Below are 59,105 nucleotides of genomic sequence, written 5' to 3' on the forward strand. Positions count from 1 at the left end.
ATTGTAACATATTAATTCAACCATTAATTCAATCGCACTGACACTCGTCACCGACAATTGCCTTATTTCTCCTATTGTTTTAAAACTTGTCCCACCAAAATCCGCTGGTTTTCACTGTCTATAGGACATAATGTTGTTTTTCAATATTTAGCCTCTGCAATATTTCAGTCACTTCAACCGGAATATTTTTTTAAACTAATTACTCTAACGCTACGAAACTCGACACTAACGTATGTTTTACTATTGTTAACGTTTTAAAACGCATCCCGTCAAAATCCCTCGGTAATTATGGTTTTTATGAATAATTTTGAGTATGACACATTTAATGTCATTATGTCATACACACATTGTAACATATTAATTCAACCATTCATTCAATCGCACTGACACACGTCACCGACAATTGCCTTATTTCTCCTATTGTTTTAAAACTTGTCCCACCAAAATCCGCTGGTTTTCACTGTCTATAGGACATAATGTTGTTTTTCAATATTTAGCCTCTGCAATATTTCAGTCACTTCAACCGGTATATTTTTTAAACTAATTACTCTAACGCTACGAAACTCGACACTAACGTATGTTTTACTATTGTTAACGTTTTAAAACGCATCCCGTCAAAATCCCTCGGTAATTATGGTTTTTATGAATAATTTTGAGTATGACACATTTAATGTCATTATGTCATACACACATTGTAACATATTAATTCAGCCATTAATTCAATCGCACTGACACTCGTCACCGACAATTGCCTTATTTCTCCTATTGTTTTAAAACTTGTCCCACCAAAATCCGCTGGTTTTCACTGTCTATAGGACATAATGTTGTTTTTCAATATTTAGCCTCTGCAATATTTCAGTCACTTCAACCGGTATATTTTTTAAACTAATTACTCTAACGGCTACGAAACTCGACACTAACGTATGTTTTACTATTGTTAACGTTTTAAAACGCATCCCGTCAAAATCCCTCGGTAATTATGGTTTTTATGAATAATTTTGAGTGTGACACATTTAATGTCATTATGTCATACACACATTGTAACATATTAATTCAACCATTAATTCAATCGCACTGACACTCGTCACCGACAATTGCCTTATTTCTCCTATTGTTTTAAAAACTTGTCCCACCAAAATCCGCTGGTTTTCACTGTCTATAGGACATAATGTTGTTTTTCAATATTTAGCCTCTGCAATATTTCAGTCACTTCAACCGGAATATTTTTTAAACTAATTACTCTAACGCTACGAAACTCGACACTAACGTATGTTTTACTATTGTTAACGTTTTAAAACGCATCCCGTCAAAATCCCTCGGTAATTATGGTTTTTATGAATAATTTTGAGTATGACACATTTAATGTCATTATGTCATACACACATTTTAACATATTAATTCAACCATTCATTCAATCGCACTGACACACGTCACCGACAATTGCCTTATTTCTCCTATTGTTTTAAAACTTGTCCCACCAAAATCCGCTGGTTTTCACTGTCTATAGGACATAATGTTGTTTTTCAATATTTAGCCTCTGCAATATTTCAGTCACTTCAACCGGTATATTTTTTAAACTAATTACTCTAACGCTACGAAACTCGACACTAACGTATGTTTTACTATTGTTAACGTTTTAAAACGCATCCCGTCAAAATCCCTCGGTAATTATGGTTTTTATGAATAATTTTGAGTATGACACATTTAATGTCATTATGTCATACACACATTGTAACATATTATTTCAACCATTCATTCAATCGCACTGACACTCGTCACCGACAATTGCCTTATCTCTCCTATTGTTTTAAAACTTGTCCCACCAAAATCCGCTGGTTTTCACTGTCTATAGACATAATGTTGTTTTTCAATATTTAGCCTCTGCAATATTTCAGTCACTTCAACCGGAATATTTTTTAAACTAATTACTCTAACGCTACGAAACTCGACACTAACGTATGTTTTACTATTGTTAACGTTTTAAAACGCATCCCGTCAAAATCCCTCGGTAATTATGGTTTTTATGAATAATTTTGAGTATGACACATTTAATGTCATTATGTCATACACACATTGTAACATATTAATTCAGCCATTAATTCAATCGCACTGACACTCGTCACCGACTATTGCCTTATGTCTCCTATTGTTTTAAAACTTGTCCCACCAAAAATCCGCTGGTTTTCACTGTCTATAGGACATAATGTTGTTTTTCAATATTTAGCCTCTGCAATATTTCAGTCACTTCAACCGGTATATTTTTTAAACTAATTACTCTAACGCTACGAAACTCGACACTAACGTATGTTTTACTATTGTTAACGTTTTAAAACGCATCCCGTCAAAATCCCTCGGTAATTATGGTTTTTATGAATAATTTTGAGTGTGACACATTTAATGTCATTATGTCATACACACATTGTAACATATTAATTCAACCATTAATTCAATCGCACTGACACTCGTCACCGACAATTGCCTTATTTCTCCTATTGTTTTAAAACTTGTCCCACCAAAATCCGCTGGTTTTCACTGTCTATAGGACATAATGTTGTTTTTCAATATTTAGCCTCTGCAATATTTCAGTCACTTCAACCGGAATATTTTTTAAACTAATTACTCTAACGCTACGAAACTCGACACTAACGTATGTTTTACTATTGTTAACGTTTTAAAACGCATCCCGTCAAAATCCCTCGGTAATTATGGTTTTTATGAATAATTTTGAGTGTGACACATTTAATGTCATTATGTCATACACACATTGTAACATATTAATTCAACCATTCATTCAATCGCACTGACACACGTCACCGACAATTGCCTTATTTCTCCTATTGTTTTAAAACTTGTCCCACCAAAATCCGCTGGTTTTCACTGTCTATAGGACATAATGTTGTTTTTCAATATTTAGCCTCTGCAATATTTCAGTCACTTCAACCGGAATATTTTTCAAACTAATTATTCTAACGCTACGAAACTCGACACTAACGTATGTTTTACTATTGTGAACGTTTTTAAAATGCATCCCGTCAAAATCCCTCGGTAATTATGGTTTTTATGAATAATTTTGAGTGTGACACATTTAATGTCATTTTGTCATACACACAATGTAACATATCAATTAAACCATTGACTCAATCGCACTGACACTCGTCACCAACAATTGCCTTATCTCTCCTATTGTTTTAAAACTTGTCCCACCAAAATCCGCTGGTTTTCACTGTTTATAGGACATAATGTTGTTATTCAATATTTAGCCTCTGCAATATTTCAGTCACTTCAACCGGAATATTTTTTAAACTAATTACTCTAACGCTACGAAACTCGACACTAACGTATGTTTTACTATTGTTAACGTTTTAAAACGCATCCCGTCAAAATCCCTCGGTAATTATGGTTTTTATGAATAATTTTGAGTATGACACATTTAATGTCATTATGTCATACACACATTGTAACATATTAATTCAACCATTGATTCAATCGCACTGACACTCGTCACCGACAATTGCCTTATTTCTCCTATTGTTTTAAAACTTGTCCCACCAAAATCCGCTGGTTTTCACTGTTTATAGGACATAATGTTGTTATTCATTATTTAGCCTGTGCAATATTTCAGTCACTTCAACTGGAATATTTTTTAAACTAATTACTCTAACGCTACGAAACTCGACACTAACGTATGTTTTACTATTGTTAACGTTTTAAAACGCATCCCGTCAAAATCCCTCGGTAATTATGGTTTTTATGAATAATTTTGAGTATGACACATTTAATGTCATTATGTCATACACACATTGTAACATATTAATTCAACCATTGATTCAATCGCACTGACACTCGTCACCGACAATTGCCTTATCTCTCCTATTGTTTTAAAACTTGTCCCACCAGAATCCGCTGGTTTTCACTGTCTATAGGACATAATGTTGTTATTCAATATTTAGCCTCTGCAATATTTCAGTCACTTCAACCGGAATATTTTTTAAACTAATTACTCTAACGCTACGAAACTCGACACTAATGTATGTTTTACTATTGTTAACGTTTTAGAACGCATCCCGTCAGAATCCCTCGGTAATTATGGTTTTTATGAATAATTTTGAATATCACAATTGGAATTTCATTTACTCAGCCACACAAATGTCTGCCGTTCCCTTATCAAAACTATGTTCTTTCACGGATTAACACCAGTTCACTTTTAAAACGAAGGAAGAGTTAATGCACGTATTCCTGACGAGTTTCATTGCACGACTCATTACAATTTCATTTATATCACATATTATGTAATCTCCAAGCCCTGATGCCACAACTGCACATATCAACATTCCCCCAATCATCATTCTATTCCCAAACTATCGCCATGGACTAACGCTTCCATTGATACACTTCCTAAAACGCATACTCCAGTCAAGTTTTACAATTTCCGAACATCAAATAGCAATGTTATTCTGCATAATGCCCCGACAATTAAGACTTGTTTTCAAATTGCAAACTTCACCTATCATGATATCTCTTCTTGGGTATCGATTTCCATCACATACCTTTTCAAATGCTAAGAAAGGTAAACCACTTATTCCTGACCAGTTTAATTGCATAAAACAAACTAATTTCCATAATGACACAGTTTGTGTACTCTCGAAGCGTTGACAACATAACAGCTCATTCCAACATTTAACCATGAAAATTATATTTCCCTAACGACGCCCAGCCTTTAACTAATAACATGATCAGTAATTTATGGAAAGAATTAATGTATGAATTCACTGCATTACGCCCCACATTTCCCTATCGTTTGCCTTTCTTATCAGCAAACTCCTACACATCGGCCATCTTCAGCCTGAACAAACAAATGATGTATTGGTTGTATTTGCAATGCAACGACATAATTACCACATTCACATGAAAGTATGCACTACCAATTTCTTCGCGTTAACACATTTTCTCAGTCACACGCAATAACGGATTTATTTTCCGAATTTTTCCTCTGTCGCCTTCCAACACTTCACTTTGCGCCGCCTTTCTTCTACCATACATTTCACAAACACGGGGACAACATCGACACGGGGACTTCACTTGCACATTAGGGAACACTTGTCACAGTGTTTGCGACGAGTACCACTTCCACATTGCGTTTTAATACCTAAAATTTTTACTCAAATTCCGTGAGGTTCTTGCGTGATGCAAGAATCCTAGCCGATAGTTCCGCAACTGCCACTAGGGCGCACCACCTCCCGAGACACGGTTCCGTGAAACGGCAGGCGATGAGTCCAGCATACGATACAATGTATTATACCATCCGAGAATGCCACGTTTAACCAAGAAATGTAACTAATTCCACGTCAATGAGTGCTGCGCTGTCATTACCCGTACGCCTGTGTTGTTGATTCTCGTCTTGCCTCGTTGCCAAGGTAATGGCGTATTGTTGATCGAGCATCGAAATTTCGTGCTTTCGCGAAAACGTACCGTGGGATGGTTAGGGAGATGTACCGTTGAACATCGATGGTATGATAACAATCTTCAAACCTTATCTTTTCTGAAAATGACCGTTATTAATTACTTGGGTAGTTTAAACTATTTCTAATAATTCAATGAAAAAACCCTCTGCACGCCATCTCCCAATGGACACCGGGAAGCGGAAGCCGATTTCCATGCCTTTAGAGTATGTAATCCCGCTGTGATAACCGAGGATCGAAGGAAAATGTCGCGTGGCATGCAAATTAAAATTATTCCCAAACCTATTTCTCTCATTCACCACATATCGGAATCAACGAAACTCTCGCATTAGGGAATAAATTCCGAGGAAGTGATTGCAGTAATGACTGAAAATGGATTTTTCCCAAAGCCTTTCCTCTCCAACGCTACATTAATGTCACTCTTGAAACACGCGAATAAAATATGTAGAAAATATTTCACATAGTGACATTTCTTTCTCAAAAGAAATTTTCGCGGCATATTCCTGCTCTGCATTGCTCGCGGTAGGTGATTGAAAATATTTTTTTTAAACAAGTTGAAGAATAAAAGTAATGCCAACAGCACCCGGTATTCCCAGGCGGTCACCCGTCCAAGTACTATCCGGGCCCTACGTAGTTTAACTTCGGTGATCGAACGAGAACCGGTGAATTGTACGTGGTGTGGCCGTTGGCGAGTACATGACCGAATCCTCAAAAAGTTATCATGACTTGAGAATCGAAGGAAGATCTGGTTTCTTCGCGGTTGTATCTGCTTTTGTTTCTGTTGAATAGTTACCATTTCCAGACAACAGTCCCTTTATGCTTAAGCAATTCTCAATTCCGTTATATCTTTTGGTCCATCTTTGAAAATGTGTTTATGAAAAATGTCTTTCGTAACGGTGTGCTTGTTGGTGTAATGGCGATTCGTTTCAGCTTTAATCCATTGGTAAATGTCGCCTGTTGTTGTTTCGACTGTTTAATGATCGATGTAACGCAAGGGATGCATTTACTTCTTCAAAGAAATTTTCTGGCAAAAGATGATTATGTAATGCGTAACGAGGGAATTAATTTGAGAAAGATAATTCTTGTCGTTCCAATTTCTTCATCTACATTTTCCGGACTTGACGGTGTTATGCTCTTTGTTGGTTAAGCAATGTGTAAAAAATCGTTTTCACCATTCTTGGAACAAAAAATGTTTTTCCCTACATTCATACATTTTTCTTTATGTCATTTATCTATCTCCCAATGCCAACACACTGCCACGGAGACAGGAATTCGTGGTTTTACTCCGAGTTATATTACGGAATAGGAAATTATTATCCTTCCTCGCTTATCGCGCTTCACTCTTTTTCCCAATTGCGATTATGAGGTGGCATTACTGCCCCTGTGATGCGAACCGATTTCGTAACATTTACGTGGAGGAATGACGAACGATAGTGCGCCCCTTCAAAAAAACTGTCCGTTGGCAGGGAGCCGACCTCGATTCAAAGTTCTCCCCTACCGACACTTGCTTACGTCACACGCTGCCGCTTCTCGGTCGGGGAGACGTACCTTCCCCCACCACCATTTCCGACCGTGGGAACAAGAGTCCCCTTCATGTTCCCATACAGGCGGGCGACTGGCATTTGCTTTCGTGAAACGTATGCCCGACGGAAATATTTCCAACCCTAAAATTTCACTTGCGCTATGGAAACACTTCATTGGACGTGTACACCGATCATTGATTGATAAATTCCTCGACATGACTATTGCGTGAAAGTAATGAAAGTGTACTGTTGACGAGGGAACGTTATACATTGAGCGTTTTTTTTTTCAAGTATTACACGTTATCTCGAAGCCTTGCAAAACCCTACTTCCATTAATGGCAGTCGATTACCTTTCCACATTTTTAATGGTGCTATGCCATGAAAGTATGTGTTGCTGTCATTGGAGTGATTATCCTCGCGTGCAAGTCTTTCGATACGGCAGGTATTGAATGATGCCATGAATAGAAAACACTTACTCACTTTTTACGTCGACGGGAAACAAACGAAGGAGGCCATTGCGTCTTTTGAAAAATTCGCCCCTTGGAACTTCTTTTTTTCTTCCCGGCGTCCCCTGCCCCACTCGCTGCGTTTAGGTTCGTGGTGGGGGAACCCGTCCCCCACCACCCGGATCCAAGCGTGGGAACTACCCCACACACGGGTTCCCAGGAAAGTTGTCTTCGTTGACCCAAGAATTTCCCCACCCCCGGATTCTTTCCACGTGGCGGAACCTCGCACGAAGAGACAGTGCGTTACAAAAAATTTGTGGACGAATAAAACTTTGAAACGGTATGGAGGGAAATGTTTATAACTGACTGCACGAAATGGATTACGTCGCACTGGTTTTTTCTGAAACAGTCTTCATTAATGAATTAGAGAATGAGGGATACAAATACATCTTCCAATAAGGACGCTGAATAATCCGATTCGCCAAGTAATACTTTCCAACTGCAACGAAAGAAAATGCTCGTGACGAGGGAGCATAATTTTAGACGATTCCGGCATTTAACGCGACTCCGGTGTATATGGAAAAGGTGTTTGCGATATTCCGTGTCCACCACGGCTAAAAATTTATTTCAAAGTCACGGGGGACTGCATTGGGAATGATGCATCACATTTTAGAATTTTCTTTCATTCCCGTGATTTAATGAAGGGGAAAATAGGCGCTCTGGGATTTTCTCACCCGCGCGGTTACCCGAAGGAATGTTTCTTATTTCAGTAGCCGCCTTTCCGTCGGCCGATGTGCGCAGAGAAAGTCTGTGAATCGCCGGGAGAAGCACGCCGCACCATCTAGCGGCGGCGGCGGAACCATACTCGGACAGTTCGCAGCCAAGTGCGAAATAGGCGACCAGCTAGTTATTAGTTAATTTATGGTATATTAATACGAGACTTAGTCATTCACTAGTAACCGAAGAAGGGGAGAATATCAATAACATTCTCGCTTTTTCTGCATTTCCCTTGCAAACCATTCCTAATTAACATGCTGAAGTAACACAATGGCAAGAATGGTTTCCAATGCAGTGCACGAAAAAAAATTATGTTAGAATTATGGAGTTATGACTAAATTTATCAAAGTTTTCGGTTCACGAGGGACATCAAAATATTCGGTAGAAATCAGCAAACGATTTGGATAAAGTGTATGAAATTGGATTGCTATTTGTCAACTTACAGGCCACAGAATTTTTTTTCCCGTGTCTTATATGTCTTCGGGAGGCAATTTATATTAAGCAGACAACATTCCCCTATTATTCATGGTTAAATAAAAAACACAGTACTATTCCACAACCTTATATTTTTGCAGTCTACTAGTTTCAACGTTACAACGTCATTATCAAGACTAACTTTTAAAGTAATGTTAGTCTTGATAATGACGTTGTAACGTTGAAACTAGTAGACTGCAAAAATATAAGGTTGTGGAATAGTACTGTGTTTTTTATTTAACCATGAATATCTCATCGTTCCACCAAGTAACGCCTAAATCTGTTGATTATATTCCCCTATTAATAAAAATTAGCAGTAGTTGCAAGAAGTGGCATTTTTGATAAGCGAATTCCATGATTTTCCACCGTTGGTTGCTATGTTACGTCGCACGTAATGTTGAAAGAATTAGCGACGCAAAGTTTCCATTATTTGCTGTACTCGCGTTACGTCTTGCATTGAAATGTTTATGTGTAGCAAACAGCCAACAGGAAACCAAATTACTTCGTTACTAAGGGTAACTATATCGTTCAGCGCTCAAGCGAAACTGCTCAATGTCACGAAAAGCTTTCCAAATAATTAAGTTATGATTTGAAAATCATTGTGGAAGAGACGAGTGTGTTCATTAACATATTTCACAAGGCAGACGGCACGGATATTTATTGCTACGGATTAACTCGTTCCGTGCGTTTTAATAGAATGTAGAGAAATGTGGATTGCCTATTCATAAGATATTAATTAATCGGTTCCCTCCCTTTACTGACTAAATGTACGGCTATACTCCGAAACTCTGCGAACTCCTCTCGTGTACTGCGAATATGTACAACTATGGGAGTTCCGTTTAAGGATAAGTCGTTGACAATGGCAGACAGTAACGATATTACTTATTGATAAGAGGAAGGATATTTGACGTATGTAGGGTGCAATCGAGGAAGGAAAGTAGACCTGGCTAATCACGAGACATAATTTATTCGGATAAGGAAATTCTTCGATCGCTCGCGAAATAATGTAATTTCCGCTTCACTCCAATGGCTGGAGAACGATTGTCATTAACCGTGGCATGCGAAAATGTAGTAAGAACTTACGGTACCGTTAGGGAATATGTAAAATTGAATCGTGGACAACTGCGAGCAGCAACTCGGACACGAAACATTTTCAGAGTAGGAAGGAACGGTAACTAACAATTAAATCGCTCACTGCATTCGTCGCGGAATCAATATGCTAATGAAATGGTCCGGTATTCACGGCTTATGAATGAATCACTTCTAATCACCTATGGTATAACCGAGCCGAGTTCTTTCCCCGCTTATCCGTGTTATCGCGTTTTCTCTTTCCGTACTGCGATCGTGAACCCACTCTTGTCATAAGGACACTGCGCGATGTGTCATCGAGAGCACACACAATGCCATGCGATGGTAAAGTTCCTCGTCTCGCGACGAGCACCTACGGCCGAGATGTTCTCTGCCTCGCGGCCCCCTGCCCTGCACCCGCGATGCCGAGAATCGTCAGCCGCACGGAGTGTATTCCTGCCTTGAGTCGAAGCGGTCCGCTCCCTTCGATCGCCGAAATGAAATGGAAATCGCGGGCGGAGGAAAGACACCGCTTGACAGTCGTCACTTCACTGGCAGATGATCATTTACGAGGCGGTCGTGTTCCGATCATGTACATTTAAACGATACTGTGTTTGATGAATGGATTATTTACAGATATTCCGTGCTTCGCGTCGTTGGAATACAGTGTGGTGTTTCATTGTTGTAAATGACAACATTTGTTTTCCGCATTTCACGACAATTGACCGCGGATGAGTCGATAAATCATTCATCATGGCTAGCGTTCACATATTTGCGACGAGTCGCAATCCGGGAAAGAAATCCCACCGAGAGACGATATTTCAAATTCCGCTCTGGACGTCCACGGCGAGCGACTGCGAAAAGGCCCCCTGCGCCATCTATTGGCGGAATCTGAATTACTACTTGATCACTCTTGCAGCGGTAGCTGTCGTGAGAAGACGACGCGAATAATTATTAACAGTTATAATTAGTCCATGTTTATCAGCGGTTACTCACATAACGCCGGTTATGTAGTGTTCTTTGTGACGCACAGCAAACGCGAGGAAATGAGTGAAAGTGTCTGTGTCGAAGGATGTATAGGAAAAGTGAGTGAAGTGCACGAGAATCAATAGTGTGATGACAACAGCGATTCTGATAGCCGTGCAGGTGAATACTGTGATCCACAACCAGCGAGCCGAGTAAGTACGCTATTACTTATTTAAACACTTTTCACGCTCGTATTCGTCGACTGTGTTGTTCCTTGCGTTTCTCTTTTGTGTGGAAAAGTAAACTGTGTAGTGATTAATTCACTGTTTGACGATGATGACGGTTGATTGATCCCAACGTGTAATTGTGTATCCTAAGAAAACCGAAATTATTCGTGGCGTCCTTAATTGTTACGAGTTGAGTGAATCGCGGCTTAATTTAAAATTGTTTGCCTTTCTTTGTTCCAAGAAGTTGATGGTTTTCCCTTGCACTTTGTATCTTAGGCACTGTGCACTGTTTGAAATGTTGACGAAAGAGTGGAAGGAAGAATATTTTTCGCTAATGTTTTCCTTAGCAACGGATTGCTGGTTTCACATTAGTGAATACGGAATAATTAAATGGAAGTGTTTAGCGTGTTATATCGTCGTCCTTAAATTTGCATGAGTGAAGTGATGTTAATTGCCAGATCTTGATTAGTAATACGTGTCAATGCTAAGTCTAGTAAGTGCAATGAAAGAACAATTAACGATGTTGACGATTACACGTCCCATTCCTACCGTCAGGCGTCTTTGGTTATTCTTAACGTTCCTTTCGTGGGAATGTAATTCCTTTTGTGCTATTTCATTTTCTCTTGGCAGCGGAATAACGTAAATAATTAGGGCAGGGATATTATAACGTAAATAATTAGGGCAGTTTTATGGTAAGCTGTGATAACTTAACATGTGATTTTAAAAGCGAACTGTTAGCATAACGGAGCCCAAGGAATGTTATCGGACGTAGTAGAGGAATTACTTTTCAAACGTCAAAGGCAAACTCACAAACATTTCCCAGATTGTACTGCCTCTTTCAGTAATTCCTGATTGCTACATCATTTTCTTCGCCATACGAATGTTAACAGTGACATCCGTACTTGATATATTGGTTTAAAATCGCTTGGAAATCGTCGAAAACCACGTAAGACTCTGCATCATGAGGTACGTTTTGGTGGATATTTTGAGGTACAAGAGTACTCTATATTCCAATTATGCAAATGTTCACCACATTGCGCTTGAATCTTGGCTTAATTTACGAAATTATATGCGACTTTAAGGCGGGGATTTGGTCGTTCGACGTGCCATTGTTGTGGAGAACATTAATAGTTCACGACAATTGACAATCGATGGTTCATTAGGTATGGCAAGGATTCGCATATTGCCGCTGCGTTGCGAATAATTATCCCAATTGCTTTCCCACGCGCGATTCCTAATTCCCAACAGCGATGCGCGCAGTGGACTGCTGGAGGTTCCCCCCGCACCATCTAGCGGCCGAATCTGTATTACCACTCGATCGCTCTTGCTGCGGCAGCTGCAGTGAGAAGACGTCGCGAGTAACTAATATCAGTGATAATTGTATAATGTTTATCAGCTGTAACTGACATAACGCCGGTTCTGTAGTGTTCTTTGTGACGCTTGGCAATCGTGAGGAAAGGATTGAAAGTGTCTGTGTCGCTGGATGCATAGGAAAAGTTAGTGAAATGAACGGGAATGAAGTGTGTTGACAACAGCGATTGTGATCTACAGCCGAAGAGCCGAGTAAGTACGCTGTTACTTATTTTTCCACTTTTTACATTCATAATCGTTGTCTGTGTTATTCCTTGGCTTTCTCTTTTGTGTAGAAAAGTGAACTGTGATGTGATTAATACACTGTTTGACGATGATGACGGTTGATTGATCCCAGCGTTTAATTGTGCATCTTAAGAAAACAGAAATTAGTCGTGGCGTCCTTAATTGTTACAAGTTGAGTGAATCGTGGCATAATTTAAAAGTGTTTGCCTTTGAATGTGCTAAGACGTTGATGGTTTTCCCTTGCACTTTGTATCTTAGGCACTGTGCACTGTTTGAAATGTTGACGAAGGAGTTGAAGGAAGAATATTTTTCGCGAATTCCTTAGCAACGGATTGTTTGGTGTCACAAGATTTATTACGGAATATTTTAATGGAAGTGTTTGCGGTGTTACATCGTGGTCGTATACTCTGTATGTGTGAAGTTATGTACATTGGCAGATCCGGATTAATAATAAGTGTAATGCTATGTATTTGGACTGCTGTTATGAAAGCAGTCAGCGATATGGAATAGTGCACACCGCATTTCCACTGTCAGCCGGCGTTGATTATTGTTAACGTTCCTTTCGTCCGAATATAATTCCTTGTGTGATATTTCATAACGTCTTGGCAGCGGAACTACTAAATTATTTGGAGCAACGATAACATTTTATGGTAATGCTGTGTTAAGTTGACATGTGACTTGAAAAGCGTAGTGTTACCATCACGGAGGCCAAAAGAATTTTATCGGATATGGAAAACAAAATTTATTACGGAATATTTTAATGGAAGTGTTTGCGGTGTTACATCGTGGTCGTATACTCTGTATGTGTGAAGTTATGTACATTGGCGGATCCGGATTAATAATAAGTGTAATGCTATGTATTTGGACTGCTGTTATGAAAGCAGTCAGCGATATCGAATAGTGCACACCGCATTTCCACTGTCAGCCGGCGTTGATTATTGTTAACGTTCCTTTCGTCCGAATATAATTCCTTGTGTGATATTTCATAACTTCTTGGCAGCGGAACTACTAAATTATTTGGAGCAACGATAACATTTTATGGTAATGCTGTGTTAAGTTAACATGTGACTTGAAAAGCGTAGTATTAGCATCACGGAGGCCAAAAGAATTTTATCGGATATAGAAAAGGAATTGATTGTAAAACGTAAAATCAGAAACGTTTCCTCAGACTCGTGAAATTGGAGACCAGCAAAACGCCATTGTCATATGATTGAATGAAGACTATTTTAAGTCCTCGACACTCATTTTCGCACACCGCATGTGTTATGATTTCCGGGAATATTGTAAACTGTGCTCTTTCAATGCGTTACTGATTGTTGCGAGGTAACCGTGGGGGCTCGAAAGTTAAATAGCTTTCGCCATGAGTGATAATTACTCGATTTCATTACATCAAACTTTTTTATCGCTGTTCTTTCCTGGGAAAGGGAATGATATATGTGATTGTTGACGTTCTAATTATCCTTAGCAACCGGGTGTTTGCTGGTTTCATTGCTGTTGTTTTCAATTGTTTCAACAAGTACGAACGCTGAAGTTGTTGCACCGATTTGCGTGTGGGAAGTGTTCCCCTACATTTAGCTTGCATTGAAATATTCTGCTTGTTGCGAATTAAGTGTCGATAGTAAGTATCGTACGTAGGCGTTTTGTTGTCTTTGATAGGCCGTCGAAATTGTGCTTCGTAGGACGTCGTGCGTTTGATGAGTAACTGTTACAATAAATCTGTAATGGAATTGATGTAATGAATAGTTCACGAAACAACTCCGCGATTAATATATTTCTCGAATGCATCTGCAAGCTTTGTCCGTTTAACCGATTGCAAGCGTGCCATTACAACGTAAATGAGACATAATGAAAGAAAGAAATTGCGTCCTTCATGTTCCGGGAGCACAATTTTATCCATCGCATGACACGCAAGTTCGGACGACAGCATTTTGTTTTGCTTTTCTCCAGGCTCGACACCCCCGATACCGGCTGCCTAGTCAGTGTGCGTGTCGAGACTTGCAGGAACTCAAATCGTATGGGAGTCGAAGTGGTCCGCTAGTTTTGAACGCGAAAATAAAATGCGATACGCCGAGCGACGCTCGGTGGTCGGCAGTTAATAGCATTGCCCGGATTTAATTTCCTTCAGTCAAAATTAACATTCACCAACGATGAGAAATGTGCAGGTTTACAATGATGTGTTCATAGATTGAATTTATAAGTGGTTTTACGTGCGAAACGGACGCAAGCTTTGCGTCTTCGGACGAAAAGGCTATGTGCCATTGCTGTCATTAATAGTAATTGTTCGAGACAGTCAAGATCCGAGGACTCGACAGCGTATGCATTGGCATTGTTGACCTCGGTCGTAAACAATAGCCCGGGTGCGCTGTCCCTCGGGGGATCGAACGTTCAAACTTGTGTTTGCACGCGCCCGGCGAGGCAGGCACCGGACTGCGGAGTGGCCTCCCTCGCACCATCTAGCGGCAGCGCGTGTTACTTTTTGAGCACTCACGATGCAATACTTGTCCCGGGATGCGGATGACGAGATTAATTATTACATTGTTGCAAGTTTGTCAGTGACACCTGACATTACGTCGTTTGTATCTTCCACCTTTTGACGCTACACACGTGTAAGAAAAGGAATGATGAATGATCAATAGCCGATCCGGTTAATGAAGGGAATCGCACGTAGCAGGGTTTTAATTATTACGCTATGAATTAATTTTCGTTTCCAGAAAATCTAAAAGGAGAATACTAATCGTTGAAAGCATTTCACAAATTGACCTTCGTCTTCTTTTTTTAAAGAATTTTTCTCGGCATTCTCTGGCAATGCATAGCTCGTGGTAGCTGAGTTAAAATATTTTTTTAAGTTTAATAGTTGCCAGTTTCCCGCAGTAGTTGGATGTGCTTTAGTGTCTCTCAATTCCGTTATTTCATGTACTCGATATTTCAAAATGTGTTTCTGAAAAATGTCTGTAGCAACGGTGTGCTTGTTACTGTAATGGCGATTTCTTTCAGCTCCCATCGCTTAGTGAATGTCGCCTGTTGTTGTGTCAACTGTTTCATGATCGAAATTATTTTGGGTATGCATTTAATTTTAAAAATGGATTCGCTGGAAATGGAGCATTATGGAATGCAGACAGGAAATGCAGTTCTCTCAAGGAATAATTTCGAGAAGTATATTGTTCGGCGTTACATTACTTTATTTAAATTTTCCGGGCTTGACTGTTTTAAGCGCGGTTTCTCTACGAATGACATAACGAATGTATCAACCTAGGAACAGAAATATATTATCCAAGAGTGGTGAATAAAAAAGTTATATCGATCGTTCGTGGAACAATATAATTTTCGCTGTAATCACGGACGTTTCCTTCATGAGATGTCATTTACTATACTCACGGAATTTACTCGAGCGAAATGATTTTTTTCAGTATGTACGATGTAAGTAACTTACGTGTAGAATACGGAAGGAATGGTATGGGCCTAAGAAATGGCATGGACTGCACAAAGGCAGCGTTCTGCGCGATAAGGAAAAGTTAATTGGGAAAACTGAAGTGGCGTGTTTCAATCGTTTCACTTGAAGGAAGTGGGAGTACTGCCATTTCACGTGAAAGAAAATGCAATGCACATCCTTCAACGCATGCATGTGGTGAATAACTTGTAATTAGTTCTCATAAGGATAGGGGAAAAAAATAAAAAGTGATACCAACAGCACCCGGTGTTCCCAGGCGGTCACCCATCCAAGTACTATCCGGGCCCGACGTTGCTTAACTTCGGTGATCGGACGAGAACCGGTGTATTCAACGTGGTATTTTTTTTTTTATTTTTTTAAATATTTTAATGTCAGAATTCAAAAACAATACAAAATAGAACATAATACAAGTCACTTCAATGCCCTTAATAATTTTTTTTTTACATACAAAAAGTAGAAAAAAAAGAAAAATTTTGAATGTATAAAAAACTTTTCATACAGATTATGACCATTTTTTTTTTTTTTTAGCTCTCTTTTCTTCTATTATCTTGAAGTAGGAGGCCTGGGGATTCGAACGTCCGGTCTCACTCACTGCACTTCACTCTTCACTGGCCGGACGTCGATCCACCAGGCCACCGTCACTTGCATTCATTCACACTTAAAACACGTCCTATGAGCTTTTTATAAAGTCCAAAGTGGTTATATGAAACAAAAATTTTATTATTTTTTTTTTTTACCGGAATTTCTTATTATCTTGTAACACTTACAGTTACAAATTTTTAAACAATTATACATTCCACAAAGTTTATAGTATACATTACACCATTCCTTGACCAATTAACACAATAAAATATTTTGGAGGCCTGGGGACTCGAACACCCGACCGACCATCTCCTCCGTTTGCCGGCCGGGCTTCTATCCACCAGGCCACCGCGGTCTCTTAACCAACCCCAAGAAATTTCTCACTACATACGTGGTAGGTCTTTATGATCCATTTTATTATTATTAAATGCATAATTCAGATTCAATATTACAATTTAGGTGAAAATATAAAGCACTCAATGAATCAATGTTTACACAGGAAAGAGGTTTCCTTTTTTTTTTTTTTTCAGGGTTAAAATTAATTTCATACATTAGTAATACACTTTAAAAGAACCATATACATAATATTTCTTTCCTAAAGTTAAACATTAAGCAGTACATTTTAGCCGGAGTAAAACTGAAGTAATAAGTTTTTAGCATCCTTGTTTAAAAATATAATTTCTTTTTCATTTACCTTTTTATTTACTTCCCCACTTCGATTTATTATATCATAAATGTATCTACCAATTATGAACACTATCACTTCATTTTTGTACGATGGGAACACTTTAAAGTTTAACGATAAAATATTCCAACTATCTGTATCTCCATCACCAAATAGATTTATATTTTTAAATGCCCTTTTAATTTTTTTCCATTCTTCCCTAACACTTAAACAATTTATGAACTTGTGCTTTAAATCTTCCACCATATTACACTGAGTACATTTACCCGATAACTCTTTCCCTATTTTAAACAATTTTTCTTTCGTGATTACTAAATCATTTACAACATTAAAAATCGCTATTTTATACTCCATTGGCATATTTACCTTTTTTAAATTTTCCCACGTTTTCTTATTTGGTCTTTGTTTTATGCTAATATCCTGTCTGAGACTGACTAGGTATTTGTAAACCTTTTTTGTAACAATCAGCTCAGCCATTTCCATCTTTGGGATGATCTCTTTCAAATCTTTCACATAGATTTTGAAAATTTCCGTTGATTCCATCACGTTAAGAGATTTTTTTAACAGAGCTTTTTTATATTCGTTCTCTCCATCTATGGTCTTTACAATGGCAGCGTAAAATAGGGCTTTCGCCTTGCTGGGGAAATCGATGAGGCCTATTCCCCCCTCACCCCATTTCTGAATGGCTCTTTGTTTATTAATTTTAAAGATATATTCTTTCCATGTGAAGAAGTTTATATATTTTATAATACTAGCGGCAATGTCGTTTGGGGGCGGTAATACGTGGCCGACATACCACATTTTGCTCAGAATTTTTAAATTTAGTAAAGCTACCCTTTGTAAAATATTTAATTTTCTATCGTTTAATCGAAAGCATTCTCCTACCATATAATTTTTCAGGAATTCCCAGTTTTTCCTCACTGTATTCCCAATATCCCTCTCCCAATGAATCCCTAAAATTTTAATTGTTGCGTTTTCCTTCCAAAAGTTGGTACTGAAGGTACCTTCACTTCTTAAATTTAAAAAACTGGTTTTATCTCTATTCACATTCATTCCACTCATTTTACAATGTGTTTCCAAAACCTCACTTATTATACTATGATGCTGGGCTTCCCGTGCCAAAATGGTCACATCATCAGCGTATGCTATTGCCGGCAGCATTCTATTTTCAATGCGTATTCCCAGCCCCCTTTGCATCAGCATATCCAACAGGGGATTTAGCTGAACGCAAAACAGCAACATTGAGAGAGGACAACCTTGCCTCAGAGATTTTTGGACTGGAATCCAATTTGTATATACCGATGGTTTAATTTTAATTTTTACCTGGGAGTCATTATATAGGGTTTTTATTAGGTTTATGATACTAGTCGGAAATTCCATTTTCCTCATAACCTCAAAGAGGAAATCCATGTTTACTCTGTCGAAAGCTTTCTCAAAATCTACCCCTATCAGCTGTAGATTCTCCTCTTCTAAAGTATCCTTTGATGTTATAATGTCCCTAATTATTCCCGTTGCGGTAATGATATTGTCACCTCCTGTTTTAACCGCAAATTGTAGCGGATGCATGAATTCTTCACTCTTTAACATTATTCTATTTTTTATAATTTTTGCCAAAACCTTGTAGTCCGTATTTAAAACAGTGATTGGGCGATAATCTTTTATATTTTTCGGGGATTTACATTTTGGAATCAAAATTACTTTCCCCTCTCTCTGGGACTTTGTTAAAACACCTTTCCTAATGTTATAAGTGAGGGCCTCAAATAAACTGTTTTCTATTAAAGTACTAAAGATTATGTAAAATTCCGACCCAAGGCCGTCAGTTCCTGCCGCTTTCCCTGCTTTTAATTCCAAAATTGCGCCCCTTAAATCCCCCAACGTAAAATCCCCTTCTATATTTTCGATTCCATCTTCAGAAAGTTTATGCTCTAAGGTAAAGTCTTTCTTTTCAATTTTACTGCCCACCGAGAGCGTATTTTGGAAATAATTACACACAAAATCTTTTATTTCATTTTCATCTGTTAATGTAATGTTGTCGTCTGGGCTATAAAGACTTTTTATTTCTGTTTCCATTCTTTCTTTATGTTCTCTCACGAAGTGAAACAAAGATTTATTTTCTCCCTCCATGTAATCCCTACTGTTTTTAACAGTGCAAAAGTCCTGTCTTTCTTTCTCCAGGTATTCTATTTTCTTTTTTATTTTATATGCCATCTCTAGGTTATCCCTTAAGCTGAGACAGCCTCTCAGGGCTTTTTTATAAAAATTTAGCAAAGATTTAATATTCCTTATTTTCTTTACACCCTGTTGAGCGTAAAATTCCCTTGATTTTGTTTTTAAGATTTCCCATTTCAACCCCGGGTTTAGATGTTCAAATCTGCAATTCCACTCTCTCCATTTATTTCTAAAGATCTCTTGCAGATTTTTGTCCTGCAAAAGATTAATATTTATTTTTTTATCACGGCCCAGTTTCGTATGTGAAAGGTTGTTATTTATTGATACTTTTAAAATGACCAAGTTATGGTCACTGCATGTTACTGAGAGGCTTTCCTGTGTCTCCAGGCTAACATCCGAGTTCTTTCGGAGGTAGAATCTGTCTATTCTCGTGGCATATGTTCTTGTGATTAAAGTATAATCTATTTTTTCTGAAGCGTCTACTAGCTCATTTGTGTCTACTGCGTTTATAGTGTTGAGTAAACTTTTTAATTCTTTGTTCAACGGGTAAATTATTTTTTTATCATTATTATAACTATCTTTTGCCTCTGTTATCGCATTAAAATCTCCCCCCAAAATTGTCTTTTTCGTGAACCCATTTAAATAAAAAGGCAAGGTAGTTGAGAAAAACTCTTTCCTCTCTTTGTACAATCTACTGCCCGCCGGAGCATACACATTTATGATTTTTACAAATTTAAATTCCACTACTAGTATTCTACCGTCCGGGCTTAAACAAACATCAATAGGTTTCAAATTATTTTTAAATAAAAGCCCAGTTCCCCTGTTACCGTTAGAATTACATATAAATTTACAATTAGCAATACAACCACTCCAACAATCAGCAGGAATAACCTCCTGCAACAATAGGATATCAAAGTTGTTCACCAAGAAACAATTTATTACCTCCTGCACCTTATTCAATGCGGATATACCGCGTATGTTTAAGGACCCGACTTTTAATTTATTCATTAGGACTCTTTTGAGAATCCCTAATAACTAAGCCCTTGACTATAGGAGCACTTCTCCTTTTCGTTTTCTGTTTATCCCAATAATCATCATCCTTATGATCCACTTTTGAGATCGTTTCTTCACGATTCTCAGCTGTTTTGGACTCGACTCTCTCGTTCAACAGCTGATCGCCTCGGAGTTCTTTTTCCTCAGCGACCAACTCACAAACGCCACTCTCCTCATAAACAGGTTTTTCCCCCTCCGTTCCCTTCCCATCCCGCAGCTCGACGCACGTGGCGGCCAGAGCGCACTCCTCCTTCCCCTCACCCGGCTTCTCCCGCGGTCGACCAAGCGTGACGGCAGATGCACTTTCCTCCCCGCACACACTTCCCTTCCCCTCCGCCTTCTCACCACCAGGATTTCCCGTTATGTCGGCCGAGACACACTCTTTCCTCTCTCCCCCTCCGTCCCCTGCCATTCCAGTGACCCAGTCCATGTGGAAAATTCCAATGTCTGAGTCCCCCTCCTTCTCACTCGAGGACTCCTTACCCTCCCCCAAACGGTTCTGAAAGCCAGGTACCTTATTTCGCGTCATGGAAAATTCCACGCTTTTCCCGTCAATTCTCATTTTTTTAGTGACATTTTGATCTTTGCTTATAATTTCTAAATCACCGTTCGTGCAAGAGGATGAGTCCGAAACACCACTAAGATTCCTCACTCTCCCTTCCCTCTTTCCCCTTTCCCCTCTTCTTGCCCCCTTTTTTTTCTCTTGAGACAAGTCCTTATTTACCAAGCCCTCACTCCCTGCACTTGTCTTTTTAATTGTACCCAGTGTTTTAATACCACTCCCTTCCCCTCCAAAATCAGCTTGTCTATAGCTAACTTCCATCTCCTCTTCCTCCTCTACTGTGATTGACTTAGCGGCATCACTATAGCCCCTTTTTAACACAGTATTTAAATTTGGACAATTAATACGTAAGTATTCGGTGCTACCACATCTGGAGCAGGTTTGAATCTGCCCATCATAATATATCACCGCCCTTTCCCCAGACACATTAATATAACTTGGGATGTTTTTTTCTATAATCATTTTAACTGATCGGTTTCCATTCCATTTCTTGAATCTGTGCTCTCCCCCCCATCTTGACTCAGAATAATCCAAAATTTTTCCGTAGTCTCCCAAAACACCACATACCTGCTCTCGGGTGATCTCAAAGGGCAGCATGCATATCCTCACGTATGATGCCCTTCGCGTGGCCGGCTCTACTCTCACGAGTCCTCTTTTTCGATGTTTGGATGGGTAGGGCACAAGACCTTCCGCTTCCTGAAGTATCCTCTGCATCGCTTCCTCGGTTACCATCTTGAGGAACACCGACTTCTTAAATGGTCCAAACTGAATCCCGACGATCTCTTCGTCCTTCACGCCCAACTCTTCTTCAAGGAAAATCATGAGCTCATAGCTCGTTAAAACGTTAACCACTTCCGCAAGATTTATCTTGATTGTTGCTACTCTTTCTGTCGGCATACTGACAGACTTTCACGCCGTCGCGTTTCCGCGCACTAGCAAAAAACAACTTTTAAAAGCGCAAAAACTGCGCCGCAAGATCGCAAAAACAAAACACGATCGCCTTTTCCCAGGCCAGCGGAGCCCGGCGATGCCTAAGCAAACGCCGGGCAGAGAGAAAACCGGTCTCGCTTCGGTGTGCGCTCGAGCGTGTCGACGGAGCTCGTCGCAGACACGTCCGTCCGGTATGGCCGTTGGCGAAGATATGTATGGCTTTTGAAGAATGTTATACTCATTCGGTGATTAGATTCGATAGTTCACTATCTGACTTTGTAACAATTTGGAGTTAAATGTCATACAGGAATGAAATTGAGCATCAACGGCGCATAAAAAATTTCCATTTCAAAAGTATCAGTTTCGGAAATGGATCTGTAAGAGTTAGTTTTCATAAATGTTGCGGAAAGGAAGACAGCTGAAGCGCGGACCTCCCGTGACAAAGTAGAGGCTTTCGAAGATGGATTACAATGGGCTGCCAACGTGGAATATGGAGTGAACTGAAAATGATGGAATAACGGACAAACGGTTTGACGTAAGAGAAACTGTCCCACCAGTTTTCTGAGTAACAAAGTGCCTTTCGTTGTCATAACAAGGAAATAACATTAACGATCGTCTCGTGCGGCTGCAAGTAGACAAAATTTGTACGCACTGGAAGGATTGTCATGCAACGAGGAACTGTGGAGACGTTACGGAGGACTTTACATATAGCGACAGTAGAAATTCATGTACGCGATAGAGGGAAAGGAGAAACATCTGCCATGAAGATAAGGAAAGAGAAAATAATGTTGCATAAATTATTAATTTGTGGGAACATTGTATCTGTTACGCTCGTGGAAAAACGATTTTTGAACTTGAACATTTGAGAGAGCCCGGAGACACCGTCACACTTCGCTTTCACAATGCGACGGCAACAATCACAGACTGTTGGAATGAAATAACTGATGAATGATCAACAATCTGTTGCTATGGCAACCAAGGATTAATCATAAAAATTAGGACCTTCTGAGCACTGAAAATGAGATATGGACTACCGTTGTGAATTTTAAAGTGGAACTTCGTTTTTGTCGTTGAAGTAAGCAATGGAAACATCACACTGAATGATGTAGGGCCCTAAAAAGGGCCGTTGGGGCGCTACCAAGTAATTTACTTGGAGCTGGTGTACTTGGTCACAGCCTTGGTGCCCTCAGACACGGCGTGCTTGGCCAGTTCACCGGGGAGCAGGAGCCTGACGGCGGTCTGCACCTCCCTGGAGGTGATGGTGGAGCGCTTGTTGTAGTGAGCGAGACGGGAAGCCTCGGCGGCGATCCTCTCGAAGATGTCGTTGACGAAGGAGTTCATGATGTTCATGGCCTTGGAGGAGATACCGGTGTCAGGGTGGACCTGCTTCAACACCTTGTAGATGTAGATTGCGTAGCTCTCCTTCCTCCTGCGCTTCTTCTTCTTGTCTCCCTTGGAGATGTTCTTCTGGGCCTTGCCGGCCTTCTTGGCAGCCTTTCCGCTAGTCTTGGGTGGCATGTTGGTATCAACGTTGCGTAGCAGCGAGATGTATCTGAAATTCAGCACTAAGTGGCCGCGCCGTAGGCGCGTTTGGGAACTGTTCCGGTGAGCCTAAGCTCACCCCAACCAGTCAGTTTACAAAAGATTATACTAAATGGCGTAAGTGTTCTGTTGCTAGTGTCGTGTTGTGTTTGCGAGAACGAGAAACTTACAACTAATACATGGATTGATTAAACAAAAAATTATTTACAAGGAATACAGCATTTTGGAGTAACATTAGAATTTAATTGGTTACAGGATGAGATTAACAATTAACGATGAACATTCTATTTTGTGCTTATGGTTTTTTTTTTCATTCTTTTTTATTAATGTTTTTTTTTTTTATATATCTCTTTTTTATCTCTTTTATAATTTTTTTTTATTTTTTAATATGCATTTTAGTTAAGGTTTTTTTTTGTTACATTATCATTTTTTTTTTAAATGCATATTCGTTTATTATTTTTTAAATGATTTTTTTTGTTTTATCATTATTCATTTTTTTTTTTTAAGTGATAAGCACTTTTTTTCTTCGTGAATGTCAGTTATACAAAAATTACTAAGGCCTAACTTAGAATTAGAAGAAGGAAAAGACATAGAAAAGACTCATAGAAGAGTGACTTGGAGAGGCAGTGTATGTGTCGTTGGGATGCTTGGATCATAGTCCCAGATGTGTTCGAGAAGAGTATTATTGGTGCCCTTTAGCCTGGATTTGAAATTTTGCGTTAACTGTGAGATGAATTCGTTCATTGAGGGGAGGTTGTGTGCTTTCAGTACATCAGACAAGGTTACCAACCGGGAGATTTTAAGGAGATGTCTTATTGATTTGTTTTGGAATATTTCCAGTTTCTGACGGATCGTCCTGTTCTTAGCAAAGATTTCACAAGCATAAAGCACCACCGGTCGGACTATAGATTTATAGATACGGATCTGAGCGCTGTGGGAGAGAGCATTGGAGGGAGTGGAGAGACAAGAAATGGCTTGTCGGACGGCAATTGCTTTACCGGTGCAATATTTAAGGTGGGGAACGTAACTTAGTCTGCTGTCCAAGAGAATGCCGAGGAATTTGTGCGTGTTAGCTCTAGGTATTGCCTGATTGTTGAAGTGTGGAGATGTGGTTGTGTTAAATTTTTGTCGGAAAGAGAAATGGACGTGGGTGCTTTTGGTGGCGTTGATCTGAATTTTCCAATCAAGCGTCCATTTATGAAGGCGTTTCAGATGGATATTAATTTTGTGAACATTGACGTCGCCCTTACGGGAAGTGGCCGCGATAGCGGTGTCATCAGCATACATATGAATGGAAGTTTTCGGAGTTGATGGCATGTCGTTGACAAACAGAGTGAAGAGGAGAGGACTCAGCAATGAGCCCTGCGGAACGCCTGCTTCCATGGGCCTTAGTGAGGACAAAGTTTGCCCTTCGGCGACTCGGAATTGTCTGTTGTTGAGGTATGAGATTAAGAAGAGGATGTCGGAGGGAGGGAAATTGAGGAGATGCAGTTTGTAGATTAGGCCTTTGTGCCATACACGGTCGAAGGCTCGTGCTACATCAAGGAAGACAGCGTCGGTAGAATATTTTCTGTTAAAGGAATGGCTGATTTTCTCCACCAGGCGGAGAATTTGATGGATGGCGGACATTTTCCTCCGGAATCCAAGCTGTTCCGGGCGAATAATATTATTGGAAGTAGAGAAAGATTCAAGGCGGGAAAGAATGATTGATTCAAAGACTTTGGAGAGGTTGGACAGAAGTGAAATGGGGCGGGAGTTTCCTGGGATTTTCGGGTCTTTGCCTGGTTTGGGAATGAGGATGATTTTAGCTTGCTTCCATTTGCTGGGAAAATAGGGAAGGGAATAAGCTGAATTGAAGAGGTCGGAGAGAAGAGAGTTGAATTTAGGTATTCTGCTGGCAAATTTGAGTTGAAAGTTAGAAATTTGGTCAAGACCGGGGGCTTTTTTAGAAGGAAGAGCTGAGAGAATTTTGCAAACGGAAGATTGAGAACAGATGGGGAAGTAATTGGGAGGAGCAGGAAGGTTGTTGAAGAATCTATTAATTTCTCTTTCTTTGGGGGAAGAGGAGGTGTCAAAGGCCATGACTTTTTGTAGGTGGTCAGCTTGGATTTCTACTTTTCTGGTAGGATCAAAAATAAGACCGGAGTCTGTGGACAATGGAGGATGAGAAATTTTTTGTTTGTTTTTTAGCGCTCTAATAGTCCGCCAGATGGGGCAGGTGTTGGGGTCGTGAATATTCTCTGGATTGTTTTCGAACGTTAGTCTACCGACATGTTCTTCCCATTGATGTTGGCTAATTTTTTGTATTTCTTTTTTGACAGAATTTGCCAGTTTGTTGTAGTTAGATTTGTCCGCCTTGTCATGAGAGTTTTGCCAGATTCGGCGGGCGGTATTGCGTTGTTTGATTAGTGAAACAAGAAAAGCAGGGAATCTGCGAGCATATTTAATTCTGGACGGGAAGGATTTCGTGGCTCTCTCCTTAGCTGAGATGAGAGCCGTGGTGATTGCATCGGATTGGGTTTCTATGGAATCAGGAGAAGGTATGTTAATGAAAGGGATATTATCTATTGATTTTTCCAGAATTGATGTGAATTTTTCCCAGTCGGTAACAGCAATAGTGCGTGGAGGACAGCGGTTTGCGGAGAGAGGAATGGAAAAGTGAAGAGGAAGGTGGTCGGAGGTAAAAGAGTAGATTACAGAAGGAGTGAAGTAGAAGGGAAGATTGAATGATAATCCGAAATCAATAACGTCACATGAACGTGGTGCGTAGTGAGTAGGTTGAAGAGGAGCTAGGATAGAGAAGTTTTTGTTCCGGATGAAGGAGTAAAGTAGTTTTCCGTCAGGGTTTGCACTATTGCTGTTCCAACTGGGATGTTTGCAGTTCCAGTCGCCGAAGAACAGGCCATTAGGGTAGATGTTGAACAGGCGCTCCAGAGAGTCAATGCTGAACCTTTGGGAGAGAAGGTGGTATACAGAGAAGATGTTTATAGGACCGGCGTTGGTGTGTATGGCAATACCTAGAGCTTCGAAAGTGTCTGGGTGCGGGGAGTTTAAGAGGGAATGGGAGAGGTTTTTGCGGACCAATACTGCTACTCCTCCTCCCCTTGTGATGCGGTCCAGTCTGTAAACGTGAAAGTGTTCATTGTTTAAGGATTGTTGTGGTGAAAGATGTGTTTCCTGTAATAAAATGATGTCTATGTTGTTGTCTATGCTATATTGGAAGAGTTCTTGTTTTTTAGCCAATATACCATTGCAATTCCAAGAGATTACGTTAAGCGTAGATCTATTGGTGTATGAGTTCATGGTTCGGTTTGGAGGAGCAACAGTTGGTTAAGGAGAAAGGTTTTCTTTTCGTTGACGGAGGTGAGAGCGGAGAGGTTGGAGGATATGCCGGAGAACCAGGACAAGAGATTCTGATTTTCGGCGGAAGAGGGAGTGAGGGAAGGATTGGTATCGGTCTGTGGTTGAAGGGAAGGAAAGCCGGTTGTAAGCGCAGCTGAAAAGGACCTGGTAAGTGGAAGAGGTTGTGGTGCCGGGGTAGGTTGGGAGGCAGAGCGACGTGCAAGCATCGCGGCTTTGGCTGCTTTGATTTTGGGGCAGCCGCGGTAGCTAGCTGTGTGAGGTTCTCCGCAGTTGGCGCAGGTTGGCTGAGCGCCTTCAGGCTTGGTACACTCTGAGTGTGAGTGGTCTTGACCGCATTTTACGCATTTGGGCTGTAGAGAGCAGTGATTTTTAGTGTGACCAATGCCTTGGCAGCGGTAGCATTGGACAGGAATGGCAGGTTTTTTGTAATCTGAGATTTTAACTGATAAGCCGGCAAGGAAATGAACGTTGTGAAAAGCTTGAATATTAATGGAAGGGTCTGCTGTGACATGGCAAACTCTAGTAGGATATGGAGTTACTGAGGTGGTTCCCAGACGACTTTGAGCCACGGAGGGCCTGGTTGAGGTTATTCTGCGGACAGACATGACTGGAAAACCTTGTTGTTTTAGTTCAGCAAGAACCTGTTCTGTGTCTACTGAGGGAAGGATGCCACGGAGAGCAAATTCTCTGCGACGATTCTCAGGCAGCTGGTAAGTTCTAAAGGGAATATTTAAGTTGGTAAGGATTGATTTTACTGACGTGAAATCGTTCACTGAATGACATTTTATTATTGCCGAGGTGGTGTTTGTGGCGTGGGAAATCGGAGGCGTTGAACAGGCTTTCAGAAGTTTGGGATATAATTCAGTCCATTTGGACGTGTCCGCTACGTAGATAGGCGGAATTTTAACTTTTTTTTCTGGAGAAACTGGAATGGAATTTGATTGAGAGTCGTTGGAGGAGGGATTGTTTGAAACGGAAATGGAAGCGGAAACGGCTTCGTCGTCATTTGAGGAAAGAAGTTGATACCTGTTAGTAATTGCTATCGGAATATTTGCCGGAGAGTTCTTTTGTTTTTTCTGAATTTTGCTCCGGGTGACAGCAGGGGAAATGGCATTGGAATTATCCAGGCTATTACAAGGGGCGTTCGTAACCTGCGACTGACTGGTAGGGGTAGCTGAAGTTGATGGTTCTGAATTGGCTGATTTGTTTGGGATGACTGACTTTATTATGGCTTGATTTGCCTTGCGAGATTTAGTTCCGGAATTGAATTGGGTGGTTGAGTGCGCATGGGTGACTGGGCACGGCGCTGGCGTCTTCGAAGTAGTTTTGGCAGGCGCTGCTACATTGGCGGAGGACTTCTGGATGGCTGCCGTGCCTTTCCCATCTGCGATCTGCTGGAGTTTGGTAATGGTCCCCTTAAGGACCGCGGCGGCCTCAGTCCCATACAAAGCTGACAGTCGTTGGATGTCCGCGATGAGACCAACCGTCCCGTTGACATCCGGCGCCGCCGACTCCGGCAGGGAATCGGCGACGACGGTTTTGGCCGCCATTGCGGCCTTGACGTTGAAGGGAGGGCAGGAGGGGGGCCTAATTCCCTGACGTGGGGACCCGGCCGTTTCCCCCGGGCGGTGCTATGAGCGATACTAGCGGCTCAGAATGCCCGGGGTAGCGGCCGAGAACGACCGGGGATGGTCACCTTGTGCAAGGGGGCGACACCCGGAGGTGAGAACCGCAGTGGCCGAGCTTGAAATTAGGAACAAACTCGGCCAGCCGCGGCCCCCCGGTTGGTCCCTAAAGGTGACGGAAGGGAATTTGAAGAGTCGTCAGTCGCTTGATGATTTTTGCTGACGAAGTCCAAAGTTGGCCCTCTTTAGGTCCTCGGGTCCTGTGTTGGTGGCGCTGCCTTCCCGTATGTATCTGAAAAATCCTGGGTCAGTTTATAACCCGTAGAGGCAGGACCAGCCGATTCGCGATTGGTCGATTAGGCTGAGGCGCCGGCCAGCGGCAGCCCAGAATATGTATAAACCACACGGGGAGCTGTCCGCTGTCAACGATTCGTCGTGAGGTCTGCACCGTAGCGCCGAAAACAACTTGATTCATCATGTCCGGACGAGGAAAGGGAGGCAAAGTCAAGGGGAAGTCCAAGTCCCGTTCCAGCAGGGCCGGACTTCAGTTCCCCGTGGGACGTATTCACCGTCTTCTCCGCAAGGGCAACTACGCCGAGCGTGTCGGTGCCGGTGCCCCCGTGTACCTGGCCGCCGTCATGGAGTACCTCGCCGCAGAAGTTTTGGAGTTGGCCGGTAACGCCGCCCGTGACAACAAGAAGACTAGGATCATCCCTCGTCACCTCCAACTGGCCATCCGTAACGACGAGGAGTTGAACAAGCTCCTCTCAGGCGTCACCATCGCCCAGGGTGGTGTCTTGCCCAACATCCAGGCCGTGCTTCTGCCCAAGAAGACCGAGAAGAAGGCTTAAGCGATCTCTTTCTTGGAAGAGAATAAAAAATGGTCCTTTTTAGGACCGCAAACCATCAAGGTCTGTCAGTCTTACGACTATGTCAAAAATTTGTATACTTCCCAAAATACGCACGAAAAATAGTCTAGAAATTACTTTCCATTTGTCATGTAGGTGAATCGAGTTGTCAAGTAGTAATGCTTGTAGATAATTATAATACATTTAATAATATTGACGGGTGAAGTGTAATGAAGGGAAGAAATTGTTGATCTAGTATAGCTTCGCTGTGAAAAAGTAAAACAGTGGAAATGATATGCAATGCAACGAAAACGTAGCGCTACTATGTAGAAATTTGAAAACATTGTGGCAGCTGTCCGTTTCTTAATTAATGATGCATAACAATGTGTCAAGGAACACATTTGAATGGATATCCAAAGTAGCAAAAAAGTCGCGATACTATGTAGCAAATTTAAAATATGTTGGCAGCAGTGCGTTTCTAAGTAACTGATAGGCGATGTCTAACAATATGTCACAATCACCGCATTCGGCCGAAGAATTGTTACAAAAGCGATGAAGGCATTTGGTCGTTGCTAAGTAACGCAACACACTATCAATAGACGACAATGGCAACGGCTTTTGCCGCTTGAAACTGCAACAATTAGTACTGGAAATGGAACACTGAGCGACCATTATTGTTGAAGTCGCTTAACTTGGATGGATAAAAAAAACACATTGATCGTCCCTCAGCAGTTTACTAAATGAACTTTCAGTATGGATGAACGTATTAGGTTTAATAGCATAATAACTTACTTAATTTTGTGATTAGTGACAAAATAAGTTGTATTCCATTGATGTTCTTTTATTTACACTCCATCATTACCTGATATTTCATTTGTTATCGTTGACATCACATTTCTGTGATTGCGACGTGTTTAAGCAATGGCAAATAATATCCTGCATGTTCTATGGTCCTGAAAAGGACCTTTGTTATTCGATGATGCAGCTGCCAGATGTAATGGGCTGCTGCCACGATGGAAATCTAACCACCGAATCCGTACAGGGTGCGTCCCTGGCGCTTGAGGGCGTACACGACGTCCATGGCGGTAACGGTCTTCCTCTTGGCGTGTTCGGTGTAGGTGACGGCGTCACGGATCACGTTCTCCAGGAACACCTTGAGGACACCGCGGGTCTCCTCGTAGATGAGTCCGGAGATACGCTTGACTCCTCCACGGCGGGCCAAACGGCGAATGGCTGGCTTGGTGATGCCCTGGATGTTGTCGCGAAGAACCTTGCGATGACGCTTGGCGCCTCCTTTCCCCAAGCCTTTTCCTCCCTTGCCACGTCCAGTCATGTTGCTGCTGTCTCGGTGAGAGAATCGTGGTTGCGCCACGTTCTGCTTTCTTTTTATAACGTCTTTCGACGGTCTCGCACTCTCAGCCAATCACATTTCGGCACATGTAAGAGTCTACACACTCATGCCAATATATTGGGTCGAGAAATCGCCCAGGTTAAGAGAGAGAGAGAGTAGGAAGAGCAGCTCATCGAGGGACTTCGAGGACAGCGAGGAGCAGCCGACTAGGAGCAGACGCCGACGCCGAGAGGACACCGACACGCCAAGGAGGACACCAGAGGAAGCGCTTGCGCTACCGAGGCACCCGCCTAGGCACCGCCAGGGATCTCTCCGGGCTTCGCCCGTGTCCTTCTAAGGACAACGTAGACCGCCGACGCCGAGTGAGGGGACAGCACCGCGAGGACATCCGCGAGCAGCGCTTGCGCTGCTGTAGGCAGCCGCGAAGGCACAGTCCTACCCAGGACTTGCCTCTTGGTTATCTCCATTGCTTAGCGTATTAGCCCTTTTAAGGGCCGTTTCTTTTACAGGAGAAGAAGGCAGCCGCGAAGGCAGTCCTACCCAGGACTTGCCTCTTGGTTATATCCATTGCTTAGCACATTAGCCCTTTTAAGGGCCGTTTCTCTTACAGGCATACCAGCAGCCGCCGCCGTCGGGGAGACAACGCCGACAGGACTTCCGTGGGCAGCGCCCGCGCTGCCGAGCAGTCACCGGCGCCGCCACCCCGACTGACCAGGACCCAGGAAGAGGGACCGGAGGGCCGCGGCATATTTTTCTTTTCCCTTCTCCTCTAGGCCTGTGTAAGGAACTCTCTGCGGGCCCTACGGGTAACCCAAAGTTAGCACCCTTGCGACAGTAGGGGCATTCCCCCGCCCGGGGGAACTAGTATCTGCCCAAGTGAAGTCTGCTAGTGGAGAGGGTTCGGTCCTCCAATCGCCGGCTGGTACACGCAAAACCTCTCATCCGATCTACCCCGACGCACTCGTCGGCCATAGAGTGAGAGTCCCTGACTCCCGAGGCATTGCACGCTAACGCACTCGTTGGCAGCCGAAGGAAACTCCCCATCACAAACACATACGGCGCCCACGTAACGTGCGGTGGGTTCTCCAGCCGTGGGGCAGCTCATCGTCGGGGCTTCTCTGCTTGTCTGCGGGCAAGTAGTCCAATAGGCACACTGGGGTAGGGGGGACAACACAGCGCTAGGCGGCCCTCCCCCGTCAGGGGGGGACCTGACACCAGGGCCTTCAGCCACCCAAACCGAAAAAGGACCCAAAGAGGGCCTTTTACGGACTTACACTCTTCGAATCTAAGCGCGCTCTCAGAAGAGGACCATCGTGTGGGAGTTGGCATAAGAGCCTCTCTCCAGCAGTAAGTCCGCGGTTGGTTCGCACTTAGTTTCCTTTTCTTCCGGACTTAGTCAATTTTAACTTCACTTGGACTTAGTTTATTTTCCTCTCTCCGGACTTAGTCAGTTTCGAGCTTGGGCACTTAGCCCATTTTTCACCTCCGGACTTAGTAAATTTTAACTTCACTTGGACCTACTTTATTTTCTCTCCGGACTTAGTCAATTTTTCACTTCACTTGGACTTAGTTTATTTCCTCTCCCCGGACTTAGTCAATTTTCACCTCACCTGGACTTAGTCAATTTTCACTTCCCTTGGACTTAGTTTATTTTCCTCTCTCCGGACTTAGTCAATTTCGAGCTTGGGCACTTAGCCCATCTTTTCCCCTCCGTACTTAGTCAATTTCCAACCTCACTTGGACTTAGTTTATTTTCTTATCTCCGGACTTAGTCAATTTTTAACTTCACTTGGACTTAGTTTATTTTCTCCTCTCCGGACTTAGTCAATTTTCCTCTCTCCGGACTTAGTCAATTTCGAGCTTGGGCACTTAGCCCATCTTTTCCCCTCCGTACTTAGTCAATTTCCAACCTCACTTGGACTTAGTTTATTTTCTTATATCCGGACTTAGTCAATTTCTTAACTTCACTTGGACTTAGTTTATTTCCTCATCTCCGGACTTAGTCAATTTCTTAACTTCACTTGGACTTAGTTTATTTCCTCATCTCCGGACTTAGTCAATTTCTTAACTTCACTTGGACCTAGTTTATTTTCTTCTCTCCGGACTTAGTCAATTTTAACTTCACTTGGACTTAGTTTATTCCTCTCTCCGGACTTAGTCAATTTCGAGCTTGGGCACTTAGCCCATCTTTTCCCCTCCGGACTTAGTCAATTTCCAACTCCACTTGGACTTAGTTTATTTTCTTCTCTCCGAACTTAGTCAATTTTAACTTCACTTGGACTTAGTTTATTTCTTCTCTCCGGACTTAGTCAATTTTAACTCATTCTCCCCGGTCTTAGTTAATTTTTAACATCACTTGGACTTAGTTTATTTTCTTCTCCCCGGACTTAGTCAATTTTAACTTCACTTGGACTCAGTTTATTTTCTTCTCCCCGGACTTAGTCAATTTCTAACTTCACTTGGACTTAGTTTATTTTCTTCTCCCCGGACTTAGTCAATTTTAACTTCACTTGGACTCAGTTTATTTTCTTCTCCCCGGACCTAGTCAATTTCTAACTTCACTTGGACTTAGTTTATCTTCTTATCTCCGGACTTAGTCAATTTTTAACTTCTACACTCTACTAGCGAACTGAGTATACCGCAAGGTTAACACAGAAAGGTATAAGAGCCTTTCAAGGTTAAGTGTACCGGGCATAAGAGCCCGCAGCTTTCCCCAAACTGGTTAGGGCGAAAGGGGTATAAGAGCCCTTTTCCTATCACCACAACTTAGCCTCACCTCTCACCTCACAAGTAACTCAATCTTAGTGCAGTAGCTTCAGTCCCCTACTTGTTTTCAACCCCATCTTATTCGACCTTCATTTCACCTGCTCACTCACTCTTAGTGCATTAGCTTCAGTACCCAGCTTATACAGCCTAAGTCTTACTGTTATACTCGCACCGTTCCATCCTTGATTTTACTTAACTCTCACTTAGCAACGCACTTCGCGACTTATTGCTTAAGAAAACCAACTTGTCTCCGTACCACAGCAACTAGCATGTAACTTAACTTGTTCATATCGTGACCTCTTCTAAAGTAGCAACTGTATCTACTAGCCGCGTCACGACAACCGCTATCTAAAGAACCGCCTATCGGCCACTTTCCTTGGACTGCCCCGCCTCCCGGGGACCAGGCACCGACAACGGGCCTGGGCAAGCCTAGGGATGGACCGGCTCCCGCGCCCAAACTCCCGCATCCGCCGCCCAAGCTCCCTATGCTCCCTGCGGAGTTACGCCCTAAGATCTCTCGGACCACCGCCATTCCTCTCGACAGTTAAGTCGCCCAGCGTGCCCCCGGATGGCAAAGGTGCTTCCAAGGTGGCGGAGCCGTCTGCCTCGCCACTGCAGGATTCACCAGACTCCCCGGGCTCAAGCGTGCCGTCAGCACGAGTGAGTCGGGATGCACCCCTAGATGATGCTGCCTCGCCCTCTGCGCAGGACAACACTCCCCCCCGCGCTGCAATGTCCTCCCTTTCGCCATTTAAGGACACATCCATGAGGTTGCTCACCTCCCCTAAGTCCGCCTTTGTCCCGATCCAACCTGCGGCTACCTCAACCCCATCCTCGGTGCTTACTCTGGTACGCGCCACTCCAGCTAAACCCTCTTCCATAAACCCGAGCAATACCGTCCGCCTTAATGCGACAAGGCCTCCATCCGGGGACCCAGCACGCCCCCCACCTGCTACCACCTGCCCCCCCGAGAGACCAACCCTCAACTCACCCCAACCTACCCAGCAACCACAACGGACCTCTCCCCTCCAAGTTTCGGGCCTCCCTAGGAACTGCAGTCAGCGCGGGTTTTCCCAAGCCTGGCGCGCGGTTTTCCCGGGACTCAGCCAAGTCTCCGGAGTGGTAGATACTGACAGGGGCACGGCTGTGGTACATGTAACGGCCAAGGAGATGGAATTCCTCAGGCGCGGATACCGCCTCCTAGACCACCGCCTGGGGGAGCCGCTCCGATGGCATTTCCCCCCCGACAGCAGGAAACAACGTGACCCCGATTCGACTACTAATGATTCTGCCCGCACATGCTTTGTTGTGTGCGGAGTTCCCTTCTCCACCAGGGTGGAAGTGATTGGCCGGAAGCTGGAGAGGATGGGCATCCGGTTCGTAGAGGCATGGAGGATCACTGACTACCGGTACCGGAGGACCAGATACGTCCGGGTCCTCTTCAGAGATACGCAGCCGGCACAGGACGTCTGCGACAAAATGTGCAGGACTGGGCTTTGGCTGGGCAATCGCTGGTATCGGTGCGAGCCACCCCGCCCAGTCTCCAGGGAGTTCAACGGAGAGGAGAGGCGCCCCTACCGCGACCAACGGCGGCCCCCGTCGCCAATGGCCGCCCCTTCACACGCCCCGACGCCGACGTGCCCCCAGCGTCCGACGGCGGAGCGTGAAGTAACACCTAATCTCCCCGACCCTTTCTATGACCTTTTACAGGTTCCAGAAACCGACACGTCCAGACCGGCAACGACGAACGACGTAGTACGGTTCTTCACCAGGGTGGTCAAGGAGACGTCGCCATCAAGAGACGGGGGAGCCCTGGCAGCCATCATCCGCACGGCAGCCAGAGAGGTCTTCGGATGGGGCAACGACGCCGCGAGCTACGCCAACGTTTTAACCCGCAATGGATAAGTCCGAACCAAGAGTGTCGTTCCTGAACATCAACGGGGCAGTGACTCAGAAACGGGCACTGCTCCGAGAACACCTACGGAGCAGGAAGGTCGCCATCATGGGACTGGTGGAGACCTTCCTCAAACCCTCCGCTAAAGTAAAGATCTCTGGCTTCCAGGAATTCTCCGTGCCGAGGGCCCGACCACGATCCGGCGGGGTCGCCCTTCTGATCCGTTCAGACCTTGCGGCATCATCAACAGACATCCCGGAGGATTGCATACCAGAGGGGAACGACGCAGTGATGGCCAGCGTGCGACTGGGACGTAGAGATATACAGGTTTGCGTCCTCTACTGCAGACCGAAAGCGCCGCTCCCGATGAAGCTCCTGGACTTCATCGTGGATAGCAAGAAGCCCACCATCATCCTTGGAGACTTCAACGCCCGCCATCACGCCTTCAGGGACCATACCACAACCGCAAAAGGACGACAACTTCTATCCTTCCTCCTCCGTAGTCCCGTAGTGCGGATGGACATCCCCTCTCCTACCTGTATCGGGAGAGGGGCAACTTACCCGGACCACGCCCTCATAACGAGTGACCTCTCGCCCTACGTGGGAGACGTCACCGTCGACGACTGCCTGACATCTGATCACCTCCCTTTTTCTTTCCCTTTCAGGTGGGTCAAGCATCGTGGGAACTACGTCTTTGAAACCCCGGACTGGAAGAAAGTGGACTGGCAAGCCTTCAACGGGACGGTACGACAAAAAACTACACCTGCAGAAGAAATCCACACAGTTGCAGAAGTGGACGAGGCAATAGCAACAATGGAAGCAGCCTTCCACGAAGCAGTCGCAGCCATACCAATGAGGAAGATCGACACCGCATGCCCTCCCCTGGCTCCGCATATCGTCCGCAGGATAAAAGAAAAACGGGCGCTCTACAGGGAATGGATTAAAACCAAAGACCCAGCTATGAAACAGGAGTGGAACCGGCAAAACGCCATCATCAGGCAGAACGTCATCCAGACGAAAGAGAAGGCATGGGCCGCCGCCTGCAAGAAACTGGACTACCGGGACGGAGGGGCATTTTGGCGGAAATTTAAAATACTCACAGGCCAGATGACGAACACGCCTGTCTCCCTAAAAGGTCCCGATGACAAACCAATAGCAGACGCGGCAGGAAAAGCAGAGGAATTCCGGCGAGTACTTAAGGATGTATACTCACCGATGCGCGACCCCCTCTTCAGTGAAAAGAAGTTTGCGATCTGCACCAGGCACGCAGTAAGGAAAAGGGGCTACCTGCAACCCAAGCAGACGATGGATGCAGTCCAGCCGGACACAGGACTACTCAAGCACATATCAGAAGAGGAAATGGAAGACACTAGGCCCAGGAAGAACAAAGCACCGGGCGACGATGGCATCCGGACACTCCACCTACAGAAAGCCCCAGCGTGCCTTCCACTCCTGAACAAAATCTTCAACGCCTCCCTCGCCCTCGGATACTACCCCCGGGCTTGGAAGAAAATGACGATGGTGATGATCCCCAAGCCCGGAAAGGACAAAGCCAAGGCAGAAAACTACCGGCCCATCAGTCTGACCAGCACCGTGGGAAAATGGTTCGAGAGGATCGTAGTCCGGAGACTGACGGATCTCCTGGAGAGTAATGGAGGACTACCACAGCTCCAGTATGGGTTCCGTCCTCACAGATGCACCACAGACCCGCTGACACTCCTGACCAGCACCGCCGCAGAAGCCAGCAACAGGAACCAATACACGGCCGCACTATTCCTAGACATAGAGAGGGCATTCGACAGCGTGTGGCACGACGGACTCATGTACAAGCTAGAGAAGCTGCCAGGGATGGAGCCGGACATCCTGAGGCTCATTAACTGTTTCCTGAGAAACAGAAATGCGAAGGTACGAGTCGCATCGCAGCTCTCTTCCGCATTCCCACTACGAGCAGGTGTCCCTCAGGGCACTGTGCTATCCCCCCTACTCTTCTCGCTGTACTGCCACGACATTCCCACTCACAACTGCCATCGCAGGACCGCAAGAGTGGAAGTTATCCAATATGCTGACGACACTGCCCTATGGAGTATATCCCCGCAGGCCGACAAGGCAGTGAAGAAAGTCCAAACCATGCTCTTCCGGCTAGAGAGGTGGTTCAAGGACTGGAGAATCCGGCCCAACCCGAAGAAGACGCAACTGATAGTCATCAAACCCGCGACGAAGAGGCACTTTGACAACCACAGTGTCACCCTCTGGGGACAAGAAATTCATCGGGCCGACACCGCAACGTATCTGGGGACCCTAATCGACCAAAACCTTAATTTCAGGAAGCATGTCCACAACGTATGGTCGAGGTGCAACAGACGAAGTAACCTAATCCGCGCAGTAAGAGCCAGAGGGCGCGGGGTCTCAGAACAGTGCGGCCTGCTCCTATACAAGGCTTTCATTAGACCTGTCATGGAATACGCCGCACTGGCTGTCCTCCCGACTAGTAATGCCCTAAGAAAATACGCCACACTTGAAAGACGAGTTTTACGTCAGATTTTCCTGTTGCACCCTCGAACGAAGGCTCGAAGGGTATACGAATCCACTAATACTGAACCTCTCCTCCACAGACTATGCAGACTAAGGACCAACGCGGCCCAGCGGATCTCCGTACACAACCCAAGGCTCTTCGAGGACATCATGCTTACATCTAAGGGGGTCATCATCAAAAGGAAAAGGAAGAAGCTCTACTCTGCCCCCAGGTTCATCAACGACCACATGCACCTCTACCACCGCGACGTCGTAATACCGCACACCCCGACGAATCGACCGGCCATACCAGCTCCAGAGACTCTGACCATCACCCCTGGACTCCCACTCGTGCGGAAGAAGAAGACAAGGAAAAGGAAGAGGACGCCAACAATCACCGAAGATACCAGTGACCCCCCCATGTGTCCCCAAGTGCGTCCCTTAAGGGCGGCAGATAGAGAATAGAACTAAAAGACAGCACAGACTCCAGTTTAAGTGCCAGTGATCTCCAGTGAAGGGTATCAGACCCAATCCAGTGATATATATGTTAATTTATTTATTTATTGTGTGTTGTCCACTTATTTATTTTATTTATTCAGAGTATATGTATTGTTATGTCACCAACGTAATCTACTTGGATCGTGGGTGACAATCTTGTTGAATTTATTATTATATATTTTATTGTGAACCGTGGTGGTCTGACGGTGGTTTTACGGGTTTCCCACCTCCTTAGGGCGAATGCCGGGCCGACACCACTCCCGTACCAGTGACAAATACCCAGTAATGCTGAAGAGGCGCAAGCCTAAACCAGCTCCACGAGATGTTGTTGTTGTTTTTGTTGTTACAGTTTATGTATTTGTTATTATTGTTTTTCTCGTGGAATAAACGATTTTTGAACTTGAACTTGAACGCCCAGGTTAGTTACTTTCCCGACAGGAAAATGGCACGTACCAAGCAGACAGCCCGTAAGTCGACCGGAGGCAAAGCCCCCAGGAAGCAGCTGGCCACCAAGGCCGCTCGCAAGAGCGCGCCGGCCACCGGTGGAGTGAAGAAGCCCCACAGGTATCGCCCAGGTACCGTGGCCCTCCGAGAGATCAGGAGATACCAGAAGAGCACCGAGCTTCTGATCCGCAAGCTGCCCTTCCAGCGCCTGGTCCGTGAGATCGCCCAGGACTTCAAGACCGACCTCCGCTTCCAGAGCTCCGCCGTCATGGCTTTGCAGGAGGCGTCCGAGGCCTACCTCGTGGGTCTTTTCGAGGACACCAACCTGTGCGCCATCCACGCCAAGCGCGTTACCATCATGCCAAAGGACATCCAGCTGGCACGCCGTATCCGCGGAGAGCGCGCTTAGATCGTCGTCGCTGTCGACTTCTTGTCGGCACAAAAACAAAAGTCCTTTTCAGGACTAGACGTCATACAGACGATTGTTTCCCATTGCTTACATCGACGAGAATGAAATAATATTTCATAAAGAAAATCTGAAAGAGAATGAAAAAATAATAAAGTTGTAATTAATGATAATTATAATTAACTAATGAAAAATAGTTGAAATGAATACTGGAAGATATGAATAAAACTTATGAAAAGATGTTTTTTTGCAGATGGAGTGCTTGGCATCCTGGTAGTTTCCTGACGGAAAATGCTATCTTTACAGAATGGCAATTTAAATTTCATAAGTAACGGAAATTACGAAGATCTATCAGAATAACAAAGTCAGGAGTACACTCAATCCTTTATCGAGTTACGACAATGTAGGCATCTCTCGAACTCAAAAAACGTCGTTAGGAGATGTTGCCATGCGCGACGATTGTTTTCAGCCAGCAGTATTGTCACGGAAAATACTAATGCAACAATGACATTCGCCAAGATTTCATTGTTTTCAACAATCGACCGTCTTGGTTGCAAATATGTGATACGCAAATACTTCATTCTTTTGAGCAATCAGGCTTTCTGCTGCAGCAGACGTCTCTTTCGAAACTTAGTTTCATAGGTAAATTTTTACTGCCAAAAAATTATCTGACAACCTTCAATGGAAGGTGCATTAATTTGACGTAAAATTAGCGGATTTGTAGAAGGAATATTGTCCATCTACTCATTTCCTTCAATGGGTAAGGTTTGAAACTTTACTGGGTAAGGTGAAGGAGTTTGGAATTTTGTTTTAAGCATGGAAAATAGTCATCTGTATGACTTGATGGCCCTTAAGAGGGCCTAAATTGAACTTCGCGTACATCGAAGTTCGGTGAACCTGCGAGGTTCGGTCGCTCACTTCTTCTTGGGGGCGGCGGCGGCCTTCTTTGCTGCCGCGGGCTTGGGCTTGGTGGGCGTCTTCTTGGGCTTGGGCGCCTTGGGCTTGGTGGGCGCCTTCTTCGCCTTCGATGGGGACTTTGCTGCCTTCGCCGCTGGCTTGGCTGCTGCGGGCTTCTTCTTGGGCTTGTCTGCTTTCTTTGCCTTCTTCGCGGGAGGCGCGGACTTGGAGCGCTCCTTGGGCGCGGACCGCTTGGTGGCAGCCTTCTCCTTCTTCGCGGGCTTGGGCTTCTTGGCCGCGGCGGTCTTCTTGGCTGCGGTCTTCTTCGCCTTGGCTGCAGCGGGTGCAGCCTTGTCCTTCAGCGTGGTGGAGCTCAGCTTGAAGGACCCCGACGCTCCCTTGCCCTTGGTCTGTACGAGTGTGCCGGAGGTGACGGCGGACTTGAGGTACTTCTTGATGAAGGGGGAGAGCTTCTCGGCGTCGACCTTGTAGGAGGCGGCGATGTACTTCTTGATGGCCTGGAGGGAGGAGCCGCCGCGTTCCTTGAGGCTCTTGACGGCGTTGTTGACCATCTCGGAGGTCGGTGGATGCGAGGGCTTTGCGCGGGCCTTCTTGGAGGCGGCGCCCTTGCTGGCCTTCTTGGATGCTGCGGATGCGGCGGGCAGGGGCTTGACGGCTGCGGTGCCGGACGGCTGGGCCGCCGGGGGCGCTGCTGCGGCTGCTGCGGTAGCGTCTGCCATGGTCTCGGACGAGAGGTATGAAAATTTCAAAATTTCGCGTTTCCCACCTTCGAGATATCGTACCATTTCGGAGCGCGTTCGCCGCTGTCGAACTTGTCGTCGGCGTTCTCCTTCGAATCTTTGTACTCGACTTCGTCTCGCACTTTATCGTTTCGGACGGCGCCGGCGGCTCCGACGTCGGCGTCCGATCTCGACGCGCGAGGCGACAGTCCCGGCCGCGCGCGGGCGGCCCGCCGTCGGCGACCGGAACGTCGCGGGCGCCGCGGCGCCCGAGCGAAATACGGCATGTCACCGGCGCGCCTTCCGACCCGATAATTAAAGTGTCGCCGTGGCGTCGCGGGTTCGCGTGGTCGATCGGCGACCTGCCTCGCCGTTTCTCTGAACCTTCCTGCGTGTGCCGGCACGCCGGCGCCGGTCTGGACGGCGCCCCGCGGACGGAGAACGATGGTCGGAAGATGTGCCTGTCGGACGGATCGGCGTCGTGTCGCGACGACTCGATCCGCGGTTGTGCATTCGTCTGTTGCACTTTTCGATCCGAGTTTGCGGCGATTTCGATCGACGATCGAGACGCCACTTCGGCGTCGCCGAAACGCGACTGTTTCCCTCGATCTCGCCTTTTCGCGACGCCGAAATCACTCTTTCCGCGTGCGACTGCGATCGTTCGCGCTGCCGCGAACCCGCGATCCCCGGGAGAAGCGGACGAATGTCCATAATTTTTGTTCTCGTGCCGTTATTCCGCAAACGGCGGCACTCGATTATCGTTTCCCCTTTCCGGCGGGGGCTGAATGTCGCGAGAGTATTCCGATTGCGCCGCGAGTCGTGATATTCGAAGGAAATGGAATGACTCCGTTTGACGCTCCTACGGTTTTCGGTTCGCCCCGTTCGTTTCACTCCGTGCGCTTTCTGTGCCTATTCTGGGGGGGAATGTGGTGAATTTGATTCCTGGGCAGGGATTGCGAAAGGTTGGTGAAAAAAAAATTACGCCTCGACGGGAGGGATTGTCGAGTGAGGCTGGCTTTTCCATACTCGAGTCGCAGGATATTTCTGGTCTAGCGTGCGATTCTGGAAATTGATGACTGCGATTTTCTGTGTGTGAGAAGGCTGATTTTGAATGACTTTTGTGAAAATGAATTACCGTTCCCTACAACATTGTGACGACGTAGCGCGTTACACGTATTACTTAAATTACCACACGCCACTTCGGGATTGGAAATGATGTGTCTTTCCCGCAGGAACGTGTATTCGTGAATGCGGACGTGCAAGGGAAAAGATGTACCCTTCACATCGCCGATCGATAACTTTCCCTTTTTAGTTTTTCGTACATTGTTCTGTGGATTAATTCCACTCTCTACGGTAACGTCCAAGTTTTAAACCTAACTTTGCTATTTCCTGAAACGTGGTATTTGTTGTTTCGGCATTCTTACAATTACCTCTTTTGGCAAATCAATTTTCCTTTGACTTACTTCGTTCGTCAATATTTCCGATGCATTTCACTGTCTGATTGCGGAATTACGAAGGAAAAGAGCGAGTACGACTTCGGAGTTATTCCTTTCGAACTTCACATATCCCTATTGCAATGCATGAAGTGACAATCTGCATGTTATGACGAAATGTCACACGCCTACGACGAATACATCGTGCGCTGTCGCAGTAGCCACGTATGTGGCATTAACGTAGCTATTATTCTGTCGAACTTTGTCTCCAAATAATTAATTGTCATTTTTCTGCACGTTTTAAAACGTGCCTCGTGAAAATCCGACCGGAAGTGTGGTTTCCACGCTCACTTGTTGAGTTTAAACGGACACTTTGCAATGTGACGGGCACAGAGCATGGAACATTGTTGAAATTTTCAATTCCGTCGCACTGAAGGTCCACGATAATGTTTGTTTCAATTTATGTTAACGTTCTAAAACGTCTCCCGTCCAAATCCCTCTGTAATTATTGCTTTTTATGAATAATTTGGAGTATGGCATTGGAAATTTGTTTTTGTCAGCAACGGATTACAATATATTTCTTAAACCATGGAATCAGTCGCACTGACACTAGTCACGAATAATTGCCTTAATTTCCTTGTCGTTTTAAAACCGGTCCCATCAAAATTCACTGGTTTTTACTGTTCCTATGACATAACGTTGATATTGAAAAATCAGCATTTGCTGTCAGACACATAATATGGGATATTTTTCAAAGTATTCATTCTGTGGCTACGGAACTCCGCTATAATGTTCTTTTTGAATACACCTAAGTTTTGAAACGTCTCCCGTCCAAATCCCACGGTAATTATGGTTTTTAGAAATAATTTTGAGTATGAAAATGGAAATTTGATTAACTCATTAGCGACTGTAACACATTTTTAAAACTATTTACTCCGTTGCACTGACACTTGTCACGAATATTTGTCTTAATTTTCTTGTCGTTTTAAAACCGGTCCCATCAAAATCCACTGGTTTTTACTGTTCATATGACATAATGCTGATATTGAAAATTCAGTCTTCGCTTACTTTCAACCCAAAAAATGGCGTATTTTGAAAGTATTCATTCAGAGACTATGATACTCCTCAATAATGTTTGTTTTCACTTTAAGAACGTTTTAAAATGTCTCCCATCAAAATCCCTCGGTAATTATGGTTTTTATGAATAATTTTGAGTATGACACATTTAATGTCATTATGTCATACACACATTGTAACATATTAATTCAACCATTGATTCAATCGCACTGACACTCGTCACCGACAATTGCCTTATCTCTCCTATTGTTTTAAAACTTGTCCCACCAAAATCCGCTGGTTTTCACTGTCTATAGGACATAATGTTGTTATTCAATATTTAGCCTCTGCAATATTTCAGTCACTTCAACCGGAATATTTTTTAAACTAATTACTCTAACGCTACGAAACTCGACACTAACGTATGTTTTACTATTGTTAACGTTTTAAAACGCATCCCGTCAAAATCCCTCGGTAATTATGGTTTTTATGAATAATTTTCAGTATGACACATTTAATGTCATTATGTCATACACACATTGTAACATATTAATTCAACCATTGATTCAATCGCACTGACACTCGTCACCGACAATTGCCTTATCTCTCCTATTGTTTTAAAACTTGTCCCACCAAAATCCGCTGGTTTTCACTGTCTATAGGACATAATGTTGTTTTTCAATATTTAGCCTCTGCAATATTTCAGTCACTTCAACCGGAATATTTTTTAAACTAATTACTCTAACGCTACGAAACTCGACACTAACGTATGTTTTACTATTGTTCACGTTTTAAAACGCATCCCGTCAAAATCCCTCGGTTATTATGGTTTTTATGAATAATTTTGAGTGTGACACATTTAATGTCATTTTGTCATACACACATTTTAACATATTAATTCAACCATTAATTCAATCGCACTGACACTCGTCACCGACAATTGCCTTATTTCTCCTATTGTTTTAAAACTTGTCCCACCGAAATCCGCTGGTTTTCACTGTTTATAGGACATAATATTGTTATTCATTATTTAGCCTCTGCAATATTTCAGTCACTACAACTGGAATATTTTTTAAACTAATTACTCTAACGCTACGAAACTCGACACTAACGTATGTTTTACTATTGTTAACGTTTTAAAACGCATCCCGTCAAAATCCCTCGGTAATTATGGTTTTTATGAATAATTTTGAGTATGACACATTTAATGTCATTATGTCATACACACATTGTAACATATTAATTAAACCATTGATTCAATCGCACTGACACTCGTCACCGACAATTGCCTTATCTCTCCTATTGTTTTAAAACTTGTCCCACCAAAATCCGCTGGTTTTCACTGTCTATAGGACATAATGTTGTTATTCAATATTTAGCCTCTGCAATATTTCAGTCACTTCAACCGGAATATTTTTTAAACTAATTATTCTAACGCTACGAAACTCGACTCTAACGTATGTTTTACTATTGATAACGTTTTAAAACGTATCCCGTCAAAATCCCTCGGTAATTATGGTTTTTATGAATAATTTTGAGTGTGACACATTTAATGTCATTTTGTCATACACACATTGTAACATATTAATTCAACCATTGATTCAATCGCACTGACACTCGTCACCGACAATTGCCTTATTTCACCTATTGTTTTAAAACTTGTCCCACCGAAATCCGCTGGTTTTCACTGTTTATAGGACATAATGTTGTTATTCATTATTTAGCCTCTGCAATATTTCAGTCACTTCAACCGGAATATTTTTTAAACTAATTACTCTAACGCTACGAAACTCGACACTAACGTATGTTTTACTATTGTTAACGTTTTAAAACGCATCCCGTCAAAATCCCTCGGTAATTATGGTTTTTATGAATAATTTTGAGTATGACACATTTAATGTCATTATGTCATACACACATTGTAACATATTAATTCAACCATTGATTCAATCGCACTGACACTCGTCACCGACAATTGCCTTATCTCTCCTATTGTTTTAAAACTTGTCCCACCAGAATCCGCTGGTTTTCACTGTCTATAGGACATAATGTTGTTATTCAATATTTAGCCTCTGCAATATTTCAGTCACTTCAACCGGAATATTTTTTAAACTAATTACTCTAACGCTACGAAACTCGACACTAATGTATGTTTTACTATTGTTAACGTTTTAGAACGCATCCCGTCAGAATCCCTCGGTAATTATGGTTTTTATGAATAATTTTGAATATCACAATTGGAATTTCATTTACTCAGCCACACAAATGTCTGCCGTTCCCTTATCAAAACTATGTTCTTTCACGGATTAACACCAGTTCACTTTTAAAACGAAGGAAGAGTTAATGCACGTATTCCTGACGAGTTTCATTGCACGACTCATTACAATTTCATTTATATCACATATTATGTAATCTCCAAGCCCTGATGCCACAACTGCACATATCAACATTCCCCCAATCATCATTCTATTCCCAAACTATCGCCATGGACTAACGCTTCCATTGATACACTTCCTAAAACGCATACTCCAGTCAAGTTTTACAATTTCCGAACATCAAATAGCAATGTTATTCTGCATAATGCCCCGACAATTAAGACTTGTTTTCAAATTGCAAACTTCACCTATCATGATATCTCTCCTTGGGTATCGATTTCCATCACATACCTTTTCAAATGCTAAGAAAGGTAAACCACTTATTCCTGACCAGTTTAATTGCATAAAACAAACTAATTTCCATAATGACACAGTTTGTGTACTCTCGAAGCGTTGACAACATAACAGCTCATTCCAACATTTAACCATGAAAATTATATTTCCCTAACGACGCCCAGCCTTTAACTAATAACATGATCAGTAATTTATGGAAAGAATTAATGTATGAATTCACTGCATTACGCCCCACATTTCCCTATCGTTTGCCTTTCTTATCAGCAAACTCCTACACATCGGCCAACTTCAGCCTGAACAAACAAATGATGTATTGGTTGTATTTGCAATGCAACGACATAATTACCACATTCACATGAAAGTATGCACTACCAATTTCTTCGCGTTAACACATTTTCTCAGTCACACGCAATAACGGATTTATTTTCCGAATTTTTCCTCTGTCGCCTTCCAACACTTCACTTTGCGCCGCCTTTCTTCTACCATACATTTCACAAACACGGGGACAACATCGACACGGGGACTTCACTTGCACATTAGGGAACACTTGTCACAGTGTTTGCGACGAGTACCACTTCCACATTGCGTTTTAATACCTACAATTTTTACTCAAATTCCGTGAGGTTCTTGCGTGATGCAAGAATCCTAGCCGATAGTTCCGCAACTGCCACTAGGGCGCACCACCTCCCGAGACACGGTTCCGTGAAACGGCAGGCGATGAGTCCAGCATACGATACAATGTATTATACCATCCGAGAATGCCACGTTTAACCAAGAAATGTAACTAATTCCACGTCAATGAGTGCTGCGCTGTCATTACCCGTACGCCTGTGTTGTTGATTCTCGTCTTGCCTCGTTGCCAAGGTAATGGCGTATTGTTGATCGAGCATCGAAATTTCGTGCTTTCGCGAAAACGTACCGTGGGATGGTTAGGGAGATGTACCGTTGAACATCGATGGTATGATAACAATCTTCAAACCTTATCTTTTCTGAAAATGACCGTTATTAATTACTTGGGTAGTTTAAACTATTTTTAATAATTCAATGAAAAACCCTCTGCACGCCATCTCCCAATGGACACCGGGAAGCGGAAGCCGATTTCCATGCCTTTAGAGTATGTAATCCCGCTGTGATAACCGAGGATCGAAGGAAAATGTCGCGTGGCATGCAAATTAAAATTATTCCCAAACCTATTTCTCTCATTCACCACATATCGGAGTCAACGAAACTCTCGCATTAGGGAATAAATTCCGAGGAAGTGATTGCAGTAATGACTGAAAATGGATTTTTCCCAAAGCCTTTCCTCTCCAACGCTACGTTAATGTCACTCTTGAAACACGCGAATAAAATATGTAGAAAATATTTCACATAGTGACCTTTCTTTCTCAAAAGAAATTTTCGCGGCATATTCCGGCTCTGCATTGCTCGCGGTAGGTGATTGAAAATATTTTTTTAAACAAGTTCAAGAATAAAAGTAATGCCAACAGCACCCGGTATTCCCAGGCGGTCACCCGTCCAAGTACTATCCGGGCCCTACGTAGTTTAACTTCGGTGATCGAACGAGAACCGGTGAATTGTACGTGGTATGGCCGTTGGCGAGTACATGACCGAATCCTCAAAAAGTTATCATGACTTGAGAATCGAAGGAAGATCTGGTTTCTTCGCGGTTGTATCTGCTTTTGTTTCTGTTGAATAGTTACCATTTCCAGACAACAGTCCCTTGATGCTTAAGCAATTCTCAATTCCGTTATATCTTTTGGTCCATCTTTGAAAATGTGTTTATGAAAAATGTCTTTCGTAACGGTGTGCTTTTTGGTGTAATGGCGATTCGTTTCAGCTTTAATCCATTGTTAAATGTCGCCTGTTGTTGTTTCGACTGTTTAATGATCGATGTAACGCAAGGGATGCATTTACTTCTTCAAAGAAATTTTCTGGCAAAAGAGGATTATGTAATGCGTAACGAGGGAATTAATTTGAGAAAGATAATTCTTGTCGTTCCAATTTCTTCATCAACATTTTCCGGACTTGACGGTGTTATGCTCTTTGTTGGTTAAGCAACGTGTAAAAAATCGTTTTCACCATTCTTGGAACATAATGTTTAAACCCTACATTCATACATTTTTCTTTATGTCATTTATCTATCTCCCAATGCCAACACACTGCCACGGAGACAGGAATTCGTGGTTATACTCCAAGTTATATTACGGATTGGAAGTTGTTATCCTTCCTCGCTTATCGTGCTTCACTCTTTTTCCCAATTGCGATTATGAGGTGGCATTACTGCCCCTGTGATGCGAACCGATTTCGTAACATTTACGTGGAGGAATGACGAACGATACTGCGCCCCTTCAAAAACTCTGTCCGTTGGCAGGGAGCCGACCTCGATTCAAAGTTCTCCCCTACCGACAGTTGCTTACGTCACACGCTGCCGCTTCTCGGTCGGGGAGACGTACCTTCCCCCACCACCATTTCCGACCGTGGGAACAAGAGTCCCCTTCATGTTCCCATACAGGCGGGCGACTGGCATTTGCTTTCGTGAAACGTATGCCCGACGGAAATATTTCCAACCCTAAAATTTCACTTGCGCTATGGAAATACTTCATTGGACGTGTACACCGATCATTGATTGATAAATTCCTCGACATGACTATTGCGTGAAAGTAATGAAAGTGTACTGTTGACGAGGGAACGTTATACATTGAGCGTTTTTTTTTTCAAGTATTACACGTTATCTCGAAGCCTTGCAAAACCCTACTTCCATTAATGGCAGTCGATTACCTTTCCACATTTTTAATGGTGCTATGCCATGAAAGTATGTGTTGCTGTCATTGGAGTGATTATCCTCGCGTGCAAGTCTTTCGATACGGCAGGTATTGAATGATGCCATGAATAGAAAACACTTACTCACTTTTTACGTCGACGGGAAACAAACGAAGGAGGCCATTGCGTCTTTTGAAAAATTCGCCCCTTGGAACTTCTTTTTTTCTTCCCGGCGTCCCCTGCCCCACTCGCTGCGTTTAGGTTCGTGGTGGGGGAACCCGTCCCCCACCACCCGGATCCAAGCGTGGGAACTACCCCACACACGGGTTCCCAGGAAAGTTGTCTTCGTTGACCCAAGAATTTCCCCACCCCCGGATTCTTTCCACGTGGCGGAACCTCGCACGAAGAGACAGTGCGTTACAAAAAATTTGTGGACGAATAAAACTTTGAAACGGTATGGAGGGAAATGTTTATAACTGACTGCACGAAATGGATTACGTCGCACTGGTTTTTTCTGAAACAGTCTTCATTAATGAATTAGAGAATGAGGGATACAAATACATCTTCCAATAAGGACGCTGAATAATCCGATTCGCCAAGTAATACTTTCCAACTGCAACGAAAGAAAATGCTCGTGACGAGGGAGCATAATTTTAGACGATTCCGGCATTTAACGCGACTCCGGTGTATATGGAAAAGGTGTTTGCGATATTCCGTGTCCACCACGGCTAAAAATTTATTTCAAAGTCACGGGGGACTGCATTGGGAATGATGCATCACATTTTAGAATTTTCTTTCATTCCCGTGATTTAATGAAGGGGAAAATAGGCGCTCTGGGATTTTCTCACCCGCGCGGTTACCCGAAGGAATGTTTCTTATTTCAGTAGCCGCCTTTCCGTCGGCCGATGTGCGCAGAGAAAGTCTGTGAATCGCCGGGAGAAGCACGCCGCACCATCTAGCGGCGGCGGCGGAACCATACTCGGACAGTTCGCAGCCAAGTGCGAAATAGGCGACCAGCTAGTTATTAGTTAATTTATGGTATATTAATACGAGACTTAGTCATTCACTAGTAACCGAAGAAGGGGAGAATATCAATAACATTCTCGCTTTTTCTGCATTTCCCTTGCAAACCATTCCTAATTAACATGCTGAAGTAACACAATGGCAAGAATGGTTTCCAATGCAGTGCACGAAAAAAAATTATGTTAGAATTATGGAGTTATGACTAAATTTATCAAAGTTTTCGGTTCACGAGGGACATCAAAATATTCGGTAGAAATCAGCAAACGATTTGGATAAAGTGTATGAAATTGGATTGCTATTTGTCAACTTACAGGCCACAGAATTTTTTTTCCCGTGTCTTATATGTCTTCGGGAGGCAATTTATATTAAGCAGACAACATTCCCCTATTATTCATGGTTAAATAAAAAACACAGTACTATTCCACAACCTTATATTTTTGCAGTCTACTAGTTTCAACGTTACAACGTCATTATCAAGACTAACTTTTAAAGTAATGTTAGTCTTGATAATGACGTTGTAACGTTGAAACTAGTAGACTGCAAAAATATAAGGTTGTGGAATAGTACTGTGTTTTTTATTTAACCATGAATATCTCATCGTTCCACCAAGTAACGCCTAAATCTGTTGATTATATTCCCCTATTAATAAAAATTAGCAGTAGTTGCAAGAAGTGGCATTTTTGATAAGCGAATTCCATGATTTTCCACCGTTGGTTGCTATGTTACGTCGCACGTAATGTTGAAAGAATTAGCGACGCAAAGTTTCCATTATTTGCTGTACTCGCGTTACGTCTTGCATTGAAATGTTTATGTGTAGCAAACAGCCAACAGGAAACCAAATTACTTCGTTACTAAGGGTAACTATATCGTTCAGCGCTCAAGCGAAACTGCTCAATGTCACGAAAAGCTTTCCAAATAATTAAGTTATGATTTGAAAATCATTGTGGAAGAGACGAGTGTGTTCATTAACATATTTCACAAGGCAGACGGCACGGATATTTATTGCTACGGATTAACTCGTTCCGTGCGTTTTAATAGAATGTAGAGAAATGTGGATTGCCTATTCATAAGATATTAATTAATCGGTTCCCTCCCTTTACTGACTAAATGTACGGCTATACTCCGAAACTCTGCGAACTCCTCTCGTGTACTGCGAATATGTACAACTATGGGAGTTCCGTTTAAGGATAAGTCGTTGACAATGGCAGACAGTAACGATATTACTTATTGATAAGAGGAAGGATATTTGACGTATGTAGGGTGCAATCGAGGAAGGAAAGTAGACCTGGCTAATCACGAGACATAATTTATTCGGATAAGGAAATTCTTCGATCGCTCGCGAAATAATGTAATTTCCGCTTCACTCCAATGGCTGGAGAACGATTGTCATTAACCGTGGCATGCGAAAATGTAGTAAGAACTTACGGTACCGTTAGGGAATATGTAAAATTGAATCGTGGACAACTGCGAGCAGCAACTCGGACACGAAACATTTTCAGAGTAGGAAGGAACGGTAACTAACAATTAAATCGCTCACTGCATTCGTCGCGGAATCAATATGCTAATGAAATGGTCCGGTATTCACGGCTTATGAATGAATCACTTCTAATCACCTATGGTATAACCGAGCCGAGTTCTTTCCCCGCTTATCCGTGTTATCGCGTTTTCTCTTTCCGTACTGCGATCGTGAACCCACTCTTGTCATAAGGACACTGCGCGATGTGTCATCGAGAGCACACACAATGCCATGCGATGGTAAAGTTCCTCGTCTCGCGACGAGCACCTACGGCCGAGATGTTCTCTGCCTCGCGGCCCCCTGCCCTGCACCCGCGATGCCGAGAATCGTCAGCCGCACGGAGTGTATTCCTGCCTTGAGTCGAAGCGGTCCGCTCCCTTCGATCGCCGAAATGAAATGGAAATCGCGGGCGGAGGAAAGACACCGCTTGACAGTCGTCACTTCACTGGCAGATGATCATTTACGAGGCGGTCGTGTTCCGATCATGTACATTTAAACGATACTGTGTTTGATGAATGGATTATTTACAGATATTCCGTGCTTCGCGTCGTTGGAATACAGTGTGGTGTTTCATTGTTGTAAATGACAACATTTGTTTTCCGCATTTCACGACAATTGACCGCGGATGAGTCGATAAATCATTCATCATGGCTAGCGTTCACATATTTGCGACGAGTCGCAATCCGGGAAAGAAATCCCACCGAGAGACGATATTTCAAATTCCGCTCTGGACGTCCACGGCGAGCGACTGCGAAAAGGCCCCCTGCGCCATCTATTGGCGGAATCTGAATTACTACTTGATCACTCTTGCAGCGGTAGCTGTCGTGAGAAGACGACGCGAATAATTATTAACAGTTATAATTAGTCCATGTTTATCAGCGGTTACTCACATAACGCCGGTTATGTAGTGTTCTTTGTGACGCACAGCAAACGCGAGGAAATGAGTGAAAGTGTCTGTGTCGAAGGATGTATAGGAAAAGTGAGTGAAGTGCACGAGAATCAATAGTGTGATGACAACAGCGATTCTGATAGCCGTGCAGGTGAATACTGTGATCCACAACCAGCGAGCCGAGTAAGTACGCTATTACTTATTTAAACACTTTTCACGCTCGTATTCGTCGACTGTGTTGTTCCTTGCGTTTCTCTTTTGTGTGGAAAAGTAAACTGTGTAGTGATTAATTCACTGTTTGACGATGATGACGGTTGATTGATCCCAACGTGTAATTGTGTATCCTAAGAAAACCGAAATTATTCGTGGCGTCCTTAATTGTTACGAGTTGAGTGAATCGCGGCTTAATTTAAAATTGTTTGCCTTTCTTTGTTCCAAGAAGTTGATGGTTTTCCCTTGCACTTTGTATCTTAGGCACTGTGCACTGTTTGAAATGTTGACGAAAGAGTGGAAGGAAGAATATTTTTCGCTAATGTTTTCCTTAGCAACGGATTGCTGGTTTCACATTAGTGAATACGGAATAATTAAATGGAAGTGTTTAGCGTGTTATATCGTCGTCCTTAAATTTGCATGAGTGAAGTGATGTTAATTGCCAGATCTTGATTAGTAATACGTGTCAATGCTAAGTCTAGTAAGTGCAATGAAAGAACAATTAACGATGTTGACGATTACACGTCCCATTCCTACCGTCAGGCGTCTTTGGTTATTCTTAACGTTCCTTTCGTGGGAATGTAATTCCTTTTGTGCTATTTCATTTTCTCTTGGCAGCGGAATAACGTAAATAATTAGGGCAGGGATATTATAACGTAAATAATTAGGGCAGTTTTATGGTAAGCTGTGATAACTTAACATGTGATTTTAAAAGCGAACTGTTAGCATAACGGAGCCCAAGGAATGTTATCGGACGTAGTAGAGGAATTACTTTTCAAACGTCAAAGGCAAACTCACAAACATTTCCCAGATTGTACTGCCTCTTTCAGTAATTCCTGATTGCTACATCATTTTCTTCGCCATACGAATGTTAACAGTGACATCCGTACTTGATATATTGGTTTAAAATCGCTTGGAAATCGTCGAAAACCACGTAAGACTCTGCATCATGAGGTACGTTTTGGTGGATATTTTGAGGTACAAGAGTACTCTATATTCCAATTATGCAAATGTTCACCACATTGCGCTTGAATCTTGGCTTAATTTACGAAATTATATGCGACTTTAAGGCGGGGATTTGGTCGTTCGACGTGCCATTGTTGTGGAGAACATTAATAGTTCACGACAATTGACAATCGATGGTTCATTAGGTATGGCAAGGATTCGCATATTGCCGCTGCGTTGCGAATAATTATCCCAATTGCTTTCCCACGCGCGATTCCTAATTCCCAACAGCGATGCGCGCAGTGGACTGCTGGAGGTTCCCCCCGCACCATCTAGCGGCCGAATCTGTATTACCACTCGATCGCTCTTGCTGCGGCAGCTGCAGTGAGAAGACGTCGCGAGTAACTAATATCAGTGATAATTGTATAATGTTTATCAGCTGTAACTGACATAACGCCGGTTCTGTAGTGTTCTTTGTGACGCTTGGCAATCGTGAGGAAAGGATTGAAAGTGTCTGTGTCGCTGGATGCATAGGAAAAGTTAGTGAAATGAACGGGAATGAAGTGTGTTGACAACAGCGATTGTGATCTACAGCCGAAGAGCCGAGTAAGTACGCTGTTACTTATTTTTCCACTTTTTACATTCATAATCGTTGTCTGTGTTATTCCTTGGCTTTCTCTTTTGTGTAGAAAAGTGAACTGTGATGTGATTAATACACTGTTTGACGATGATGACGGTTGATTGATCCCAGCGTTTAATTGTGCATCTTAAGAAAACAGAAATTAGTCGTGGCGTCCTTAATTGTTACAAGTTGAGTGAATCGTGGCATAATTTAAAAGTGTTTGCCTTTGAATGTGCTAAGACGTTGATGGTTTTCCCTTGCACTTTGTATCTTAGGCACTGTGCACTGTTTGAAATGTTGACGAAGGAGTTGAAGGAAGAATATTTTTCGCGAATTCCTTAGCAACGGATTGTTTGGTGTCACAAGATTTATTACGGAATATTTTAATGGAAGTGTTTGCGGTGTTACATCGTGGTCGTATACTCTGTATGTGTGAAGTTATGTACATTGGCAGATCCGGATTAATAATAAGTGTAATGCTATGTATTTGGACTGCTGTTATGAAAGCAGTCAGCGATATGGAATAGTGCACACCGCATTTCCACTGTCAGCCGGCGTTGATTATTGTTAACGTTCCTTTCGTCCGAATATAATTCCTTGTGTGATATTTCATAACGTCTTGGCAGCGGAACTACTAAATTATTTGGAGCAACGATAACATTTTATGGTAATGCTGTGTTAAGTTGACATGTGACTTGAAAAGCGTAGTGTTACCATCACGGAGGCCAAAAGAATTTTATCGGATATGGAAAACAAAATTTATTACGGAATATTTTAATGGAAGTGTTTGCGGTGTTACATCGTGGTCGTATACTCTGTATGTGTGAAGTTATGTACATTGGCGGATCCGGATTAATAATAAGTGTAATGCTATGTATTTGGACTGCTGTTATGAAAGCAGTCAGCGATATCGAATAGTGCACACCGCATTTTCACTGTCAGCCGGCGTTGATTATTGTTAACGTTCCTTTCGTCCGAATATAATTCCTTGTGTGATATTTCATAACTTCTTGGCAGCGGAACTACTAAATTATTTGGAGCAACGATAACATTTTATGGTAATGCTGTGTTAAGTTAACATGTGACTTGAAAAGCGTAGTATTAGCATCACGGAGGCCAAAAGAATTTTATCGGATATAGAAAAGGAATTGATTGTAAAACGTAAAATCAGAAACGTTTCCTCAGACTCGTGAAATTGGAGACCAGCAAAACGCCATTGTCATATGATTGAATGAAGACTATTTTAAGTCCTCGACACTCATTTTCGCACACCGCATGTGTTATGATTTCCGGGAATATTGTAAACTGTGCTCTTTCAATGCGTTACTGATTGTTGCGAGGTAACCGTGGGGGCTCGAAAGTTAAATAGCTTTCGCCATGAGTGATAATTACTCGATTTCATTACATCAAACTTTTTTATCGCTGTTCTTTCCTGGGAAAGGGAATGATATATGTGATTGTTGACGTTCTAATTATCCTTAGCAACCGGGTGTTTGCTGGTTTCATTGCTGTTGTTTTCAATTGTTTCAACAAGTACGAACGCTGAAGTTGTTGCACCGATTTGCGTGTGGGAAGTGTTCCCCTACATTTAGCTTGCATTGAAATATTCTGCTTGTTGCGAATTAAGTGTCGATAGTAAGTATCGTACGTAGGCGTTTTGTTGTCTTTGATAGGCCGTCGAAATTGTGCTTCGTAGGACGTCGTGCGTTTGATGAGTAACTGTTACAATAAATCTGTAATGGAATTGATGTAATGAATAGTTCACGAAACAACTCCGCGATTAATATATTTCTCGAATGCATCTGCAAGCTTTGTCCGTTTAACCGATTGCAAGCGTGCCATTTCAACGTAAATGAGACATAATGAAAGAAAGAAATTGCGTCCTTCATGTTCCGGGAGCACAATTTTATCCATCGCATGACACGCAAGTTCGGACGACAGCATTTTGTTTTGCTTTTCTCCAGGCTCGACACCCCCGATACCGGCTGCCTAGTCAGTGTGCGTGTCGAGACTTGCAGGAACTCAAATCGTATGGGAGTCGAAGTGGTCCGCTAGTTTTGAACGCGAAAATAAAATGCGATACGCCGAGCGACGCTCGGTGGTCGGCAGTTAATAGCATTGCCCGGATTTAATTTCCTTCAGTCAAAATTAACATTCACCAACGATGAGAAATGTGCAGGTTTACAATGATGTGTTCATAGATTGAATTTATAAGTGGTTTTACGTGCGAAACGGACGCAAGCTTTGCGTCTTCGGACGAAAAGGCTATGTGCCATTGCTGTCATTAATAGTAATTGTTCGAGACAGTCAAGATCCGAGGACTCGACAGCGTATGCATTGGCATTGTTGACCTCGGTCGTAAACAATAGCCCGGGTGCGCTGTCCCTCGGGGGATCGAACGTTCAAACTTGTGTTTGCACGCGCCCGGCGAGGCAGGCACCGGACTGCGGAGTGGCCTCCCTCGCACCATCTAGCGGCAGCGCGTGTTACTTTTTGAGCACTCACGATGCAATACTTGTCCCGGGATGCGGATGACGAGATTAATTATTACATTGTTGCAAGTTTGTCAGTGACACCTGACATTACGTCGTTTGTATCTTCCACCTTTTGACGCTACACACGTGTAAGAAAAGGAATGATGAATGATCAATAGCCGATCCGGTTAATGAAGGGAATCGCACGTAGCAGGGTTTTAATTATTACGCTATGAATTAATTTTCGTTTCCAGAAAATCTAAAAGGAGAATACTAATCGTTGAAAGCATTTCACAAATTGACCTTCGTCTTCTTTTTTTAAAGAATTTTTCTCGGCATTCTCTGGCAATGCATAGCTCGTGGTAGCTGAGTTAAAATATTTTTTTAAGTTTAATAGTTGCCAGTTTCCCGCAGTAGTTGGATGTGCTTTAGTGTCTCTCAATTCCGTTATTTCATGTACTCGATATTTCAAAATGTGTTTCTGAAAAATGTCTGTAGCAACGGTGTGCTTGTTACTGTAATGGCGATTTCTTTCAGCTCCCATCGCTTAGTGAATGTCGCCTGTTGTTGTGTCAACTGTTTCATGATCGAAATTATTTTGGGTATGCATTTAATTTTAAAAATGGATTCGCTGGAAATGGAGCATTATGGAATGCAGACAGGAAATGCAGTTCTCTCAAGGAATAATTTCGAGAAGTATATTGTTCGGCGTTACATTACTTTATTTAAATTTTCCGGGCTTGACTGTTTTAAGCGCGGTTTCTCTACGAATGACATAACGAATGTATCAACCTAGGAACAGAAATATATTATCCAAGAGTGGTGAATAAAAAAGTTATATCGATCGTTCGTGGAACAATATAATTTTCGCTGTAATCACGGACGTTTCCTTCATGAGATGTCATTTACTATACTCACGGAATTTACTCGAGCGAAATGATTTTTTTCAGTATGTACGATGTAAGTAACTTACGTGTAGAATACGGAAGGAATGGTATGGGCCTAAGAAATGGCATGGACTGCACAAAGGCAGCGTTCTGCGCGATAAGGAAAAGTTAATTGGGAAAACTGAAGTGGCGTGTTTCAATCGTTTCACTTGAAGGAAGTGGGAGTACTGCCATTTCACGTGAAAGAAAATGCAATGCACATCCTTCAACGCATGCATGTGGTGAATAACTTGTAATTAGTTCTCATAAGGATAGGGGAAAAAAATAAAAAGTGATACCAACAGCACCCGGTGTTCCCAGGCGGTCACCCATCCAAGTACTATCCGGGCCCGACGTTGCTTAACTTCGGTGATCGGACGAGAACCGGTGTATTTTTTTTTTTTTTTAATATAATATTTTATTTTTTCAAGTCATATTTTGTACAATGGTTTTACAATTAATAATCGTTTGGATTTTAATATACATTATTTCACAAAAAGACTGCTTCATATTTCTTGCTGTTGAATTTATATAAATCAAGAGTCTCAAATATTTGGAAAAAGTCACATTTTCACACACAGAATAATTTTTTCTCAGTTTAAAAGTACATTGTGAATACAATTTTAATTATATAAAATGCCGTTTTAATCCTTTAAAATATTTATTACAAAATTTTTATTTAAAATTGGCATTTTTATATTATTACACTCAATGATAAAATTTTCCATGCTTAAGTTATCGTCAACTATCAATGATACATAAGTAGTAATCATTTTAATTAGAATCACCTTATTCACAGTGGGAAACATACTAAAATTAAAAAATAATAAATCTTTATCTGAGGCGACACCGCCTCCAATTACGTCCCATGATTTATATATGAAACGTACCTTCCTCCATATTTCTTTGTCATGTGCACAATTTAAAAATCTATGTTCAACAGTATCAATTTTATGACATTTTTCACAAATTCTAGATTCAATGATTTTTAATTTGTTTTTCATTTCGTTTGTTATCAGAATTTTGCTCAGTATTTCAAACATGTTGCTTTTTTTTTGTACCTCAATTTTTAAGTCTTTAAAATTTTTCCAGGAAATCTTCCCTGGTGGAGGAAAAGGGATACTTTTTTCCACGTCCTCTATGTATTTTTCATACATTTTTTTTACAGTGGTGGCTTTATATCCGGTATCTTTCCGGTATTGAAGAATTTTGCCTTTAGTGTTTTTCAGGTACGGAGTTTTTTCACCTTTTTTTAAGGCAGTTTCCAGTAACTCTACCCTGTCTTTTTCCTTATTACAATATATTTTGTGAAAGTTATTCATATAAATGTAATTTGCCTTCTCTTCCACATTTTCTAGCCTTAGCCCCCCTTTGCCTTGGTTTAAGTACAACCTTTTCCTCTCTAATTTTACAAGAAACCCTTTCCACATAAAATTGTTGGTGGCTCTTATTATATTAGCATTTATCCTTTTTGGCAACGGCCACACCTGCGCCGTGTACCACAAACTTGAATATATTAAAACATTTGTAATTTTTATTCTAGCTATAAAAGGTATGTTGATTTGCCCAAACCTTGAGGAATGGTTCCTCACCGTTTGTAGTATGTTCTCCCAGTTAGTATTGATCATGTTCGATACCTTTCTTTCCCAAATTAGGCCTAAGATTTTGACCTTCTGAACTTCTTCCCATGGGATATGTCCTGTTAGTTTTTTTAACGGATCTAGGTTAAGTA

General features: G+C 42.8%; 4 protein-coding genes, 2 non-coding genes and 1 pseudogene across 6 annotated transcripts; 2 read left to right on the forward strand and 5 right to left on the reverse strand.

The window, feature by feature from the left end:
• Positions 1 to 6,030: 6,030 nt before the first annotated feature.
• LOC124173486 lies at positions 6,031 to 6,149 on the reverse strand. Its single transcript, XR_006868576.1, has one exon. It is a non-coding gene; the product is annotated as a 5S ribosomal RNA (ribosomal RNA).
• Positions 6,150 to 16,215: 10,066 nt separating this feature from the next.
• On the reverse strand, positions 16,216 to 16,334 carry LOC124173487 (annotated as a pseudogene).
• A 6,737-nt stretch (positions 16,335 to 23,071) lies between these two features.
• On the reverse strand, positions 23,072 to 23,822 carry LOC124173476 (histone H2B). Its single transcript, XM_046552937.1, has one exon. It carries the CDS (start codon positions 23,481 to 23,483, stop codon positions 23,112 to 23,114), a length of 372 nt encoding a protein of 123 aa, XP_046408893.1. The 5' UTR covers positions 23,484 to 23,822; the 3' UTR covers positions 23,072 to 23,111.
• Positions 23,823 to 28,813: 4,991 nt separating this feature from the next.
• On the forward strand, positions 28,814 to 29,398 carry LOC124173479 (histone H2A). Its single transcript, XM_046552939.1, has one exon. The coding sequence runs from the start codon at positions 28,972 to 28,974 to the stop codon at positions 29,344 to 29,346; it is 375 nt and encodes a 124-aa protein (XP_046408895.1). The 5' UTR covers positions 28,814 to 28,971; the 3' UTR covers positions 29,347 to 29,398.
• Positions 29,399 to 29,696: 298 nt separating this feature from the next.
• On the forward strand, positions 29,697 to 39,275 carry LOC124173477 (histone H3-like centromeric protein CSE4). Its single transcript, XM_046552938.1, has 2 exons — positions 29,697 to 30,832; positions 38,782 to 39,275. Exons 1-2 carry the CDS (start codon positions 30,284 to 30,286, stop codon positions 39,214 to 39,216), a joined length of 984 nt encoding a protein of 327 aa, XP_046408894.1. The 5' UTR covers positions 29,697 to 30,283; the 3' UTR covers positions 39,217 to 39,275.
• A 781-nt stretch (positions 39,276 to 40,056) lies between these two features.
• LOC124173480 (late histone H1-like) lies at positions 40,057 to 40,850 on the reverse strand. The gene has a single exon (XM_046552940.1). It carries the CDS (start codon positions 40,848 to 40,850, stop codon positions 40,128 to 40,130), a length of 723 nt encoding a protein of 240 aa, XP_046408896.1. The 3' UTR covers positions 40,057 to 40,127.
• Positions 40,851 to 47,486: 6,636 nt separating this feature from the next.
• LOC124173489 lies at positions 47,487 to 47,605 on the reverse strand. The gene has a single exon (XR_006868578.1). It is a non-coding gene; the product is annotated as a 5S ribosomal RNA (ribosomal RNA).
• Positions 47,606 to 59,105: the final 11,500 nt, after the last annotated feature.

This window comes from Ischnura elegans, unplaced genomic scaffold (genome assembly GCF_921293095.1).
Source record: "Ischnura elegans unplaced genomic scaffold, ioIscEleg1.1, whole genome shotgun sequence".
Lineage (NCBI taxonomy): Eukaryota > Metazoa > Arthropoda > Insecta > Odonata > Coenagrionidae > Ischnura > Ischnura elegans.

Coding starts and splice junctions, on each gene's coding strand:
- LOC124173476 (XM_046552937.1), bottom strand. CDS start 23,483: ATGCCACCCAAGACTAGCGGAAAGGCTGCCAAGAAGGCCGGCAAGGCC.
- LOC124173479 (XM_046552939.1), top strand. CDS start 28,972: ATGTCCGGACGAGGAAAGGGAGGCAAAGTCAAGGGGAAGTCCAAGTCC.
- LOC124173477 (XM_046552938.1), top strand. CDS start 30,284: ATGTTCTATGGTCCTGAAAAGGACCTTTGTTATTCGATGATGCAGCTG. Junction 30,833..38,781: donor TGGGTCGAGAAATCGCCCAG/GTTAAGAGAGAG, acceptor TTGAACGCCCAG/GTTAGTTACTTTCCCGACAG.
- LOC124173480 (XM_046552940.1), bottom strand. CDS start 40,850: ATGGCAGACGCTACCGCAGCAGCCGCAGCAGCGCCCCCGGCGGCCCAG.